Raw genomic sequence first — 72,089 nt, 5'->3', positions numbered from 1 at the left:
TCACATGCATGGTGTAATCTCTGCCTCTCTGCTCATGGCAGCTTAAATTCCCCCCCTCCATACCCAGGTGGGGCAAGAGGGGGAGACCTCTTCTTGGCTTCTTATCTCTCTCAGCTCTCTCTCTATACTAACTCACACTCACTAACTGACAATCTAAATTTAGGAAACATGCCTCAATTTGAATATCCTCAGGGAGTGTCTCTAACTTTGAATCATTACAACTCAAAGCTGGATACCGATTGGCTCACACACATCAGGGGGTGTTCCAACCCATATCCACCCTTTGGATTAACATGCTCAAAGGTTGCTTAGGCCCACCCCTGAATATTGCTACATACTCAGAGCTGAAATGCAAAACAGGCCAACTGAAGGAATTAACCTTTCCACTGCCTGTTCTAACAGGACTGACAGAGGAAAGGCCCAGAATTAGCAATAGCTGCCGAAGGCCAGGCTATATACTCCCTCTGGTAAAACTCCAACCGTCCCGGCTTGGACTTACAGCAGGTATAACCTCTACCATACTGTGCAACACCTGTAAATTCACATAAGCTGAAATGCATTCACTCCTATACATTCCAGCATAACATAACGGCATACACTGCATTACACAGATACATTGTAATACAGGACTGAATAGAACCATTTCTACTACTACAGCAGTAATAGAATACATCAATAATAATGAACAGGATCAGGCTTCCTGATCATTCTCCCAGTATCATTATGTAGATATGGGAACTCATAGCCCATCTTTTTGAACCTATGAACTATTACTCGGCCTGCTCTACTAAATTTCACCAAGCTTCTGTCAGTAGCAGTACCCGGCAGCACCCAGAATATAGAACCTTCCCATACAGGGGTTCATTCTGCCTCCTCTCTGACAGGAGACAAAACATTTTCAGATTGCATTGAACTCCTCCCCTCATCATCACAACCCCCCCAATACACAGACCCTTCCAATTGCATATCAGGCATAACAGACCTAACATCAGATTGTCCAAATGAAGCCAAGGGACTTCCAGGGGAAGGGGGTCTGGGGGTCAAGGGTCGCACCTTGGGACTGGTGATGGATGGGGAAAGCGGGGCGGAAGGGGCAGATGACTCAGGGACTGGGGCCTCCGATGACAAGGGGCCAGCACCAAAGTCTCTAGGGGGCATGTTCAGGGAACTCTCTCCGGGAGGAGCAATGGCACAGTCCTGGGTCAAGTTCATTTTGCCCCTCCCTCTGCTCTCATGGCAGCGGGCTTCAGCCAGCGCCTGGGCCTAAAGGGCCTCCCGGGACTTCTTCTGCTCCCTGCATGTCAGGAGGAAAGGATCAACTGGAAGGGTAGTACTCACCGGAGCGGCCTGGATCTCTCTGGAGCTCACCCGCCGGGCGACTCGGCGGCCATCTTAGCTCCCAGTGGTAGAGTAGCAACGGTAGTCGATGCAGTCATCAGGGGTGGTGCCGGCCGGCACTTCTCCTGCTGACGCCGCAGATACAGTTCCGCAGCTTTCTGGGCTTGATCCCATCAGGGATCTGTAGACAGAACAAGCAGCTCACCGCCATCAGTAGCAGCAGGGCGGATCCCAGCAGCATTGGGTATGTGGGAGGCATCAGCCGATACCTCTGTGGTGTAGCACCCACGCTGGCAGCGTGGATCAGACGGAAGGCACCAGCAACAGTTACGGGAACCTGCAGCTCCACAGCATACTCGGGTACGGTGGAGGTAATGGTAGAGACCTCAGTGATGTCATCAGCCTCTGTAGTTGCTGACAGGCTTCTCAGCACACAGGCCCATTCTCTCATAGTGGAGCAAGCAAGGCAGCCTGACAGACACAACCACCAGTGTTTGAAGTGGAAGTGCATCTGGCTCCTCACTTCCTGTATCTCCGTGGAACATACTTAGCTCCTCCCTCTGGTAGATAGGATAGTCCAATCAGGAGCAAGCAAAGGGGGAGGGGTTTGAACAGTTCCCGCATTTTCTTGCAAGCTGAAGAGCAGCACAAGCTTGCAAAATGCAGAAATCCTTGCAGAACAGCACATGGCTTCACTGGTAAGGCGGGAAGCGCCATTTTGAGCACAAAGAGAGTCCATGTGGCCCCCAGTGAGCTGGAGCCGCCATTTTGAGAGCACAAAAATACATGGCATCCCTGTAGGAGCAGGAAACACCAGATGGAGATAATACATAGTCCAGCACAGTGTGGTCTCCGTTTGCATTCAGGAGCCACAAATACATTTCTGTCCCTGTAGTCTGTGTCACGCACCCTGGGGTAGCATCAGGGAATGCCTCGCACAGGGACCGCAGTAACTCTTACTGCAGGGTGCACAGGGACCTACAGACATTTCCCATGTAGTCCCTGTCCCCTCACGTCTCTCTTCGTTGTGGGTACAGAAGGGTAATTACTCTTCCCTGGTATCGCCTCAGGTCAGCCGCCCCAACTGCAGTGCCATTAAGGGACCGTCAGCTCCCTGGTGAAGCATCAGGGACCTGTCTCCCTTTTCTTCTTAGATGGGGTGCACAGGGGGCATAGGCGTAATCCCAGCATTCCCTGTCCCCCTCACTCTCCATGGTGGGATACAGTAGGGTGCCCATGCTTCCCTGGGGGTGCCTCAGGGAAGTCGCCCCTGCTGCAGTGCCATTAATAGGCAGCCAGCTCCCTGGTGAAGCCTCAGGAACCGGCCCCTATTTTCTTCTTGGTAATGTAGATGGGTGCACAGAGGTTCCTATGCAATCTTAGAGCAACCTCTGTCCCCTTGAAGGCATGTAAAGACGTACGCTCCCTGGTGCATAGCCACCAGGAATGGTCCCACAGCAAGATCTTCTTCATTAGGGTAACCCCCTCCCTGGGGGAGCTTAAAGGAGGGGTTCCCTCATGGCAAAGTATATGGCTGCTATTCTGTGCTGCATACACAGTCTTTGAAACTGATGCATGGTTCACTGTCATTGAAAACCTGTCCCGTTGGAAAAACCTGTCTTGTCCTGGGGAGCAGTCCTCCTCTCAGCAGCGCCTCCAAATGTAACCCTTCTATGGTACCCCACCCGACATGAGATTGAGGGGTACACTCCTTCTGGTCACTCTGAGTGGTCTTGGTACTGTGACCTGCTGGTAAACAGGAGGGCTGAGTACTCCGCGGTGTTGTGGGGAGAACCCAGGACAGGGACAGGAGGTGTGGTGTGGGACAGGTTACCTTGTTCTCTCAGGGTGCACAGCGCCTCCAGGCAGCAGGAATCCCCTAGAGTCTCCAGAGGAGAGACCCCCACTGACAATCCATTCTCCAGACACAGGAACAGGGACACACACAGCAGCTTCTTTTCTGTGGATCTTTATTCAGCATAGGTGTGCAGACAGCATACAGCATGATATCACAGGCATGGTGTAATCTCTGCCTCTCTGCTCATGGCAGCTTGAATTTCCCCCCTCCTTACCCAGGTGGGGCAAGAGGGGGAGACCTCTTCTTGGCTTCTTATCTCTCACAGCTCTCTCTCTATACTAACTCACACTCACTAACTGACAATCTAAATTTAGGAAACATGCTTCAATTTGAATATCCTCAGGGAGTGTCTCTAACTTTGAATCATTACAACTCAAAGCTGGATACCGATTGGCTCACACACATCAGGGGGTGTTCCAACCCATATCCACCCTTTGGATTAACATGCTCAAAGGTTGCTTAGGACCGCCCCTGAATATTGCTACATACTCAGAGCTGAAATGCAAAACAGGCCAACTGAAGGAATTAACCTTTCCACTGCCTGTTCTAACAGGACTGACAGAGGAAAGGCCAAGAATTAGCAATAGCTGCTGAAGGCCAGGCTATACATAGTTAAAGATAATATATTATAGGTGTATATAACAGTTACAGACCTGATTTAAATGTGAGACAGCTTTAGTTTTGAAAGAACTTAGACTGGTGGTGGCTGTGAGAGTCTCCAATAGATTGTTCCAGTTTTGGGGTGCACGGTAAGAGAAGGAGAAGCGGCCGGATATTTTGAATAGTCTTTTGGAGTCAGATCTCAGATGATAAATGCTGCATGTGATGGGGGTGTTCAGGTAGACGGGTAGCTTGCCCAGAAAGTATTTGAAGGCAAGACAGGAAAGATGAACTTTGCGCCTAGACTCAAGTGATGACCAATCTAGTTCTTTGAGCATTTCACAGTGATGTGAGTGTAGTTGCATTGGAGAACAAAATGGCATATTGAATTGTAGAGGGTATCAAGTTTGCTAAGTTGGGTTTGGGGAGCCGAGCCATATACTATGTCCCCATAGTTGATAATTGGCATTAGCATCTGCTGTGTGATACGCTTTCTGACCAGCAGAATTAGGGAGGATTTGGTCCTATAAAGTACACCTAGTTTGGCATAGGTTTTGGATGTCAGGGTATCTATGTGCATCCCAAATGTTAAATGGGAGTCAAACCATATGCCCAGGTATTTAAAACTAGTAACCATTGTTAGGTTGGTATTAGCATTGGTTCTGATCTGGAGAACAGTCATTGGAATCTTTAAAAATTAGCTTTGGTCCCAAATATCATTCTTACAGTCTTGTCAGTGTTTAAAAACAGTTTGTTTTGGGAAATCCAATTTTCAAGTCTCAAAATGTCAGATTGAAGTATGTGTTCAAGGTCGGAGAGGCTATGGCTGTGTGCATATAAGATTGAAACATCTGCATACATGTGTAATGAAGCTCCATTACAAGCTGTAGGAAGATCATTGATGAACACCGAGAAGAGTTGGGGCCCCAGAACAGAGCCTTGCGGGACACCACAGATGATATCCAAGGGGTTGCAGTTAGAGCCTAATATGGACACATGTTGGGATCTACCTGATAGGTAGGAATGAAACCAGTTTAAAGCATGCTTCCTTCTTCCAGAGCACTGGAGTTTGTTAAGCAAGATTACATGATTAACAGTATCAAAAGCCTTTGCAAAATCTAGGAATATTGCACCAGTGAGTTGTCCCAGTTCCATTCCACACTGGATTTCATTGCAAACTTTTAGCAGGGTAGTTACCATGGAGTGTTTGGGGCGAAAGCCAGATTGGAATTGGCTAGGGAAATTTGTCTTGGTATATATGCTTAATTTGGGAGTGACAGTGTCTTTGTCCCCACTTTTGAAGATTGGGACAACTCTGGCAGTTTTCTAGGTCTTTGAGATATGGCCTGAAGACAGAATAGAGTTGAATATGGAAGCAATTGGTTTGGCAATGGCTGGGGCACCATGTCTTAGAAGCTTAGATTGCAGTAAATCAGGTCCACATTGGCTGCTTAGTTTTAATTTGAGGAGCGCTTGTGTAATCTCCTCTTCAAACACTGCTCACAATTTTCAATTTGTCCCAGTATCTGGAGAGGATGGGGCTATAGGGCTACTCTCAGAATGAGGTCCATGTTTGTGGTTTGGCTTGCGTTTCGCTAATAATTTAGTAACAGACCCTACAAAGTAATCATTGAAAGCATTTGCAATGCCAGTGGGATTTGCCAGGGTAATATCCTCCTTAATGATATTTCATGGTTGTTGATGGCTAGAAGGCTGGAATATATTGCTGATAACCTTCCAAAAGTTAGCTGGATTTGATGAATTCTGATGAAGATTGTCAGAGTAATATTGTGTTTTTGCGTGCCATGTTTGCCTTGTGCATATATTCCGCAGGCATCTGTAGTTATAGCTATTAAAATCCTTATTAGTGCCAGTTACATTGTAGCTTTTCCACAAGGCATCCCGAAGATGGCAGAGTGCTATAAGGTCGTTTGTAACCCGCGGAAGGTGGGCCCCCCGTACTCTTATTCTGCATAGTGGAGCATGGGTATCACAGAGTTTTAAGAACTCGGATAGGAAATAGTTGAGAGCAGAATCGGGGTCGGGAATTAAGTCGATTCTGTACAAAGGGCAGTTGGTGGTAAGGTCATCCAGAAACTGTTGTGGGTTAAAATGCTTCAGCTCCAGAGACACCCTGCTTCAAACCTATTACAAAAATACAACAACAACAAAATATGCTGCTTGGACTGAAGCCCATATTTTTGCAGTAATATATATATATATATATATATAATTTTTTTTTTTTTTTTAAGATATATATTTAATTTAAATCATTTCAATAAAAAGTGAAATGAACAGATGTCAAAGATTCTTTTAACTTGGGGCTGGAGTTAAAGTGAGTGTACAGTACAATCCATTTCACTCAAAATAGATGAGAGGTTTGTGTGTGTTTGAACTCCACTCAGTTTTATTTGTTCAAACATAGCATTCCATTTGAAAGCGGAATGGAAATCCATTTCTTCCATCTTTTCTCTGGTAAAGAAAGGATGAAGAATGATGTAGAACTACTTTTACTGCCTGTTAATGTACTGTACTTGACAATCTCTCTCCACTACATGTGTTTGTATGGTGTGCATGGCTTAGGGGCCTTGTACATACAATAATGAAAGTCTTTCTCCATGATCAGATATTTTCTCAATCTAATGCAACTCAATTAAAGACTGTGGACTAGATGCACAAAACCCAGCTATATTAGTTACTTTCCCTAAAATAGGACTCGTAATCGCAAAGGTAATTATATGAAAAATCAACATTCGTTCTACAACTCATTAGCATAGGCCAATTGTATAATTTATTCTAGCATAGTGTTGTGTTATCTTCCAATAATGTGATCATAAGTATGTCTTAGAACAGTGTTTTTCCACCAGGGTTCCTAGGAACCCTTGGGTTCCCCCGGGCATCCCTAAAGGGTTCCCTGCAATTTTCTGGTCATTTGAAAAAATTTATCAATACAGAAGAATTTACAATGCATCGGCTCTCAGACGCGCTATTAGAGAGGGTTGGGGTTCCTTGCAATGCATCTGATTTCAGACGCGCTATTAGAGAGGGTTGGGGTTCCTTACAATACATCGGCTCTCATACACGCTATTAGAGAGGGTTGGGGTTCCTTACAATGCTTCTGATCTCAGACGCGCTATTAGAGAGGGTTGGGGGTTCCTCAGAATATCACTTAGGGTTCCCTAACCAAAAAAAGGTTGGAAACCACTGTTTTAGATTTACTCCAATCCAGACGCCAAAAATACAATAATTCTAAATCTGAAGCTAGGAAAGAGAGGATAGGAGATAGAAATAACATGAGGAAAAAACACTTAGGTACGCATACATCCAACTCTGTTAAAATGGAGTTAATATCGAACCCGGTAAAAAATAAAAAAAATAAAAATCCGTCTTATTACTGCAATGTTAAGATGGAAAACATCATGATTTTGGTAATAATTTACTGGGTCTGATATTTTACCCAAAGTCGCAATGCGGGAATTAACACGAATATTATTGATGCATTAATTACCACATTGTGATTGCTTTAATAATATTTCTATCATAGGCTTCCAGACTATCTACTATGTCAGATCCCTATGGTAGAAATAACATTAACTACTTTGATGCCTGTGGTTATCAAAGTATACTACAGACACCAAAGGGGTTAAAACGATAACAAACTACACTACCCACAGTACACTACCATAGTGTCTAAGATCATCAAGGGGTTAACCCCTTTCACCACCCCCAAAGGGCTTAATCACCCACCTGATGGCAACAACCCCATCACCAACCCCCATACCCACATCCACCCCCCAAAAACCTACCCCCTGTCTAGACTAGTGGCCAATAGCCCTATTAGTCAAATGTGGCTATTAGTGCATTGAAAACATTCAAACAATGTTTAAACTCCCCTTCCACTACGTTAAAATACTTAAAAAAATAAAATGTAAATTATAAAGCCATTGGGGACTATTCTAGTAGATTCGATGACTTTGCTGCTATCTGCTATCTGCCTCCTCTTTTCTAAGCCCATCTTGGTTGCTGGCATCTACCGCCCTCCTAAAGCCCCTCAACAGTCCCTGACCGATATCACCCAGTTTCGTGGCTCCATTTCCTCTCTGAATGAGAAGAGTGAGCTGCTAGTTTTTGGGGATTTCAACTCAATTGGCTCGACCCTACAAACCACAAAATCCAGATACAACTCAAGTCTCTTAACCTAACACAACTCATTTCCCAACCCACACGGACAAACCTGAAATCACACAACCATTACTTGCTAGACTGGATTCTCTCGTCAAATCCCAGCAGAATCCAATCCTCTGGCATCCTTCCTGACATTTTCAGTGACCATGCAATAGTGTACTGTGTAAGGAAAATTAAACTACCCCAATCAAGATCTAAAGTTCTCCTCACTAGAACATTTAGAAACTTTAACCCACAACAGTTTCTGGCTGACCTTACCAACTGCTATGCAGAATAAGGGTACGGGGGGCCCACCTTCCGTGGGTTACAACTGACCTTATAGCACTCTACCAGTTCAAGGATGCCTTGTGGAAAAGCTACAAAGTAACTGGCACTAACAAGGATCACAATCACTACAGATGCCTGCGGAACATGTTCACAAGGCAAACAAGACACGCAAAAGCACAATATTACTCTGACAATTTTCGCCAGAATACATCAAACCCAGCTAACTTCTGGAAGGTCATCAACAATATATTCTAGCCTTCTAACCATCAACAACCTAGTAATATCACTAAAGAGGATATAACTCTGACAAATCCCACTGACATTGCAAAGGCATTCAATGATTACTTTGTGGGGTGTGCTACTAACTTTTTAGCAAAACACAACCCAAACCACAAACATGAACCTCATCCTGGGAGTACCCCTACAGCCCCACCCCTCACAACACTAACCACAATTTTCAATTTGTCCCATTATCTGAAGTAGAGATTATACAAGCGCTCCTCAAATTAAAACTAAGCAGCCAATGTGGACCTGACTTACTACAATCTAAGTTTCTAAGACTTGGTGCCCCAGCCATTGCCAAACCAATTGCTTCCATAGTCAACTCTATCCTGTCTGCAGGCCATATCCCTAAGACCTGGAAAACTGCCACAGTTGTCCCAATCTTCAAAAGTGGGGACAAAAATACTGTCTCAAACTACAGGCCAATCTATCTTCTCCCAATACTACCCAAAGTTATGGAAAAATGTGTTCACTTCCAATAAAGCATATCAATCACAAAACACACCCACGCACACTTAATTACAGCACACACTCAATCACAACACATACAAACTCAATCACAACACACACACAACACTCAATCATAACACACAGTCACACACTTTCACCAGGGAGGGCGGGGGGTTGTAGTAAGCATACACACACTTAATTCCCCCGCACACACACTCTCAATCCCCCCTCCCACACACACACACAATTCTCCCCGGCTACACACACACACACACACACACACACACACACACACACACACACACACACACACACACACACACACACACACACACACACACACACACACACACACACACTCAATCCACCCACCCCAACATACATTCAATCACAACACACACCCATACACTCTCAATCACAACACCCAGCCACACAATCACCCCTTGTGGGGTTTAGCAGCACAGTACTGTAGTTACACTGCTGCATATACAGATGTAGCCAGCCTTACTGTTTTCTGTGCCACGACTGGAAACTCCGGCCAAATTCTGGGCTGGGCGGATGTGACAGCCACGACGGTGCTGCACGGGTCCATTCCTTTCACTGGAATCCCCCTCCGCATTAATTCATCCGGGCCGCAGTGTTGGGACTGCACACGATCGCCCTGCTAAAAACTGTAAGGATGGCTATTATATCTGTGTTATAACTTTAATTTTTTTCTTTTAGCATTAGCTGCGGTGTGACTTTGAACCAAAATGTTACTTTAACGTAATGTCTGGAAATGAACAGTATTATACCTTCTTAGTTCTTATTATTCCATAAGCATAACAATCACCCGTCTAAGCACAGGAAGTTTACGTAAAAGAACCTATGTTTGAACCCAACAAAGGTCACCCACAGCTAATCAGTATGCAGCGATGCAAAATATGTCTACATCAGCTTTTTACTTTGACTGCTCTTCTGCCATTATTTATCTTGAATTGCAACACTTTCTGTGTATCAATCAGCTAAAAGAACACTGAAAGTTATCCTTGAATAGCCTGGTAACAGCTAAAGACTAAAGGTTGAACAAAACTATGAGGCAAGCATGTGCAAAGAGGAACATTAACATCCTTTCTTTTAGCATTAAGGTCTGCTTGAGGTACAGTATGCCTCTATTGAATATATATTAGTATAATGATTTACCACTGCCCTGCACTGTACTTAATCAAAATTAATGAAATAAACATTGTGTAGCCAATGAAATTAAAGCCACACAGTCATTTTCCCACATGCAGAACACGTTTAGAAGCTGTACACATTATACATACTGTACTGGCTGTCACTAGTAATCTTTAACCTTGTTAGACAGAAATCTTACCACACCAGAATTATCAATTTGTTCGGCTTCTTTGCTATTAAAATATGTCAAGACTCTTTTCGTTGATACAGTAGGTCTCAAGATACAGTACATGATCCCTTGTAATCTGTTTTTTATTTGCAGCTTTTAATATCACTGATTACCTAGTTGGCTGTTCAACCCTGCATTACCATCACTTTCCTCCAACATACTTCTCTACAGCCTTACTTTTATACATTGTCTGCCTATTTTCTCACTGTATATACCCTTTCTCATTCCTGCTTATCGAGCTCCCATCTTCCTTCTACTTGCCCCATCTCATTCCATATACATTGTACCTTCACTCCTTTCCATATCCACAAAGGTAAGTACAGCTCAATCCTGTTATAGCGCGATCCGCTACAACGCGGATCCACTTACTGTATAACGCAGTGTTAGCATGGCTCCCATTAAAAAAATAAGTTTGTTTTTTTTTTGCAAACTTCCAGGATTTGCCATGTCTGGCCATACACACACACATCACCTGTTTGGCGATCCGCCCTGGCAGCGACGTGGGACCCAAAATGAGGCAGAGAAAATCTGTCCTGATCTGTGTGACTGAATTACTGTTTGATTTCAAATGCTGGTTGTATCAAGTGTGAAATTAGAACCAGAAGGGAAGTGCTGTGCTGTGCATACTATTATATATGTAACGGTATTTGTGGCCCGGCCTGACCCACCCAATCTCACATTGGCCCCTGTGGTCTAACCGGTCCCCATTACAGTGTGGTAGTGTCTGGTGGTGCACCTGTTGGCTACAGGACTCCTGAGTCTCCCGCATGATGGTGTGTGGGGAGGACCCGTCCAGACAGGCAGCTGAGGTAGTGTGCTGAGTCCTACCTAGTTCCAGTGCAGCGCCTCCACCTCATCAGGGTCCCTTCGGTCACTTGGGGATGGTCCTGGCGAGGAACTCCTCTGTGGTGCTCCTCTCTGTACATTCACTCCACACATGTACACGAGAGGGTTTGTGATTAAGAGCATCTTTATTGGTTGAGGTGGGCTAACTGCCCCTCGCAGTAGTTTCTCTAGCCACTCATTGTCCCTCAGTGCTTCCCTTTGAAAGGTGTAATTCTCCTTTAATAGGGATTCCCTATCCCAGCCGGGATGTCCTTACTCTGTGCCAGGTCCCTGGACACAGACTTCCTACTCAGCTACTATAACATAACTCTTCTCAGAACCACGCAGGACACAGAACTACTCAGAATTCCTGCAGAACTCAGGACTCAGATAGAACTCTGGCAGAACTCCCCAGAACTAACTTTTAGACACAGTGCTGTGCCTTATGTATACTCTGGAAACTGACACACCTCTGACATCACTAACCATGGAGTCAGAGCATGTGACCACTCCCATCCATACACAGGGCACCCCACCAGGGTGTGAGGGCAAACCTCCATAATTACTGCTGGCATGCCCACAACTTACCAGGCCTTACTGTCAGCAGGAGAGATGACTGTAGCCATTTTACATGACCGCTACATTCTCCCCCTGGTGAATCCCACCGCCCTTGCTGGGACCTAAATTTAAATACTTTCTTCCAGGAAGCACTCTAACACATAACACATAATTGTTAACATCACAGATTGTCCATTATACAAAAAAAATGACCACAGTAACATCTCGCCAAGCCCGCCCCGACCAGCTCGACGAGCCCGCAAAATGCCTTAGTACCCCCTAATAATAGTGGCTCAGGTCAGGTTTCTTAACCTCTCTACCACCCATGTCCAGGACCGTAACATGATAGTGCCTAGGCAGTCCCTTCTCGGGCCTATAGGTCACCCTGTGTTTGTGTATATTCCTCCCTATACTCCACACTCGCATCAGGTGATCTATTCTGTCCTCTGCCCTCCTTCCAGTAACTTCACTCCCCTTGTTGACTAGGTACATCTCGATGGTTTCCCTAAGCCACCTTTCCCTGTTCTCTTCTATCTCCTCCATGAGGGGTTCCGGGAAATAAGGGTACTCCAACCCGTGGGAAGACTTGTATCGAGCCATTATTGCCCGTTCCGCTCTACTGACCCTAATTAGGTCAGCCCTACCTGCCCTCCCAGGTAGCACCCATGACAGGGGTTCGTCAGGATCCACAGGGTCTGACAGGGTGTCGGGACCCATGGGCTCTATCTCCCTGTGCTCAATCTTATACCACCGTTCCTGCAGCTCCCTATCTCGCTGTTCAGGGGTGAATTCTCCCTTGGCCCACCAAAAATCAACTACATCCTCCCTTCGAATAAGGAATTGCGTAACCTTCAAAGAGGGGGCCCAACAACGGTGTTCCTTGAACCTATGTGAATCCCCTAAGTCACTCTCTTCCGCATCCCCCCATGAGAATACCCCCGATGTCCGTGCTGACCGTGGTACGGACCACCGTGAAGACCCCAGGGCCTTGTCCTCTGTTTTATTGGTCGCAGGAGGCAACCACCGGCCTACCGCGGCCTTGCCTAATTCTCCCCCTCCCCGAGAAATGCCCTCCGTAGCGCAACTGCACTGTCTTTCCCCAGTCCGTCTCTCCTCCCCCCCCAAAGGTATGTCCACAAGTTCCAGACTAGGCGGGGACCCCGGGGAACAGGTGATGGGGGCAGGGGTTTTACCTAGGGCGTGAGGTTGGGCGTAGGGGCAAGATGGAATACGCCACGGGACTACGACCCGTTCCTGGCTGTCCATGGACTGCTCCAATGAGGATAGCTCACCCTCATCCGTCTGCGGGTCTCCCATCCAGCTCTTGGGCCTTTGAGGTGATCGGGGACCTTCACCCGATCGCCGAAGCGTTGCTGCATCTTTCCCGTCTGTTCCGTCGTCGCCACCGGAAATGATGTCCTCACCGGAACCGGAAGCGCCGCCATCTTGGGTGGGACCCCCATGCGGGATCTCTTCCTCAATGACGACATCCGGAAGCTCCGCCGTCGTCTCCACCGGAAGTGGTATCTCCTCCGCACATGCGTCTTGGGCCTGGCACGGCCTTGTTTCCGCCACGCCGTCTACCGGAGCAAGGTAAGTGAGTGGCTTTATCTTACCATTCCGCAGGGGTGTAGGCGTCTCTCGCCCGTCGCCACCATATCCTGGGGCGGAGGGACTCCGTCTCTCGGCTCGCCGATCTGCAGGGGACGCCCTGCTTTCCAGGCTGCTACTCACGCTACGGGGTGTCGTCCTCCCCGGTTCTGTCCTGGGCCTCGATTTCACCTCCGCTAGCTCGCGGAGATCCTCATCCGAGTATTCTGCCTTACCCGACTTAGGGGTCACCGATTGGGGCGATAGTCTTTTCTCAGTGCGGTCGGGGAGTGACCCGACCGTCTCGGTTGCTGCTGACCCAGCCGATTTAATCGACTCCAGTCCCCTTTCTCCGGGACTTGCACGATTGATCCACAGTGCACCAGGGGACTCGGCGGAGCGCCTAGCCGTATCCCCGGGGGGTCAGCAGATTGGATCGGAATGAACGTCGGCATTGGCCATAAGTATAGTGTCACGCATTGTGGGCAGCGTGCTGCCGTGTTAACAATGCCTCCGGGCAGCCCGCATTGTAGGCAGAGCCCGACCACCGTCTCGGTGTTAGCCACCCTGACTACCAGTACCCCGCCGGGTACCGAGTAGGGCTGGGTGGATACCATAGTTCCCACTGTGGAGGAGCAGGCCATTCTTTTGGTAGGGACCACTTTCAGTATGGGTCTCTCCAGGTCAGTGGTTCCTCGCAACTGACCGGTAGAAGCTTCTGGGCCAGCCACTTCCTGCTTCGGCTCCTCCTTCCGCTGGCATAGCTGGAACCCGCCCCCAGGGGTTCCAATTATGGGCGGATCCCACAGGGGAATAGCATGCCCCTTAATTAAGGCCGCGCCTTTCTCAGTCCTGGTGGGCGCGGTCTGCGTTTTCGCGCCAATTTCCTCATCAGAGTGGGATTCTTGGGCCGCGGCTAGTTCCCGCCTTCTCCTAGCTGCTGCATTTCGTGCAAAATATCCCTCCTTTTTGCACGTTACCTCCGCGGCCGGAACTACTTCTTGTAGTGGCGCCGTCTGGATATCAGTCCCTGGGCCCAGTGGGTGCATTCCCACAGGCCATAATTGAAAGTCACTCCCCCTGGTGGAAATCAGGGGAGGGTCCCATAGACTAAGCGGTTGACTCAGCACAGGGGCCGAGTGAGTCACTGTCCATGAAGGCGCAGCCATAGCTTTCGCGCCATACCCCCCATCAGGGCGGGGCTCTGCTGTTCGCGCCATTCCCGGCCAGCTCCTTGCAAGTTCTGAATCAGCCATTTTCTCTGCGACTGGCCCATGCGGTCTCCCTAGCAAGCGGGGACCGCCATTTTGGGTGGCTTTTAAGCCCGAAATGTCAGTTTGCTTGCTCTCCTCGCTGGGTTCCCCCCCAGATATCACAATGTCCTCACACTCTTCAAGGGTGGCCCCTCGGTGTCCCAGACAGGACAAAAACGGGGTAGCCACAGCCTTCGCTCCACTCCAGAGCAGATTAGTTAAAGACAGCTCAGCGACAGTTTGCTCTTCAGTGGGGCGCACGCCACGGGTGCCTTCCCCATCAGCCTCTGGTCGCCATTTTGGGCTCTCCGCACCACGCGGATCCTCCATTCCTTGGGTTGTCACACTCTCGTACCAATTATCGTACATGGGGCTCCGCTCTGTGGGGCAGCCATCACACCAGTACAATAAAGATTGCTCAGATGCACCACCACATGTGTATCTGATCTAGGCTGGACTCATGTTGCACTACCTCAGGCTAGGCTCACTCTCTCAGTGTCTGCTGTAACTCCTTCCTCCCAGTCTGTGCTCCCTATGGTAAGTGTCTGGAATGGGCTAGAGTACTCTGGCTCTGCCATGCAGTACTTGGGGCGTCTACCTCTCTTGGTCAGCCTAGCGCAGACCCTCTCCAGGATTCCTGACCACGTTAACAGGCTATCCCTTCTGGCGTCCTACCAACTAGCACTACCTCAAAGCGACTCGGTCAGCTATAGCCCGGCTCCAGACCCCTCACTCCTTTCAGGCCCCTAGGTCGTCCCAGCGAACTGACAATACCCTGTCAGCCCCTGACCACCCCTAGGTCCGTCCCTACGCAGCACAGAGTGGCAGCAGACACTCTCCCTGTTTCCCAGTGTGCCTAGCTAGAGCCTGTCCTGATGACAGATCTGATCTCAGCAGCGCCTCCAAATGTAATGGTATTTGTGGCCCGGCCTGACCCACCCAATCTCACATTGGCCCCTGTGGTCTAACCAGTCCCCATTACAGTGTGGTAGTGTCTGGTGGTGCACCTGTTGGCTACAGGACTCCTGAGTCTCCCGCATGATGGTGTGTGGGGAGGACCCGTCCAGACAGGCAGCTGAGGTAGTGTGCTGAGTCCTACCTAGTTCCAGTGCAGCGCCTCCACCTCATCAGGGTCCCTTCGGTCACTTGGGGATGGTCCTGGCGAGGAACTCCTCTGTGGTGCTCCTCTCTGTACATTCACTCCACACATGTACACGAGAGGGTTTGTGATTAAGAGCATCTTTATTGGTTGAGGTGGGCTAACTGCCCCTCGCAGTAGTTTCTCTAGCCACTCATTGTCCCTCAGTGCTTCCCTTTGAAAGGTGTAATTCTCCTTTAATAGGGATTCCCTATCCCAGCCGGGATGTCCTTACTCTGTGCCAGGTCCCTGGACACAGACTTCCTACTCAGCTACTATAACATAACTCTTCTCAGAACCACGCAGGACACAGAACTACTCAGAACTCCTGCAGAACTCAGGACTCAGATAGAACTCTGGCAGAACTCCCCAGAACTAACTTTTAGACACAGTGCTGTGCCTTATGTATACTCTGGAAACTGACACACCTCTGACATCACTAACCATGGAGTCAGAGCATGTGACCACTCCCATCCATACACAGGGCACCCCACCAGGGTGTGAGGGCAAACCTCCATAATTACTGCTGGCATGCCCACAACTTACCAGGCCTTACTGTCAGCAGGAGAGATGACTGTAGCCATTTTACATGACCGCTACATATACTAGTAGGGGTGTCTGAACTTGGGGATTGTACAGTAGGTTAATTTATTTTGAATTGTGGGGGAATTGAAAGTTTGTAACTAACCTTTTTTCTCTCTCCTGCCTGATTGAGCCTGCAGTGGGTGTGGTCAGTGGATTGCTAACCTAACACAGCTGTTTGGTGTCTGTGTCCCTCTTTAAAACAAAGGCTTGTAACGTATCCTGAGCTTGTGTATCCTGATCTGTGTGACTGAATTACTATTTGATTTCAAGTTTAAATAAGAACTCCATAGAGACGCAGACAAACACACATGAACATACTGTGATTCCCAAAACTAGTCAAGTGACTGCTGGACAGCCTAAGCATTGCCTCAAAGAAACCTATACCAAAACTGAGATACACCCCCATAGGAGCAAAACATGTAGAGACTAGACCAAGAGGTCCTATTGAGGTTACACACCCATCCTGTAGAGAGGACAGGCAAAATGCCTGGCAGGAAGGGAAATACAATGCAATACAAAAAAAAAATACAAACTTAAATACAAAAGCCTTATTAACACACAGAAAGATAAAAACAGGGCAAAAGCAAAGCAAATCTAAGATATCTCTGGGAATCATCAAAGATCTAGAGAGCAGAGTCGAAGTATAGGACGATTAGAAGCGACAGATTGACGAATGACAAATGGATAGCAAACAACAGCTTATGGAGTTTGCAACTGCACTATTAAGCATACTAACGAAAAAAGACGGTGCAAAACAGAGCTAAAAAATAATATAAATGATAACAATACTTGAAATAAATATTGCAGGCAGCCTGGCAAATACTGACTGTACAGTCAGAAAATGAACCACAGAGAAAAGAAAGAATTGCCGGCGCCAAATCAGTCCTTTAAATGATAATAACCAAACCGTCTCTTGAAAAGTCCCAAAAGTGTCCTTAAACAAACAGGCAGTGAAGGGGTCAACGAACGGCTCACACCAAATAATAGTGCAATATGTAAAAAAGAGAAGAAAACAAACAGATAATAGTGCAGTACGCCAAAAAAGTTGACATTAAAACATTAAAAACTCACACATGACAAACATAACACATCAAATGATAGTGCAATATGTAGAAAAGAGAAGAAAACAAACAGATAATGGTGCAGTACGCCAAAAAAGTTGACATTAAAACATTAAAAACTCACACATGACAAACATAACACACAATGACAGACAGACACTAGCAAGGCTATAATCCTAACAAAAAGCTATTTATTAACATTGAAATACTGGGTCCGGAGGATACAGCACTTATGTCCAGAGGGGTAAAATTGAAACCCTACTTACAGGACAGTAGAAGGTAAAAGCAGTGAAGCTGAAGATCGCTCAGGTGCTCCTCTCTGATGATAACTGGAGCTCCTTTAGGGATTGCCTCGTGTGGGGGATGGATGTTGGGTCGCACGAAAACCGGAACTTCCTGGTGGATGTGACGTCACACGCTGCGGGTGTTACTGAAATCGCTGCTCCTCTTCCTCTCCTTTCCCCCCACAGCCTGCACAACTGCTGCCAATATCCTCCATAACCAAACAGACAGCTCTAAAAACAGAATAATCTCCCAACGATGTTTTGAGTGCATGTCAGTAAGTCCTAGTGAGTACCTCATGGTCATGGTCAGTAGTTGGCCAGTACCTCAGTCCTGCATGGTCTCGGCCTTCCTGCAGCTACCCTACAAATGTCATACTGTACTTACGAATAGTGAAGTATGAAACTCTGATTCACAAAACGTTTCACAATTTGTTTTTTATTTTCGCGAAATAACTTATTTAAATGACCACCTGCTCTATTCTTTTTGGTAGGCAAAACTCAAGCACATGTTAAGTGGAAAGCAATTGTACTAGTGAATTTCTAATGCATAATGAGTTGCCAACGCCTGGGTGAATACATCTGTAACTTTATGGTGTAGTGATGTGGGATGCATGTTTCCTTCTTTGCTTCTTAAATACAGATGGATGAACTAGTCCGAATCAGTTTCCCGGAATTTCACAGATTTTCTTAGACCAAATCTGACCCCTCCAACCCCCCACCACCAAATTCCATCTGCAGATTGGGTACTAAAAGCTTCAGAGAGAGAGAGAGTCTTTGAGGGGTGATATATATGTATATAAGCAAATTGTATATATATATATATATATATATATATATGTATATATATATATATATGTATATATATATATATATATATGTATATATATATATATATGCAAATATAACTGTATGCTCATCTGCATGTCTTAGGCAGGTCTGCAACCCCGCCTTTCCCCATCATCACCCAGCATACAGCACTTCCACTGCAGCAAGGGATTCTGGGAAATGACATGCAAATGAGCACACAGTGTCACTTTTTGCCTCAAAAACCATTTTTAACATGGTTCCCTATAGGCTTAAGCTTGCTGCATGGTCACAGCTTTGAGCACAGCCAGGGTTAAGGTGCATACCCAGAAAACCACCCACAGACAGCTGTTTCGACCTTGATGGGTCTCATCAGTGTGGGGTTGATTCTAACTGGGTATGCATGAGAGGCTATGGGATAGGCTATACCATAATACTGAGTTAAGTTATGGTGAGTAAAAAAAGTGACAAAAACCCTCTACAGGAAAGCAAATAATTATATATTATAAATTATATATGTATACATGTACAGTATACACTGGATACACTACTAAATTGGAAGGCTCTCTCATTAAATCAAATTGTATCTCATTTTTGCTTACATGAACACTCTTGCTGTTAACAAGTATGTCTAAAAGTGTTGGAAATGGAGGTGCAAGTCACCAAATTTGGTGAACCAGACAGGTTTTTAAATTGGGGCGTTTGTTTTTCCCTGACTCCCCTGCGGATGGACCCCTCAATTGGAAGATCTTTACCCTTTGGACATTTTACTATCACAGTGTGGCATGGATGGTCTCATGGACTATGGTAACTGATGTGAACTGTTAACCATTGTTGATCCCATACTAACAGTCTCTTTCTGGTACTGTGCCTGGTTTGCCTTGATTATACCAACTGCATTTACGGTGTATGTTTATAATATATGTATTTGACATCAGCATGTATTAGGCAATTTGGTGCATGTGTTATCTATGCTTGCTGTATGGTTTTATATTTACTAGGGGTGAGGCCAGCCTTGTAGGTTCTAGGGGTTATTGTTAACCCCTTGTTCTTCATATATTTTGTGTTTGTAGACTTTTTTCCCTTGCCTTGGGTATTAGGGGTCCATCAGTATCTTCATAGGGGATTTCCCCCGTCTGATACATCTTCTATCACTGTCAGGGTTTGTTTTAATATTTTTTGTATTTTATGTTTGATTATTCGTGCTGTTAAATAAATCATAATTTTCTTTGATATTTGTTCTGAGTATCCTTGAGTGCTGAGTTGGGACGCTTTTCTTTTTCTATTCAATGTTATATATATATTATGAAAATTGTGTCAGTGTCCAATTATTTCCGGACCTAACTGTGTGTGTATATATATAGTTAGGTCCGGAAATAATTGGACACTGACACAATTTTCATAATTTTGGCTCTGTACACCACCACAATGGATTTGAAATAAAACAACTGAGATGCAATAGAAGTGCAGAATTTCAGCTTTAATTCAAGGGGCTAAACAAAAATATTGTATAAAACGTTTAGAAATTGCAACCATTTTCATACACAATCCCCTTATTTCAGGAGCTCAAATGTAATTGGACAAATGAACACAATCATAAATAAAATGTTCATTTTTAATACTTTGTCGAGAATCCTTTGCAGTCTGGAACGCATGGACATCACCAAACGCTTGGTTTCCTCCTTTGTGATGCTTTGCCAGGCATTTACTGCAGCTGTCTTCAGTTGTTGTTTGTTTGTGGGTCTTTCTGCCTTAAATTTTGTCTTCAGCAAGTGAAATGCATGCTCAATCGGGTTGAGATCAGGAGATTGACTCGGCCATTGCAGAATATTCCTCTTCTTTGCCTTAAAAAAAACTCCTGGGTTGCTTTAGCAATATGTTTTGGGTCATTGTCCATCTGTAAAGTGAAGCAACGTCCAATCAATTTCGCTGAATTTGGCTGAATCTGAGTAGACAATATATCCCTATACACTTCAGAATTCATCCGGCTGCTTCTGTCTTCTGTCACATCATCAATAAACACTAGTGACTCAGTGCCATTGTAAGCCATGCATGCCCATGCCATCACACTGCCTCCACCGTGTTTCACAGATGTGGTATGCTTCGGATCATGAGCCGTTCCAAGCCTTCTCCATTCTTCTTTCTTCCCATCATTCTGGTACAGGTTGATCTGTCCAAAGAATGCTGTTCCAGAACTGGGCTGGCTTTTTAGATATTGTTTGGCAAAGTCTAATCTGGCCTTTCTATTCTTGAGGCTTATGAATGGTTTGCACCTTGTGGTGAACCCTCTGTATTTGCTCTAGTGAAGTCTTCTCTTTATGGTAGACTTGGATAATGATATGCCTACCTCCTGGAGAGTGTTCTTCACTTGGCTGGATGTTGTGAAGGGGTTTTTCTTTACCATGGAAAGGATCCTACGATCATCCACCACTGTTATCTTCCATGGCCGTCCAGGCCTTTTTGTGTTGCAGAGCTCACCAGTGCGTTCTTTTTTTCTCAGAATGTACCAAACTGTTGATTTGGCCACTCCTAATGTTCCTGCTATCTTTCTGATGGATTTTCTTTTTGAAGTGAAACTTCTTTCGTGGCACCTAGTCCTGATGGGACAAAACTGAATAGATGGGGGCGAAATGTGAAACGGAAGTGACGTCACGTAATGGACGCCGCTCCGCTCACACGTCCCCTGTCACATGCGGCGGCGGCAATAGCCGCCGGCGCCGCTCCTAAATGCCGCCGCGCCCCCCACCCCCACACACCCCCGGCTGCTGACATATGACATATGCGGCGGCGATAGCCACCACTCCTAACGGTTCCACGGCCGCTGTAATGCTGGTCCCCGCCCCGGCAGAATTTGCATGCGAGGGGGGGGTCCAGAATTTGCGTGCGAGGGGGGGTCCAGAATTTGCGTGCGAGGGGGGGTCCAGAATTTGCGTGCGAGGAGGGGGGGGTGCAGAATTTGCATGCGAGGAGGGAGGGGGGTGCAGAATTTCCGTGCGAGGGGGGGTCCAGAATTTGTGTGCGAGGAGGGGGGGGTGCAGAATTTGCATGCGAGGAGGGAGGGGGGTGCAGAATTTCCGTGCGAGGGGGGGTCCAGAATTTGTGTGCGAGGAGGGGGGGTGCAGAATTTGTGTGCGAGGAGGGGGGTGCAGAATTTGCGTGCGAGGAGGGGGGCTGCAGAATTTGCGTGCGAGGAGGGGGGGGTGCAGAATTTGCATGCGAGGAGGGGGGGTGCAGAATTTGCGTGCAAGGAGGGGGGGTGCAGAATTTGCGTGCGAGGAGGGTGGGGGTGCAGAATTTGCATGCGAGGAGGGGGGGTGCAGAATTTGCGTGCGAGGAGGGGGGGGGTGCAGAATTTGCGTGCGAGGAGGAGGGGGGCAGAATTTGTGTGCAAGGAGGGGGGGGGGATGAACACAACACAACGAGACATTCACACAACGCAGAGAGACATTCACACAACACAGAGAGAGAGAGACACACTGACTGACACACACTCACACACTGACTGACTCACACTCACACTGACTGACTCACACTCTCACACTGACTGACTCACACTCTCACACTGACTGACTCACACTCTCACACTGACTGACTCACACTCTCACACTGACTGACTCACACTCTTACACTGACTGACTCACACTCTCTCACTGACTGACTCACACTCTTACACTGACTGACTCACACATTGACTGACACACACACACACGCACACTGCCTGACACACACACGCACACATACTGCCTGACACACACATGCACACACACTGCCTGACACACACACGCACACACTCTGACTGACACACACGCACACACACTGACTGACACACACACACACACTGACTGACACACACACGCACACATACTGACTGACACACGTACACACACTGACCGACACAGAGACATTCACACAACACAGAGAGAAAGAGAGACATACACTGACTGACACACACACACACACATTGACTGACACACACATTGACTGACACACACACACACACACATTGACTGACACACACTCACACACACACACACACACACACTGACTGACACACATGCACACACTGACTGACACACATGCACACACTGACTGACACAAATCCACACACTGACTGACACACATGCACACACTCACAAACAAACACACATACATACTCTCTGACTGACACACATACATACTCACTCACTGACACATACACTGACTGACACATGTGTGCCGAGCACGTGCGTTATAAGTCAATTTCTGTGACAAAAGTCATAGAAGTTTCACTTACTATGCACGTGCACAGCACACACAGCTTTTTTTTTTTTTACAGCTTAAGGATGCCCTGTTTCACTTGCATTGAGAGCTCCTTTGACAGCATGTTGTGGGTTAACAGCAACAGCTTCCAAATGTGAATGTCACACCTGGAATCAACTCCAGACCTTTTACCTGCTTAATTGATGATGAAATAACGAAGGAATAGCCCACACCTGTCCATGAAACAGCTTTTGAGTCAATTGTCCAATTACTTTTGGTCCCTTGAAAAAGAGGGGGTTACATATTAAAGAGATGTAATTCCTAAACCCTTTCTCCAATTTGGATGTGAATACCCTCAAATTTAAGCTGATAGACTCAACTTTAAGCCCATATTCATTATTTAACTGTAACTTGAATTTATTTTGGTACACCTTTGAAATAACAAAACTTGTATCAGTGTCCAATTATTTCCGGACCTAACTGTATATACAGTATACACTGGATACACTGGATACACTACTAAATTGGAAGGCTCTCTCATTAAATCAAATTGTATCTAATTTTTGCTTACATGAACTCTCTTGCTGTTAACAAGTATGTCTAAAAGTGTTGGAAATGGAGGTGCAAGTCACCAAGTTTGGTGAACCAGACAGGTTTTTAAATATTAAATTTGCACTGATAAATCTTGGTGAACTTGGAATAGCAAAACTTTCACAAGCCGAGAAGACAAACCCTGAGGAAGCCGAGATAAGGAAAAGGATCCCGTAGTCAGCAATTAAGACTTTTGCCTCCAGTGAGCTGCCATACTGCAGCGCGCGCAAACGTGGAAGTGCAGACACCAACAGCCACGAGGATCGGAGGATCTAGGCTGCAGGCAGTGAGTAGACATCCAAAGACAAGTTGGCTGAAAGATTCGGGCGACCCAGAGTGGTGAAAGTGTGCCCTTACAGCAATCAATGCTTCAAAGGACTGGGAGAATGTGAATGTATCTCTTCTCCCATCTTTTCCTTGTATGTTCAATAAAACAGTATAATGCTATGTCCTCTCTATACATTTTTTTCAAGAGAGGTGGAGTTTGCAAAGACATTCATCTACAATGCATACAGTACAGCTGCGGCCGCCTTTATCCTAGTGCGGTCGTTGCGGCGCAACTCTGATAACCGCGGGCAGATGCAGTATGTTTTTTATTCCGGAGTATATTGCGGTATTTTAGCGCTCGTAATATTAGCATTTTATTAGCGCAGTCTGCAATACTGCAATACCGTCTAAAAACTCAGGGGGGCATTCGCGAGCTGTTGTCTTCAAAGTCTAATACTTTAGCAGTTCAACCTATGTCAGTACAACGTCTGCATGTGCGCACGCAGTAATTGTGAATTTGCATATTTATACATGTATGTGCAGTGCTGTATGTCTCATTTGAAAATTGTTGAAACGCATAGGCATTGATAGCTGATGATTACTGTGCATGCGTCTGTAACTTCACCACTGCTTGCTTGCGAAGTTCAAGAGTGACCAAAAAAAAATATATATTTTATATATATGCCCGAGGATTAGACCGCTTTGGCGAAAAATTAGAGATTGGCTTGAGAGGATCTTTATCCTTAAAATTCCCTTGGACCCGTGGCGGTTCCTGTTAAATAGACCGACACCGGAGTGGACTAAAGCAAGTAATAGACTGGTTGCCTATTTCGCAACAGCAACTCTGTGCGAGATCGCAGCATTGTGGAAACAACCCGACATTCCTCCAATTGCCAAGATTCGGAATAGAATTTGGTTCGTATGCCAGATGGAGAAGTTAACAAGTTTGGTTAATGACACTGGCGAAATTTATCTAAAAACCTGGACGCCTTGGCTGGACCAGACGGATATCCCGGGAGTCGAAAGAGATACCATCCTGCTTTGATAGTAGTAGATGCGTTTTCCCTTGATAAATGCCTAGAATTGGAGACACTAGGGACAAACAGGGACAAGAGCACTCTGGATGAGGATATTAGGAGGTAACCTAGACCCCCGATCAGGCAAGAGCACCCAGAGGTGCAGGAACTGGGATATTTCAAGCAAGCAGCTCCCCAGATACTATTAGAATAGCTGGGAGCGAGCCCCACACCGCACCCCCCCCTACCCGCACCCCCCCCCCCCCTCCCTTCCCTTCCCTCATTTTTCCTATGTTCCCCTATTCCCCAATACCTGGTTTGGACGAATGTTAAAGTACAACAAAGTGATTATGTACAATGCCTACGGATATATCAGTTGTACATGTATTCTGATGATGAAAAAAATCAATAAAACCAAAGTTATAAAATATATATATATATATATATATATATATATATATATATATATATATATATATATATATATTTTTTTTCTCCTCATTTTTTATTTTTATTTTCTCCACAAGCCATCTTGATATTACAATATTCAATCTGTGCTGTAGCTTCTGACTGACACTGTGCGTTTGACTGCACATGGTTGATTTGTGTGCTTTTTATGTATTTGGGGGTGTAGGGATCAAATTATTATGTTAAACTGCCTTTTGAAAATGTCATTTCTTTGAACTACAGTACAGCTAATCCTTCATGCAGCTGTACCCTGTACCCCCCTCCCCCACGCACACACACAAGGTTCGGTCAAGGATTTGAACCTCTTATTGACAGACACCTCTCCGGAACCATTCCGTTTCTAAAGCTTGTCATTGAGTTTTTAATCGTCCGTCCCTAGCCGAGCATCACCTCTCTGCACCTGCGTGTAATCCTCTTTGGGATGGGAGCTACAGTACATAGCTGATGATTACTGCGCATGCGTCTGTAACTTCACCACTGCTTGCTTGCGAAGTTCAAGAGTGAATGACCAAAAAAAAAAAAAAATTTCTCCTCATTTTTTATTTTTATTTTCTCCATAAGCCTGCCTAAACCATCTTGATATTACAATATTCAATCTGTGCTGTAGCTTTTGACTGCGACACTGTGCGTTTGACTGCACATTGTTGATTTGTGAACTTTTTATGTATTTGTGGGTGTTGGGATCAAGTTATTATGATGACCTGCCTTTTGAAAATAAGTCATTTCTTTGAACTACAGTACAGCTAATCCATCTATCTCAAAACCATTCATTAATTTTCCTATTGTTGGCTTTGAGTCACCTCTCTCTAATCCTCTTTGGGAAGCGAGCTAGCTGATGATTACTGCGCATGACTCACCCATCCACCCCTCCCAACCCTTTCAGGCTTTGTTTACGGTAACGCTTGTGATAATTCCTTCTCGAATTTGATATGTAAATCTGATTTGCACAGCACTTTGAAATTGAGAGTTAAAAAAATAATAATCTGATTCATGTTTTTGGTGCAGTCAGTTACCACTTTTTGTCATTCTTTCTTTTTCTTTGGTGTAGGGGGTAGGGGTGTTCAATGATTATGATTATCATTAATGTAAAGAAATATTTATTTTATTTTATCAGGAACAAAAAATACAAATAATCATGAATAATACAAACTGCAGTCTTTATTCAGTTCTTCTGTCAGTTGAAATTTGAGGGCCGGTGGATAATCATGAATAATGCACATTGATAATAATATTAATTAATAATATATAATTTATATTATTATATATATTATTATATATGTTTCCGTCTTTATCTTCTTCCTCATTCTATGTACAGTACAGTAGTTCATTGAGAGAGGGGAGGCTTTGTGTAAATCATGACTGCTGTTTAGATACACTTAACTGTACACACAGTTCACAAACTTTACACATGATACCCCCCTCCCCCGCCAGTCCATACTTTTTTATCTGAAAAGACAAGAAAAAAAAATTAGTGCAGTTATGTGCATACTGTATTATGGCATTGTGTACTGTATGGTACAGTACTGTCAAACTAGTCTATACTGGAACTACTGTATACTGTGACTACTGTTAAATACTTTGTAACCAGATGGCTAGTGCTGCTCTCTCAGGAAAGAGTACAGGGAAAACGGCGGTGCATCTGCTGCTGCTGCTGAAGATTGGAAACCACAAACTGCAAACCACAAAATATCCTAGGTGCAAAAATTTATTTTAGGGCGTAGTAACAGCCAAAAAGAACACTCTGACGCGTTTCCCGTGGTATCCCACGCTTTATCAAAGAGTAAAATCACTTACAACGATCACATACTTAAACACCCACAATTCCCTCTCCTCTCCTATGACGCTGTGTAATTTGGGCCAATCGGAAGCGTGGGAGGCGTCACTCCCCTCTAGCTGGTGTAAGGCACATTAGCCTGAAGCAAACCCAGCTGTGCTTCACAGTGCAATTGCATGGGAGGTGAATGTATCCTCCCCTTGATGACGCGACGGCCCTTCTGGCCAATCATAGGCCTTAAAAAACGGGACGTCCTGAATGTAAACAAAGACTGACTGACAGCTTTATCCAAGAAAAGGAAATGGTGGGTATACTCCTAAGAACAAATAACATTAGGATCATCGCTCAAGACACATTAAATCAGTATGTCTAGCACTGTTCAACACTGCAATATATAAAGAAACAATGATCCATATAATGAAGTAAGACAATTAAAAAACCACTATCAACACTATAGTGGAGTAATACATAAAAACACACAAATTGCTTTGTATTACCCTCACAATACACAAAGAAAATATATACAGTTAGAACCTAAGTTAGGAATAATTGCCACATATGCATGATATCTAGATCATGCTAAATCTTTCTAGTTAAACATAATGATATTCAAAATGACATTGTAGTTTAACAGGATAGGGTCCTATGGACTATATGGTTACAAGAAGATCAAAAATGATTGTACCATCAAACACGGATATAGGTGCAGTACAATTTACAAGTTTAAGCTAAGATAAGGAATTAATTTTAATAAATTTGTATTCTTGAAATAAGGACACTTAGCCTTGAATATCATTTGATTAAAATAATCAATTTGATAAACTCATTATACCGTGGTGTAACTTTCAATATTAGGTATAATTGGATCAAACAATATTGCACGTATTCCAAACTTGTGTCTTTTATAATCACAGACTCTTTACTTAAGTAACTCTTTTACCTCTTTATAAAAAGTGCTGCAGTTCCCAGTCTACATTGAGCCCTTGTGGGGTCCTGGAATTAAATTGAAACATCCAATACATCTCACGTTTATTTAAGATGTTTAGCAAATATAGCTGCGTGTGCAAGTTACACAGATACATCTGTGCAACAGACTCTGAGCTCCTCCAAAACACTGTGCACAGTCTCATCATTCACCAGCTCACACAGGATGTCTATCTTCTGGTTCTTGATGTAGTGAGGATCGTTGTAAGAGCAGAAGAACTTCTTTTTAACATTTCTACATTTCTGGTAGGAGCACGCAGGACAGGACCAGGATATCCCCAAGGTCAGCAGTGAGTAATCCATTTACTTCAATTATGTGATCAGTCCCACACACGGTTACCTAGACCACCACATAAGACTTACCTATATGGCTAGTGGCATAATCTATGGGAGTGTGTTTAACATTGGACTATTTGTTATGAAGATGTTTATATTTTTATATCATGATCAAACATTGCCTACTCCTGGTTAGCATCACAAGTGGGAATTAACCCTCCCCTTCCCCTCTCAGGAAAGAAAAAAATTGAGCAGTTAGGTGCATATTATGGCATTGTGTACTGTACAGCTACTCCATATTGGACTACAGTATGCAGTTAGTACTGTCAAACTAGTCTATACTGGAACTACTCTCAGGAAAGAAAAAATCTGTGCCATACTTACCTGTATCATACTGTACTTACAATACTACAGTACACTACTTTTCTACCCCTGAGGAAGGAAGCGCAGTCTTCCGAAATGCGTAGGGTGGTCTACGTTTGCACAGCTGATATCACGGCATCCACCACACTGGTTTTACCATCTCCACGGACGTATCCTTGTTGCGGTTCCAGTTTGCGGTGGCCGCTGCACTGATCCGGGCCTTGACAACACCGCTGGGCTGCTGCTGTCGGCGTGGATCCTGCGCCAATGCGGCACACGTGACGACGCCTCTCCTGTGACACGCGGCCCTGTGGGTCCATCTTGCGGAGGTCTGTGGCGTGGAAGGCAGGGAGGGCTCCCCTCCAAAGTTCCTGTTTATTACTCAAGACGTCAGGAAACGGTTTTGGCCCATAAGAGAGGGGATACTCTCAGATTTATCCACCGCCTTCTTATCTAGAGTGTCTGGTAAGCGGCCAGTTCACACTGTGGTTGCAGTGCACATGTGACCCTTTATTTTAGTGTTTTTACTTATCGTATTAAATGTTATATTTTTTATATATCAGTCAGTTGTCCCAGCAATTGTTTGTCTCTTATCTGTGAGTAGTGTTGTGTGTTTGTGTAGTTACTGTATCACACTATGTTTGTTTTTGTTTCTTTTACATGATCCATCGTCTTCATGTGAAGAAATCCAGTGGATAACATCCCTCATCTGGTTGTATAACACATTTATTAATATATGTTTATATATTTTACATACATTGTATATATATTTTTTATATTATTGCCGTTGGTTTAGCGCCGCAGACATAACGTTTTTTCTTACTATACCATACTACCTTCCTGATGCTTGCCCATTACACGCGATCACAATGGGCAACACAGTCACCATATGGTCAATATATTTATTGCATCGTTCCACGGTGAGTACATCGTTCCAAAAACTCATTATGCCTTGCGCCAACTCATCCTTTTTTGAGGGTTTCACGACTTTTCGGATGTGGTCCTTCAGCTGATGCCAGACCATTTCAATAGGATTGAAGTCTGGCGATCTGTCATTGGAGGGGGGAAAAAAAGGACAATTAGTTAAAGAGATACAGTATTGTATTGTATGTCTTTATTTATATAGCGCCATTAATGTACATAGCGCTTCACAGTAGTAATACATGTAATAATCGAATAAATAACAGATAATATAAATAACAGATCATGGGAATAAGTGCTTTAGACATAAACATAACATTAAGGAAGAGGAGTCCCTGCCCCGAGGAGCTTACAATCTAATTGGTAGGTAGGGAGAACGTACAGAGACAGTAGGAGGGAGTTCTGGTAAGTGCGTCTGCAGGGGGGCAAGCTTTATGTATCATGTGTTCAAAATGTTCACAGTGCTATTCGTATGCTTCTTTAAGCAAGTGTGTCTTAAGGTGGGTCTTAAAGGTGGATAGAGAGGGTGCTTGTCGGGTACTGAGGGGAAGGGCATTCCAGAGGTGTGGGGCAGTCAGTGAAAAAGGTTTAAGGCGGGAGAGGGCTTTAGATAAAAAGGGGGTAGAAAGAAGACATCCTTGAGCAGAACGCAAGAGTCGGGATGGTGCATAGCGAGAAATTAGGGCTGAGATGTAAGGAGGGGCAGAAGAGTGTAAAGCTTTAAAAGTGAGGAGAAGAATGGAGTGTGAGATGCGGGATTTGATTGGAAGCCAGGAGAGGGATTTCAGGAGGGGAGATGCTGAGACAGATCTAGGAAAGAGTAGAGTGATTCTGGCAGCAGCATTTAGGATAGATTGTAGGGGAGACAGGTGAGAGGCAGGACACAGTACACAGTAAAAACAGTGGGAAAAAATGAGACACGGTTACCGCACTTACTCCGCTGGCGTCTTCACCCAGTTGCTGCCACGCTCAAGAATATGCGCTGTTGACGCGGTGTGGGATCTGGGATCTGGTGGGGATTGAATTTGCGTGACTGTTCAACTGTTGTTTATTTTTTGTAAATGTTTTTGTAAATGTTTTGACTTTCTGTACTTTAATAAAGGAGATGTTGCGTGTTTTAACTTGTATTAATAAAGAAATGTTTTTACTTACTGTAAACAAAACCTGCACAATTGCAGTCCCCGAGGGCCGCAAACAGGTCCGTTTTTCAATGTTATCCTTAAAACCGGGCCTATTTGCGGCACTCGATGACTGGAGATGTGCAGGCCTGACTGACTGTTCTGTACACCATCCTACTGTAAATGTTTTGACTTTCTGTACATAAATGTTTTCACTAGCAGTAAACCATACAACTGTTAATGGTTTGAATTGCAGTACACTTAAAATGTTTAAAATGTAAATAAATGTTTTTGTACTTACTCCACCAATAAAAGAAAATGTTTATTTGTTTTAAATTGTTCCATTGTCTCCTTTTATACTGTAAGAAAATACAGTGTTTCTAGAACATACTGTACAGTACTGTCCAGGCATACTGTACAGTACTGTACAGTATACTGTAGGCATGCTCAATACTGTACATCACAAGAGTATTAAAACAATACATGCTGTACGGGTTTAGAATACACATATGTACTGGAATACATGTAGAATAAATGCATACTTTTTATTTTTCGGGTTTATTATACAGTATATATATAAAAAAAGTATTGTATACGGTCTGAAAACAACAGCATACTGTTTCAGGTTTTCTACGAAGCTCTCAGTTACAGTATTCTATCCTAATCAATAACAACGGCCACTAAACTGTAGACTCCGGTACGTGGTTTTTTAAATCTGATTCAGCAATGTGCAGGCATTGTTACACAAAGCGATATTATCCATCGAAATCCCTCCATTTGCCGTTTTCCGCATGAGATGACAAAATTTTCTTTTCTGAGGAAAAACAAAAGTCAAAGTTTTACTGTAATGGTCAGTCCCCTAAAGAAGTTCCTACAGTCAGTCCCACCAATAATTTTCTCGGGGGGCGTCTCCTGTTCACATGCGCATGCGCCAACTGGCGATTTGATGACACGCATATGCGTTTCAAGAAGGTTACAATGCACATGCGCCTAGCTTTCCACCAATTGTGCAGTATCGACTGTAGAAGCTGCTCAGCCAATGATATTGCTTACAGGAGACTCGCTTGACTGTGCATTGATATTGATAGATATTTCAAAAACAGAATAAAAAACGGCAACATTACTCACCATAGACTTTGCCAATCAGCTGGCGCCGAGCCACTGCCAGTCCCGTATTCTTGATCATACACGTAGTTGACAGGTGACAGCGGGACTACTACACCTGTAGTCAGCTGATGAGGCTGGTACATGCAAGCTTGCTGGAAACTGTACGCGAAATCCGGCTTAGGCTGCAGGTATCCGGGCAGGGACAGACAGCAAGGGTTGTCGGTCACCAGGTTTTCACTGACGGTCGGACCATTATTGGAAGCCGGTGCTGGTGCTGGTGCATTGCTTGCCTGCGACTGACGTTTCTTAGTTGGTTTTAACATGACCTTTTGCCTTTTGAAGTCTCCATGATCATAAATGCAGGAAAAACCTGGTGATACACACCAATACCCTCCAATAACATCGGGATCAATACGAAAAAAACATGGATTGATACATAACTTTTTCCTTTTTGCACGCTTCCACACATGAGGATCTGGCGAAAATTTGTAAAAGTCATAGTTTTCGATAAAATACTGATAAATTTGAACAACTGTTGCCATCTTATCATCTGTTGCATTAATCGCGGCCCATATTAAATAAACGTACGTTCTGTCAGGTTTTTGGAACACGGACTGCAGTGGTGCACTCATGGCGGGACTATCTGGACAATAAAACAAGACCAAACACTGTGCTTGCATTTTTTAATATGAAAATGCCTAAATTGATACATTATTGTAACTTCTTCAGTCCCAAGGCCAATTTACAATGGACCACTGTAGTATTATTTTAAACACCTGCAAGTCGACACATTACTGAAGCGCATGCGCATTACAATTCATGAATATATGCCATCTGGCGGATACGCGAAGAATTGCAACCAATTAAATCCGAACCATTATCAATAAACACATCAACCGCGGGTGTGAATGCAACATGAATGCGGTATGAATGCTTTCACAATGCGGCATGAACGTGGTGAAGTGCGGTGAAGTGCGTGGCATTCGTAAAAAATCCCCGAAAAAAATCGGAGATGTTGGAGAATAAAAGGGGGCGCGGCTGTATGTGAGTGCTTTATTCACTTACCATCACTGCACTTCATTTAGCTTTGGTTAATGTATTCACTCTATTGCGCTTAATTTTTTTCACTTTTATACAAGCTGAGAAGAGACTAAATTTGTCATATGAAAATGTTTACTTAGGCAAATGTTTGACCCCTCTTAGTATGGCGTCTTATGGCTTAGCACCACTTAGTAAATATGGTTCTATTTGAATATTGCTCTCTCATTTCAGCAATATTTCTACTAGTGCAATGATCTTATGTCAACCACACACCAATTGCCCTAGCATTCACTTTTTAACATACATACTTACTCCCAGTCCCATCTGCCACCTGTGCATTTCAGCTGATTACTCTGCTGATATACTTCTTTAATTTGTTATTAACACATGCAGTACCATCATCCTGGATCACTTCCGCTTTCCTATGTTTTTCTTAAGTCAGACTGAGCCTCTCATATTTCTTATTCACACAGTGAATATATGTCGGTGGGACAAAAAGGAGCCAGTGTACTTTTTAGCTTACTTATTTGTGCAAACAAATTCCACTGTGCTACCTCCCCCAAATATTTTTTTGCAGCAACTATTACCAAAGGCACATAATAATTCAATTAATGTATCATTCCATGCTATTCAGTGCATGTGTACTCCTGATAACCACATGCAATATATAGCACATAACATACTGTCCTAGAAATATAAAACCAAATATAACACAATTATCTAAAGTGTTATACCCAATATATCAGAACTCACTTGAAAGTGGACAGATATGGAACAAGTTTCAAGGACTTGACTTTTAGAAGAGATTCTTCCATTAATTCAGAATGACTAACTGTATTTAACTGTATTCAGAATGATTAGCTATAAATGCAATAACTCACTTGCATTTTCTGCAATCTAGAAGTGTCTGCCAGGACCCCAAACTGCAAGGACTTTTACAGAATAACCAATTAATATCTGATAGAGGAAACGAGAGAGAGGAGAGAGAGAGACTGCAAAATGAATTACTGTAGTTCACAGTATTGTTGGAAAAGCTAAATTTACAAAACTTGCAATCAAAACACACACATATCGTTGGTTATTATAAGAATTCAAATATGTAACACTTCTAATCTACAAAAATAAAAGCACTATCTCTGAGATACAATGCCTCTCATATACAATTGCATACACCAAGGGAATTTTTCTTTTCCATGCCATAAAGTGTAGAGTACTGTTGTGGGGGGAAGCAGATGCTAGACATAGGACCTCAAATGAATAAGAATCTTGACTTTTATTCAGCAGAATGTAGTATTCTTTATAGCACAATAAAATAGCTTCCATACACGTGTCAAAATAAAGAGTCCAACATAAGCAGCAGGGCCAGGATAATACAGCTTTCTGGCAGTCCTAGTGTGCGCGTAGAGAAATAGAGATAAGTGTCTGCCAAAAGCTAGAGTTCTATCAGAGAGCTAGAGTGCACCTGAGCCCCGTACTCAGGTAGCCCCAGCTCATATCAAAACCAGTCCAGGACTACAAATATGTAGTTATACCATTGTCCAGGGTCACAGGACTTTCCCTATTATACTGTAAGTAACTTGTTACGGCTTGATAGGGATCAAATCCAACTACTTTATTAATAAGATTAATATTCTGACAGGATTTGTTATGCAGATTTACTTAGTAAGAGAAACGTAAGATTCTCAGCAACCAACATTCTGGTGCATCATAGCAAGATTACAAAAAGTATGAGTTATAGGCAGCACTCCACTAAGAGTACAATAGACGAATGAATGAAAAAGGTGCAGGGGAAAAATGTACAGTATACCAAGGTATATTGTCTGTATAAATATGGAGCAGGGTAGCACCGGGGGGGGGGGGGAGGGGGGTGTACAGAAGGATTGATTCCATCAGGGAGAAGCACCAAAGGATGATTCCATCAGGGAGAGGCACAGAAGGAGGATTCCATCAGGGAGAAGCACCGAAGGAGGATTCCATCAGGGAGAGACACAGAAGGAGGATTCCATCAGGGAGAGACACAGAAGGAGGATTCCATCAGGGAGAGACACAGAACGAGGATTCCACCAGGGAGAGGCACAGAAGGAGGATTCCATCAGGGAGAGGCACAGAAGGAGGATTCCACCAAGGGGGAGACACAGAAGGAGGATTCCATCAGGGAGAGATACAGAAGGAGGATTCCACCAGGGAGAGGCACAGAAGGAGGATTCCATCAGGGAGAGACAAAGAAGGAGGATTCCATCAGGGAAAGACACAGAAGGAGGATTCCACCAGGGAGAGGCACAGAAGGAGGATTCCATCAGGGAGAGGCACAGAAGGAGGATTCCACCAGGGAGAGGCACAGAAGGAGGATTCCATCAGGGAGAGGCACAGAAGGAGTATTCCAAAAGGGAGAGGCACAGAAGGAGGATTCCACCAGGGAGAGGCACAGAAGGAGGATTCCATCAGGGAGAGGCACAGAAGGAGGATTCCACCAGGGAGAGGCACAGAAGGAGGATTCCATCAGGGAGAGGCACAGAAGGAGTATTCCAAAAGGGAGAGGCACAGAAGGAGGATTCCACCAGGGAGAGGCACAGAAGGAGGATTCCATCAGGGAGAGGCACAGAAGGAGGATTCCACCAGGTAGAGGCACAGAAGGAGGATTCCACCAGGGAGAGACACAGAAGGAGAATTCCATCAGGGAGAAGCACAGAAGGAGGATTCCATCAGGGAGAAGCACCGAAGGAGGATTCCATCAGGGAGAGACACCGAAGGAGGATTCCATCAGGGAGAGACACAGAAGGAGGATTCCATCAGGGAGAGGCACAGAAGGAGGATTCCATCAGGGAGAGACACAGAAGGAGGATTCCACCAGGGAGAGGCACAGAAGGAGGATTCCATCAGGGAGAGACACAGAAGGAGGATTCCACCAGGGAGAGGCACACAAGGAGGATTCCATCAGGGAGAGGCACAGAAGGAGTATTCCACCAGGGAGAGGCACAGAAGGAGGATTCCACCAGGGAGAGGCACAGAAGGAGGACTCCACCAGGGAGAGGTACAGAAGGAGGATTCCACCAGGGAGAGACACAGAAGGAGGATTCCACCAGGGAGAGACACAGAAGGAGGATTCCATCAGGGAGAGGCACAGAAGGAGAATTCCATCAGGAAGAGGCACAGAAGGCGTATTCCATCAGGGAGAGGCACAGAAGGAGGATTCCATCAGGGAGAGGCACAGAAGGAGGATTCCATCAGGGAGAGGCACCGAAGGAGGATTCCATCAGGGAGAGGCACAGAAGGAGGATTCCATCAGGGAGAGACACAGAAGGAGGATTCCATCAGGGAGAGGCACAGAAGGAGGATTCCATCAGGGAGAGACACAGAAGGAGGATTCCACCAGGGAGAGGCACAGAAGGAGGATTCCATCAGGGAGAGACACAGAAGGAGGATTCCACCAGGGAGAGGCACAGAAGGAGGATTCCATCAGGGAGAGGCACAGAAGGAGTATTCCACCAGGGAGAGGCACAGAAGGAGGATTCCACCAGGGAGAGGCACAGAAGGAGGACTCCACCAGGGAGAGGCACAGAAGGAGGATTCCACCAGGGAGAGACACAGAAGGAGGATTCCACCAGGGAGAGGCACAGAAGGAGGATTCCATCAGGGAGAGACACAGAAGGAGGATTCCACCAGGGAGAGGCACAGAAGGAGTATCCCATCAGGAAGAGGCACAGAAGGCGTATTCCATCAGGGAGAGGCACAGAAGGAGGATTCCATCAGGGAGAGGCACAGAAGGAGTATTCCATCAGGGAGAGGCACAGAAGGTGGATTCCATCAGGGAGAGACACAGAAGGAGGATTCCACCAGACGAGAAGCACAGAAGGAGGATTCCATCAGGGAGAGACACAGAAGGAGGATTCCACCAGACGAGAAGCACAGAAGGAGGATTCCATCAGGGAGAGACACAGAAGGAGGATTCCATCAGGGAGAGACACAGAAGGAGGATTCCGCCAAACGAGAAGCACAGAAGGAGGATTCCATCAGGGAGAGGCACAGAAGGAGGATTCCATCAGGGAGAGACACAGAAGGAGGATTCCACCAGGGAGAGGCACAGAAGGAAGATTCCACCAGGGAGAGGCACAGAAGGAGGATTCCATCAGGGAGAGACACAGAAGGAGGATTCCACCAGGGGAAAGGGAGGGGGAAAGTGGGAATCCCAGCCGCGTCCTGCAATGACGTCACACGTCCCGCAGAGTCTCAGGATACCTCTACGCGTTTCATGTTTCAGTAACACTTCGTCAGGGGCGGTATCCTAGCATTCAAAGGATACCCCTTATATAGGGGCTACCTCTAGGTTCAATTAGTTTCCCATTGGTGCTTAAAAATCTTATTCCCTTTCAACCACTCCACAGTAACACACATTGTATCCTAAACCAATTAGATAAATGAATCACACACAGCTATTATACATACTACCAATGACTCCAATTAACCACTCTATAGCACTAGTTCAACGCTTAATTGTAGCTATATGCATTCTATCTAATACAAAACACATAAACTTCCAATTATTAATGCTATTACACTTCTACATTGTCATGTTAATATATAGATGCAAACATAATTAACAATATTATATAATATGTTAAAAACCACCTTAAATACAAAAATACAAAAAATGCATGTAAAAAATACAAAATATATCAAAAACAAATTTTACCGGGGCCTGTATCTCGGGAAGTAGGGGGTCCCAAAGGCTGAAATCAACTTTGTTCAACTCAGGAGACCCCCTGCTACATTACTGTAATGTTAGAATTTTAATAAAACCCCTGAGATCGCCTGTGAGAGGCGCACAGTTACAGTAGAGTGACTGATTCAGCCTATCTCTTACTGCGTGTCTATTACAGACAGGCAGACCCTGGTAGGACTCACACAGCAGGGACCTCTGTGTTAATCCGATGGGCCATTAGTCTGCCCCGGCAAAACTAGTGAGGATCACGGGCATATCAACAAATTCCATTTCGAAATTTGTTCGAATAATGGCCGCTGCATCTGTATGCACTAAACTCAGATTAAAAAAATCACCAGGGATTTTAAATCTCCATTTTTGGCAGCATTCCTATCACGGTATGCATAAAGCCCTGAATACCAGTGATTGCAACATTTGCAAAAATGGCAAGTCGCCGGCAACAAGATGATCGCTCCTGTGTAAAGGGCTCATCTGGCGAGTTGTTTCTGCTGCAGAGAGAGAGAGCCGCCTCTCTCTGCGCAAATCTCGGCCGAAATTTTTTTTATTTTATTTTTATTACTAGTGTACAGGCATACCCCGCATTAACGTACGCAATGGGACCGGAGCATGTATGTAAAGCGAAAATGTACTTAAAGTGAAACACTACCTTTTTCCCACTTATCGATGCATGTACTGTACTGCAATCGTCATATACGTGCATAGCTGATGTAAATAACGCATTTGTAACAGGCTCTATAGTCTCCCCGCTTGCGCACAGCTTCGGTACAGGTAGGGAGACGGTATTGCTGTTCAGGATGGGCTGACAGGCGCATTCGCGAGCTGCTGTTTGCCTATTGGGCGATATGTCCTTACTGGCGAGTGTACTTAAAGTGAGTGTACTTAAACCGGGGTATGCCTGTATTGTAGCAGGGGGTATCTGAAGAAGAACCAAATTGATTTCAGGTCTGGGGACCCCCTGCTTCCTGTGATACAGGCCCCGTTATGGGGTGCCGGTATCTCCTATGCATTGAAATGTCCCGGTCACGTGACGAGGGACATTTACAGGTCTGTCTTTTGGCACCAAACCGCAGCGGTGAGGAGGATGTTGGCATGTTTTCTGTGCCCAGGTAGATGCTGAGGCGAATTGGAGCTGAATCTGATGAAAGGTCTACACTGGATTAATGCTGAAGGAGCAGTAAAGTTTCAACAGAAGATTACTATATACAACTGCCGTGGATTCCGGAGACAAAAAGTGTCAAAAAGGTAACAAACACAGCACCGGACAAACACTGCGGTAAGAACCACATGTCATTGTAATAAACAGATCTCCAGCCCAACCGCGCAGTGAGTGGCGACGGAGTATACAACATCTGGAGTCCGCGAGTAAGACTGTGATTATCTATGTTACCGGCACAAGTACTCACAGGCAGTGTATATCAATCACATCTTTAAATAGAGACTATCATGCACGGGCGGTTGTGAGTAGTCCAGTCTAACAACAAGGTGGCTACTTTAACATACACCTGAGTGAAGAGACCCCAGCATTTAAAATTCAATCGCACTTCAGCTCTAAGGAGATAATTTATCAAAACTCCAGGCAGCTACACGCATATTACTCAGTGTGCAATTATATTTCACAAGCTTTTCATATAAGACTTCCACAAACCAGAGGGGATTAGATACCACAAAGCTTTTTTATTGAGATACAGCACCAAAATCTATATCCAATAGAGATCAGGACATTAGCATACTTACCATTTGGAATCATCATAGTGGATTTTCTATCATTATTGCTATAGTCCACATATTGGTTATATTTGATTTATGTTTTATACTATGTGTATGTGCCATGCGGATTGATTAAGTTTAATCAAGACATAGGATTTTCTGTATGTTAGATTCCTATCTAGGGATCTTTTCAATTGTACTTTTTTAATAAATTGTAATTTTATATGTGTAGCCATGTGTAAAATTGGTGTACATATCTCTTTCATGCTGGCAGTAATCCTGGTAAGTATGCAGGGTTGCCAGTAACAATCATGGAGGTTTGCCCTCAAACCCTGGTGAGGTGTCATATGTCCCAAAGGAAGTGACAACATGCTTTGTGTCCACCCTTAGTGACACAGAGGGTGTATGTTTTTCTAGAGGTGATATAAGACACAGCACTGCCTAAAGTTAGCAGTTCAGTTCTGTCAGTTGGTGTTTTGACTCTGTTTAGGAGAGTCATGTGGAGGTCTGCAACAGTGTTGCAGAGGCTGATGCAATAGCTGTGAGTCTGGGCAGCTCAAGAGAGACAAGCTGGTGAATCTCCCTAAGGGGAGAAGTGGAGAGGAACTCTATTAGAGGAGAAGGAACCTTCCTAATGGAGTGCAGCAAAGGAATGAGCGGCTTAGCTGCAAGCTGTGAGGGGCAGCTGGCCCATACCACCAAGCAACAATAAAGATGCCCTGTTCAAAGACAACCCCACTGTGTGAGTGTGAAGTTACTCTCCAGCGGAAGGCACCACCAAGGATTAGTTCCTCATCAGAACCATCCCCTTGCGGACGCAGGGATCCTGATGAGGTGGAGGCGCTGCAATGGATATAGGTAGGACTCACGCACACTACCTCAGCTGCCTGTCTGGGTTGGCATTCCCCACACAATATCATGCGGAAGACTCAGGAGTCCTGTTGCCAACAGGTGCACCATCAGACACGACCATGTAATGGGGACCGGTTAGACCACAGGGGCCAATATGAGATTGGGTGGGTCAGGCAAGTCCAGAAAATCCGTTACATATGTAACGGATATTCCCCCACCCAATCACATATAGAGTGTAAGTGAGGGGGAACCTATTGTTACCAGGTGTGGTGCGTATACCTGTAGGTTCACAGGAGGCCTGAGCCTCCGCTAATGGGAACCTGGGGTGCTTCTCTGTAATGATCTTCCATACAGCGCCTCCACCTATGTAGGGTTAAAGGAATGTAGAATGGACCTCCCACAGGACCCGCATATAGTAATCACATACACTGGAGTATAGGTATAACCATTTACTATATGCAGCATCAACATAACACAATACACTTGCATTAACCATATAACCTCAATATCAATAACTGTACCACTCTGTACCAAATGTCATTCACTCCTGCTTAGGAGCGTATACCCAGTGCCCACCACCGTGTACCCCCACAAGGTGTCCACAGTATAACCCTTGTCCCGTGGTCAGCGCTGCCACTACAGTATGTGTGAGTACTCTGTTGGTGCACTTTATAACGATACCTGCCCGGTGCGGCGGCACCTGGCTTTAAAGGATCTTCACAAAGGATCCGGCGATTTCCTGCACGACATCCAGGATCCACCCACGTGGTGATCCGTCAGGGGCGATCCCACCCTGAATATAGTCCAGCTCGCTTACTGGTGTAGGCTTGAGCCCAAGCCTCTTGGGGGAAGCGCAGCATCCGCTGTGTCCCTAATTAGCAAACAGCTAATGGGGCAGGGTCCCTAACCTAGGGCCTGTCCCTACAGCACCACAAGCTATCAGGTGGCTCAGGACCTATCTGGGGCCTAGGGGGGCTGCTGGCCTAATGCAGTGGGTCGCAGACCCCTGCACGCACTTCCTATCCCTAACTCTTCCTGGTCCTGACTGCCTGTCTGCCAAAACCCCGCGAAATGTATCAATCCCTCTCTGCAGGGAGATACTACAGCCCTATTGGCTCCCTGGCATCACGTGGGTCGCTGCTGAGGCTCATGGGACTTGTAGTCCCTTCCAAGAGCCTTCCCTGGTAGGCTAGGGTTCACGCGCTATCACTGCGCAAGCCTCTGGCTGGCCGCCGCATCTCCATGGGTAGTGCGCATGCGCAAACTCGCGCAAGATGGCGGCGCCCTACACGGGAGCCACCGAGGACCTCCGGAGCACCGGAGTGCTCCCTGCTCGGCCCCCACCCTCCAGAATGTCCGACGGGTCTGCCGCTTGGCTCCGGCAGCACCCACCATCGATCCCGGCCACGGGGGTCGCAGGGCAGAGGGGGTGACCTGGCTACATCTATATTACTGCTTATTCTGTGGGACACTTGGTATACCATCAGTGCTTCCAGCTATCATCAGTTACATATTCATGCACCAGGGTATCTTTCCTCTTTCCCGTGGAAAGTCCAGCCTAAATCCACCACCATCTCCCACCATTTATCAGATTTATCCGAGATATGCTTGATTTGACCTACCCCATGTGAGAAGGCATTTGGAAGTTGCATTTATTTAAGATCTTTGCTTCTAAGTACATCTGCACTATTGTATGCTTTGTTCCTTTTTTTCATATACCACTGATAGTACCTTGCGCTGGATTAGCCCTGTGTAATGAATTAGATAAACAATGAGTAATTATGAGTCAGGGTATGTAAAAAAGTAAGTGAAACCCTTGTTTTATCAGCTATATTAAAAGGGATAATTAGAATCAGGTGTTTAAATAATTAGGTAGATCTTCAGGTGTGAGTTTGGGAGGCCCCACCCTAAATATCAGAAACTTTGTGAGTTTGGTCTTCACCATACAGCTGTGTCAAAGCAGATCGTGCCACGATCAAAAGAAATTTCTGGGGACCTCAGAAAAGCAGTTATTGATGCTGATCAGGCTAGAAAGGGTTACAAATTCATTTCTAAGGATTTGGTGCTCCACCAATCCACTGTCAGACAATTGGAGAAAGTTAAAGACTACAGTCACTCTACCTAGGAGTGGTCGTAGTACCAAAATCTCTCCAAGAACAAACTGGCAAATCACCCAGGAAGTCACAAAGGACCCAGGAGTAATATCCGAGGATCTGCTCGCCTTGGCTAATGTTAGTGTTCATGACTCAACTATCAGAAAAAGGACTGAACAAGAATGGTGTTCATGGAAAGATAGCCAGGAGGAAATCACTGCTCTCTAAAAAGTACTTTGCAGCCCGTCTGACATTTGCCAAAGAGCATATAGATGATCCACAAGACTTCTGGAACAATTTTCTCTGGACAGATGAGTCAAAGGTAAAAAATTTTTGGCCTCAATGAGAAACATTATGTTTGGCGAAAACCAAAACTGTATTCCAACAGAAGAACCTTATTCCAACCGTCAAACATGGTGGTGGGAGTGTGATGGTTTTAGGCTGCTTTCCTGCCTCATGACCTGGACATCTTGACATCATTGACACAACCACGAATTCTGCATTGTATCAGAAGATTCTAGAGGAGAATGTAAGCCCATCCATCTGTGAGCTGAAGCTAAAGCAAAGGTGGGTCATGCAGCAAGACAATGATCCTAAACATACAAGCAGATCTACAAACGAATAGAAAAAAGAATGGCTGCAGAAGAAGAAATTCCACGTTTTAGAATGATTTAAGGTCAAGGTTTAAGTTATTGCTGTTAAAGGGGTACTGAATCTAAAGTTTGACATACTTTTTCACACGTGGATATTGAATGTTTAATCATTTGTGGCTAACTAAATGTTGAAAATGTATCATATTTTTGTGTCATTTGTTTGATCAGGTTATTTGTATCTATTGTATTATTAGGACTTAGCTTAAGATCTAATAAGATTTTAGGTGTGAAATATGGGAAATATGTGAAAATCCTAAGTGTTTCACAAACTTTTTCTCACCACTGTACATGTTAGAGCAACTTCCGCAGCAGAGACCAGCGATATCCACCTACACAACATTTTATGATGTAGGAAAAGGTGGTGCGACTTTCCCCGACGTCATCCCCGTGAACAATCATGGCCTGTTTGTGTGAAGTATTAAAACATTTTTAAGAAGCCACATGGGATGTGAGAGTAGCAAAAAGGCTTCCCTCAGTCAACTCAACATTGACCACATCTAGAGATCCTGGAAAATAGTTTACACCAGGAAGTCTTTTGAATTTAGAGTCATAGACATCAATGTTTTTAAAAGAACGACTTATCAGATTCGGTGCTGAGCCTGGATGCCCCAGCCCTACTGCTCATATAGCTTTTTCTACGTCATCTTCTGGTGCCAGTCAGCAGCAAGCTAACCAACACAAACCTCTCAATTGTAAAAGTAACTGGCACTGTGAGATCATCAACATCTGGTCCAAAAAAAGATGGTGCTGTTGGAGCTCCTGCCGCAGATGCTTACCCAGCTGCTTGTATGGTGGAGGGATTTTTTCAAGATGCAAAAAGCCTTAATATCACGGTCAATCCTTAGACATACTGGGTTGAAAAGAGGGCTATCTGGAAACCTCTTTTCACAGTTACTGTACTGTGCCCATTTAAGCTGCCCACCTTCCAGTTTCTACTCTGAAAGAATATTTAGCACTGCTGGAGGCATTATTAATGATGATTTTATGTAAAAGACAACTAGCAGTGCCTCTCTCCACCTTGTTTTTGACTGGTACCAGTGCCTCGCATAAGCATTCAACTATTTTTTATTCAACTTTGTTTAATTTCTTTCAGTCACATAGTACCTTTGGTACATTTTTTCATAAAGGTTATATCATTGTAGCAAATAAACTTATTGTGTGCCACCTTTCATGCTAGTACTACAGTTCATGTACTATCAAATTATTATCATTATTAATTGTAAAAAAAGGTATTAAACATTTATATTAAGATGTTGCAATATTATTACAAATAAAATCACTTTTACATTATGTACATATACTAAACAAATGCAACAGTATTTGTTAATCATCATCAACATTTTCTCTTTTTTCCCTCTTTTCCCTATAGGACTTCCTCCTTCTGAGCAACTTAGATGTCGGATCCATGTTGTGAAAGAAGACTATAATATGTCACATCATTCCAACTTTGATCATTCTCATCTGAGTTATGCTTCTAAGAATACTGTTGTACCCCTTAGAGGAAATGACATTTCTTATAATAATTCTACTGATAACATTCTTAAATAAAAACACCATTTATCGAGAAATTTGAAAGCCTTGATTTTTGGCCAATTTTTATCATTTCTATCTTGTAATATATATGAAAATATACATTTCACTACTTGTTGTATTATTGGCGGATTTGGTTTAATACAATTTTGTAGAATTGCCTTTTTCCCCATTCCTATTATTTGGAATTGTTTCACAAAATAGCTTTTATAGTGGAGGCGCATGCGCGAAGGACACGGAGATGGCAGCATAGGTTTCTAGCTCCGTGCCGCGCATAGTTAAAAATAACTTTAAAACACCCAAAAATAAAGTATTTCAAGCCAAACAACTCAGGCATCCTCTCTCAGCACCTCAGGATGGCCCCGAAAAAACCAGGCACCCAGAAAAAGCCGAAACCAGTGGATGTTCGCGCTTACTTCGGCGGCGCCAGCACAAGCGGGAGCCGGGAGGCAATGGCGCCATCTTCAAATCCTGACTCAGATACGGAATTAGAAGGCGAGGAAGAGGGCCCCAGCAATCAAGCCTTACTGCCTGTCAGGAGATGTGATTTTGAGAGGCTTTATAACGATCTCAAGTCACTCCTGCAGGCGGAAATAAAAGAAGTACAGCGGGATGTAGTGAAACTAAGCACAAGAACTGACGATCTTGAGAGAAAGGTGGACCAGACCATAAAAGTGGTCAAAAAAACGGACAAACGAACGGGGGACCTGCAGAGGCAAATCGACGAATTACGGGAGAGGCAGGAAGACACAGACAACCGGGACAGGCGTAACAACCTGAGGATCCGGGGGGTCTCTGAGGAGGTGGGAGACTGCAACGATTACATTGCAAGATGGATGGAAACCCTGCTCCCTGACCTCGGCGGGGACGCCCGGGCCCTAGATAGATGCCACAGGGCCCTCCGGGCACGCCCAGTGCAGAACGAGCAGCCACGGGACATTATCATAAGACTGCACTTTTCACCACGAAGGAAGCCATACTGCGGCAAACACGGCCCCTGGCAACAGTGGATTTTGAGGATAACAAAATGCTCGTGTTCCAGGACTTATCCCCGGCCACACTGCTCAGGCGCCGTAACCTGGTCCCCGTTACAAAGGTCCTCCGTGAACACAACGTGAGGTACAGATGGACCTTCCCGTTCGGGTTGCAGGTGGCAAGGAACGGGAGGGCATTCACAATGAGGGACCCCGCAGAGGGCCCGGAGTTCCTGGCGAAACTGGGCCTACGGGACGCCCCGGCTCAGGTGGTGGACGAAGCAGAGGCGCTAGAGCCAGAATGGAGTGGAGGGAACGGCTCACCTAAAGCCAAGGGGAAAAAGCGCTGAGAAGTAGCAGTAGTGGCCCCATACAGGCGCACGGTTGCACTCAATTAAAGTTGCCAAGTTGAAGCCAAGTTACAAGGCTTACAAATTGACCCCCAAGACTGCCTGCCTCGGTGCATAAAATGCCCGCCAAATAATTGTCGGTGTTCACAGAGTTCTGCACCAACTACTGCACGGCCCGCTATAAGATCCTCAAGAGGAGAAATGATAGCTCTTAGACTAAAAAGTCATTCACATCCGTGGAGATCAACGTCGTTTAAAAGTCACGTTGTGGAAGACGAAAAAGGAAAAGTCCCTGTAAAATAAATCGTTTTTACCTTACCTTCAAATGCTGGAAGATGGCGGTGAAGCTAGAGTGCGGAGAGAGCCAGCGTGAGGCGCAGAACGCGGAAGGACTCCAAAGGCGGGAAGAGAGAGCGAGCACCACCTCCTCCTCGTGGCAGAGCATCTCCCAAAATGGCGACCGGAAACAGGAAGCCGGATGTCTGCTCCAGCCGGAATCGCGAGGACCGACGCCATATTGGAGGTGGCAACAGAGCCAGAAGACGTCATCACGCGATGACACAACGCGCCGGAGCGCCTTAAAGACCCAGGGTCGCATCTCAGAACTGCCATACGGAGCTAGCAGCCGCAAGTAGAAATAGAGAAGATAGGAAAGCAAGGAAAGTTAGATAGACAGGGGAGAGGGAAGAGGAGTGAAAAGCAGGGGGAAGTAGACATAGAGGATGTTAGGAGACGGAGGCCGTGGCCAACGGAGGTAGGTTAGAGGACCGGATCAGAGATTAGGGAGGCGAAAGGGAGAGTATGTGTCATGGGAGGGGGAAGGAAGTTACGGATAGGCAGAGAGTACGGAAGGAAGGAATTCTGAGATAGAAAGCAGGTAGGGGAGTAGTGTAGTGAAGATGGATGAGACGTAAGGGTGGGGAGTAGGACGTGGAAGGTATCAGGAAGTTTGAGGATGGTGGGGGGAAGTGAGAGGATGAGATAGATGACGCATGGCCAGAGAGGTTAAAGGTTAAAGGGGCTAGAGTTAGAGAAGGGCACAGCAGAAATAAACAAGGTGAGGCAGAGCGCATCTGCGGGCTAGGCAACATTGGACACGACAACGGCAGGCAGCCGGACAAGGGAAGCTGCTGGCACTCATGGCTACCCAGTTGGGGGGAGTTACCCCAGTTATCAGTTAGGGTGTATATGGAGCGCGGACACGGGGTGGGAGTCAGATGGACTACTCCGGAGTCGGCATGAATCTCAATCGGGTCGGGAAGGGGGATGGGCCCCCAGAACCGACTAAAGTCCTTTGGGGAGAGGGGTGGGGGCGAGGTCTGGGACCCGCTAGAGCCCCTATCCAAAAGGCAATGGGATGGGCTGTGGGACAGGGAAGTCCTAGAGCCGATACCATAGTACTGTTTGTTTATATGTATCTGTGTTGTTGTCTTTTTGTTGCCCCCCCTGATGTGTTTTCCTTCTGTATCGCTTTCCCCCACCACATACCCTATTCCCCTGGCAGGGCGCAGAAGAAGGGCGGCGACGGCATACACGAGACAAGGATCGGGATCGCCACGCCAACCAGAGGACTCAGAATGGCCCAGGATGACACCGACGGAATCAGGTCACAAATAAAGTATCATGAATAACGAGGTCCGGTGTATCTCTCACAACGTCAAGGGGTTAAACGGCCCGGCAAAGCGCAAGCTAGCTTTCAGGGATTATAAACGACTCAAAGCCGACCTCCTCTTTCTCCAAGAGACACACTTTTCTAGGGACAGTTACCCAAAAAATTTTGATAAAGATTTTCGTGTAGTATATTTAGCATCCGCCCAAGTGAAAAAGAGAGGGGTAGCGATAGCCATACATAATAGGATAGATTTTACGGTTGAGAAAAAGGTGGCAGATAAAGAGGGCAGATTTCTAATTCTGGTGGGCTCAATCCACGGGAAACCACTTACATTAGCATCAGTGTACGCACCCTGTGAAACATCAACTGATTTCTTCTCCCTTTTCTTCCGAAAACTCCAAAAGGAAGCCAAGGGAACCATGATCATAGCGGGCGATCTCAACAGGACACTGAATCCCAAGTTAGACAGGTGCACGGCCGCTAGTCTCCCCCCTAAATTAGACATTTAGCAAATCACGCAGGGATTGAAGGATTGCCAATTGGTAGATATATGGCGCGAACAGCATCCCCAAAGTAGAGATTATACCTTCTTCTCCCATCCCCACAACAGATACAGTAGGCTAGACTACTTCCTAGTATCAAATAGACTGGTCCCAGTGGTCTCCCACACGGGGATCCACGATATTTCGTGGTCCGACCACGCACCTATCGAGCTGCGGTGCACTCTAAACTTACTAGACAGACCGGGAGCAAACTGGAGGCTAAACGAGCTGTTATTGAAAATCCCGAATTTGCAGAGAGAGATTGGTGAGAGGATTAAGGATTTCTTCACTGAGAACGTAGGGAGTGTTTCTTCCGACACCACCCTATGGGAAGCCCACAAGGCGACTCTCAGAGGCTCCCTCATGTGCCTAGCCGCTAGGCGCCGGAGGGATCAGGAGAAACAGATAAAAGTCCTACAAGACAAGCTAGCGACCCTATCTAAGGCGCACAAAGTATCTAGGAATCAGGACACAATGCGAGCTTTGGCAGAAACCAAACAGCAGTTGAATATAAAACTGGCCTCCCGGGCAGAAAAGGAGATGAGCTGGTCCAGGCGTAGATACTTTGAGAAGGCGAACAAGCCGGACACCCTATTAGCACATCGACTTCAAAACAAAATTCCTAATTATCATATACAAACTATCCGCACACAAGGGGGAGAGCTTACCTCTAATCCTCAGAGGATCGTGGCAGAGTTCAAAAGCTACTACGAGACGCTGTACGATGGGGGTAAGGTCATACACAATCAAAAGACGAGGGATAATCTCGGGGAATTCTTAAAAGAAGCCAAATTGCCAACCTTGAGCAGGGTGGAGAAGGAAGCGTTACAGACGGACTTCTCTTTAGAAGAGTTAACGGTAGTTGTAAAGTCACTTAAGCCTGCCAAAGCGCCCGGCCCAGATGGTTTCTCCAACTTATACTATAAAAAATACCTGAAAATTCTAGCCCCACATCTATTGAAGCTATTTAATTCTATTTTACACGGGGCCTCGTTCCCAGCTCAGATGCTTCAAGCTTCAATCTCCCTGATCCATAAACCTGGTAAGGACCCGGCAGACTGTAAGAGCTACCGGCCCATCTCGCTGATTAATACGGATGTAAATTTTTTTTCCAAATTACTAGCCAACAGAGTGGGTATCGTCCTTCCCAGGTTAGTTCATCCAGATCAGGTGGGGTTCATCGGAGGTAGGCAAGCGGCAGACAATACCAGACGGATAATAGATTTGGTGGATTTGGCACAGAAGCAGAATATCCCGTCAATGGTACTAAGTCTGGACGCGGAGAAAGCCTTCGATAGAATCGATTGGCCCTACTTGAGAGGGACGCTTGGGGCATTTGGCTTTGAGGGACGCCTCTTGGAGGCCATCATGGCCCTCTACGAGGGGCCAACGGCAAGGGTGAGACACCAGGGATTCCCATCAAAGCAATTTCAAATTAAGAGTGGCACACGCCAGGGATGCCCGCTGTCCCCTTTGTTGTTCGCCCTCTGCGTAGAACCTTTGGCGGCACATATCAGAAACAACCCGGATATTACGGGCATAGCTGTAAAAGAGCAATCACACAAAGTGGCGCTCTACGCAGATGATGTGATCCTGACATTATCACAGCCTCTCACCTCCCTGCCCAATGTTTTCTCAATTTTGGGGACCTTTAAACAAATTTCTGGGTTCAAAATTAATCAGGCCAAATCGGAAGCCCTCAATATAAATTTACCCAAACCAGTAGAAAAACTAATTGGACGCAATTTTAATTTTAAATGGCAACCCTCTATGATTAAGTATTTAGGGGTATTTATCACGAAAGAATATAAGACTTTATATAAAGCAAACTATCCCAGGTTATTTCGGACTCTCCGTGAGGATCTCCGGAGATGGGCGGAGTACAGTATCTCGTGGATAGGCCGTATTCATAGTGTGAGGATGAATCTCCTGCCACGAGTGCTGTACCTTTTCCAGGCCCTCCCGATCCCCCTGATACAAGAAGATATCCTCTCGCTTCAGTCCTTAATAACAAAGTTTATCTGGAATAAGAAAAACCCACGAATTAACAAAGCGATCTTGAGGAGGCTGACCTTGAGAGGAGGGTTGGGGGTGCCATGCTTGTTCGCCTACTACAAAGCAGCCCAACTGAGCCAGATTGTGCAGTGGCACACAGACCCGAACCTTCGGAGGTGGGTAGCGCTAGAAAAAACTTGCTGCACACCAATAGATATTAGGAACCTAATTTGGTTGCCCAGAAAAAGTTGGGCCGTTATGCGAACTCCTCTGCAGACCATGGTCAGCTCCTTGAAAGTCTGGGACGCGGTTAAGTTCAAGTGCCATCTCACATCCCTGAACTCTCTGATGACTCCCATATGGGGGAACCCAAACTTTGCTCCAGGTTTGGATAGCTCTATTTTCTCAAAATGGATTCAAGCAGGGTATCTCTGCCTAAAAGATCTGGAGGGCAGGCAACATATAAAAACATTTGATCACATTAAAGAGGAGAACAATTTACCAAACACTGAATTCTTTAGATACCTCCAGATCAGGGCCTTCTACAATGAAGCCCCAATTCGGCCTCGGAGAACAAATTTTGAGCAGCTCTGTTCAAGAGATACGGACACAAGGGGACTAACATCTAGAATGTACAGGGAAGTAGTGTGCCCGAAGACGGACGACCAACCCAAACTGGCCTACATGAGACAGTGGGAAGCAGATATGGGGGAGACATTAGAAGACGAAGACTGGGATAAGATCCTGCTGATGGCGGCCAAAAGCTCCAGCTGCACCACATTAAAGGAGAACGCATATAAAGTCCTGATGAGGTGGTATTACACGCCCGCTAAATTATCTAAATTTGTCAAAGGCTACTCTCCGCTCTACCCCAAGCAGTGCGGAGAGAGAGCGGACTTATTCCATATGCTGTGGTCTTGTACGAAGGTAAACCCGCTTTGGGAGGAGATTAAAGATTGGCTTCAGAGACTGCTAGAAGTGGAAATCCCCTTGGACCCGTGGCTGTTCCTATTGGGCAGACGAGTCAAGGGGCTATCTAACGCCACACATAAATTGATCACGCACCTGGCTACAGCCACCAGATGCGAGATCGCAGCAGTATGGAAACAACCAGAGATTCCAATTATCCCCAAGATTAGAAATAGAATTTGGTTTGTCTGCCGGATGGAACAGTTGACGAGTTTGGTTAACGACACCGGCTCAAATTTTCTAAAAGTCTGGGAGCCTTGGCTGGCCCAGACAGACATCCCGGGAATAGATATCACCACAATCCTGCAATAATAGGCGGTAAATGCGTTCTCCGGTAATGAAAGGGATCCATGACAACATAGAGACAGAGGCTCCGGAGAAGGAGCGGGATCCAGGGTAGAATAGGCCCCTAGGGTAGGAGGCAGACAAAGAGGTATCAGCAGGAGAGAGTGGGTCAATGTTCTCGGAGAAAGAGGTTTACTCTAAAATACACGCACGGCGCCCGAACGGATGATGATAGGTGGAACACCTCTGCGAGCCCTCCAACCCCCCCTTCCTCCCCCCCCCCCCTCCCTTCTACATAGTTAGTGTGTCTTGTCCCCTGGTTCGTCTTGTAAGTCCAGTAAGTCAAGTTTTGGTTCATTATATAAAAAAGAAAGTACTAAATGCGGTGATGTCACTGTAGACAATGGATGGTGTTACCATGTCAGCTGTATTTCACCCAATAAAATCAAAGTTACAAAAAAAAAAATAGCTTTTATATTCAATGCGAGTTTAGTCTTCCACACTTTATTAATATAACGTATTAAAGTAACTTTTTAACGGTTTTTTTCTCCTACACCCCCAAATGTTATGTCAAAAGTCTGGGTTGGGTTTATTACACTTATGACATTCATTTATAAATTCTTACATTTTGCTAATCCTCTCGGAGTATAATACGCTCTATGAATCAGTATAAATTGAATTTCTCTCAAATCCTCAGATAAAGTAATTGCTTTTACTGCTCTTATTCCTTCAATCATGGATTGAGGCTCATCAAATTCTATAAAATCTCACCTCCATTGCAAAATATTTAGACTACACTTTTCCTCCCACGCATCCGTTAATGGTCCGTAAATGAGATTAGCTGAGAATCAACTGATGTTAGCTGTAGTTATATCTACTGTTACGATGTTTGTAATTCCCATATGGGCAGTTTCATTAGTTGGACATTGAACATAGTGGTGGGACTGAAGGTAGGCAAATAATATGGAATGGAATTTGGAATCTTAATCTTGTATGGAATCTTATATTTCTCTTGCAATGTAGCAAACTGAATGACTTGTATATCTTTCTCTTCCCACATTTGGAATATGTTTTTGAGTCCCAATGTTTTCCATGTTTTAAACACGGACACCCATTTAGCCAGATGGCGATGTTGGATGTCCCACAAGCATGAAAAATCTGAAATTTTGCCGTCTAATTTGTGTAATTTCCAAAATTTCCCTAAATCAACATGGGCTGATAAATTAGTGGATTCATTTTAATGTTAGGAATTCATCTAATTTAATATTACACAAAGGGATTTTCCCCAAGAGCCAGTCAAATATGTGTCTTGAAAGTAGAGCTACAGTATATTGTACCATTCTATGTTGGGAAAACTCAACCTACCCGTTTCCTTATTCATATAAAGTTTGTGCAAACCAACACTATAGGGTAGATCCACAGAGCTCCGTTAAATCTGGATAACTAACGTGACGTTATCTAAATAGGTAACGGACATTAGATTCCCTAATATTAACAGAGCTAATGTTATGCAAAAACAATGTACGTTAGGGCCCTTTTTAACATATGGCTAATGTGATGTTAGCCAGATAACATTGGGGGAAACAACACCATGGTGCCAGCTGCCAGTATCGCTGCAGTGCCTTATCCATGTTCTAAGGAAGCCATAGTGGCCATGAGGTCATGCTACCTACCTTACTGCTCATTCTATGGCATAGCGGTAGGACTTCTATAGAATTCAAGGACTTAATGCCTTCCCTTAATGCCCCCCGGTTTGCCAAACCTCCTACATCAGGGACCCAGCCCCCCATATAAATCCATGCCCAATGACTGACAGTCAGTGGCAGATTTTAAAATCCACCGCCCATAGGCACTTATCTTGGCTCCGCCCTCCTTCAGCATTGTGGCGTCAAATGACACTATGACTTCACATGACGCCGTGTTTCTATGACAATGCAATGCCATGTGACATCACATTGTCATGGCAATGCCTCTCCATGTGACGATGCAGCGTCGTTTGATGCTGGGATGCTGAAGGAGGAGTGTGGCACGAAAAGAGACGATAAGAATCCTTTACAGAGGCCCATACTCTCCCCAGCAGTCAGTGGGGAAGAGAACAGGGCCTCTGTATATGGGGGGAGTGAGATTTGCCGCCCTAGGCCCACGTCTCTCGGGCCTAATGGGATATCTGCCACTGTCTACAGTATTTGTAATCCATGTCCATCCGAGGCCTGGTGATGATCAATCGTCATCTTAACCAATGCCCTTGATCCTCCGTTGATTAAAGAGTCTTCATCTGTAACTATTTCTTATTAAATCTTTTCTTCTTTCTTCATCTGTTCATCTTAACCGCTTCGCTCTTCTTTCATCAGCCAACGGATGTGGTGGCCTCTTCTCCAACTTCCTGTAATCTGTGAGAGTACTTGCCTTTTTATAGGGTGTCAGGGCTGTCGCCGGACTTGTAATGGCATCACATGGTATAGCAACCAATCACATTGCTTGCTGCACCATGTGATTGCCACCTATTAGTTATGACATCACAGATTTGGCAAACCAATCTTCTATGGCTGTCCTCTCAGTTTCCCAATAAAGCGCAAATGCAAACACACAGATAACAGGCCCATACAATGGGACAAGTACATAATGACATTCCCATACAATAGGTTGTCCTTCCCTGGCATACAATGGGAAACTCTTTCATTAACCAGTGTTAGCAGCGCCTTTTGCAAGAGTAGTTCCAGATTAACCCCCGAGTGGCCCCAACCTCACCAGCAGAGTGGTACATCACTGTCAAAACCTTAACATCTATACATTAAATAGGCATTACCCCTGTGCCCAAACGTAACCCTTGTTTGCCAACTGACTGGCAAGAATGGGCCCTGCTGCCCATTTCAACACAGGGTACAGTAATTTAGGGAAGGGGATCATCTTGATTAAACTAACCCTGCCATTCAATGATAGGAAACATCTTTCCCCCATAATATTTCCTCAATTATTGTCTTTATTATTGGGTTACAGATTCATTTATACAATTTTTGAAGATTCATATTAAATCAAGGTACAAAAGTAAATGGGAAACCTGTCTCATTGTCTTCTTTTCTAAGCCACATAATTTCAAATGTTTCTGTGTTTACTTTGTTACATAGTTACTTAGTAACTACAAACTGCAAATGATCCAAACAAATACTAAATACAGTTTATTATATCTTTCCCATTAACGTTTGGGTTACAGTATTTAGAAATAGTAACATATCAACTGTATATACACCGTAAAGACATTTGCAGACATTCCCCAGCAAAATCTATACCTGAATATCATTTATATAAAGCAATTGACAAAGGATCTAATGCTACTGTATGTCAAAAAGAAGTCAATAAAAAACCTTCTATCATTCCATAGCTCATTCCAAATTCCTCTGACTTTAGCCCATTCACCATCAATTACTGATATAAAATTACCTTTGCAGCCAAATTTCAGTAAAGTTGTCATCAGGTGACCCCATCAACCATGTCAAATGCCTTCTCAGCATCTATGCTCAAAATAAAGGGCGGAGGCAAGAATACGCGTTCTGGTGCTTTCCCGGATCCCCGTTTATAACAGAAAACGGTGACTTTAACCTTTATAATGCTTGTCACTGGGTGCCTACCCTCTCTGAATCCCATTTCTTCTAGAGATGATGTTGGCCTATCTGCTATTAATTTTGGCAGTAGCATATAGTCCGTATATAACAAAGATATTGGTCCATACGAACCCGGCTGTGTTGTCTCTTCCAGGTTTAGGAAGGACTTTAATAACTACCGCGCCAGATGGATAGTTTTACGCGTACGTCACATGACCCCGCTGCGTTATTTGATGCTGCGTTACCATGGTGACGCGTCCAGAATACTACAGAACCCCGGTAAGTTGAGGTTGCAGAGGCCTCACACGGACTCCCGGCATTTAACTTAAATGCCCCGGGAAAGAGCGCGGGGCTGCTGCAGCCGCTGCGTCCCCCCCAACAAAATCCCGCGCCCCCCAGCTTGCGCACCTTTGGCCATAGAACATATGTACAGTATCTTAATCTAATACATACATTCTAAAGACCACTCATACTTTCTAAGAAATACATGGTTTCTAATGACTCAAACGAGCAGGAAACAAAAACCAAATGTTCATGATTATTGGCTTCTGCCCAATTTTCCACAAAACATGCAAATTCTGAACATAAAATTGTGCACCTGCAAATCATTAGCGTTTCTTCTAATTGGCAGTCAATTTTAAGAATGCTAAGCACATTTCCGGCTATAAACTACAGATATAGCTGTAATTGCAAATATATCTAGAAGGAAGATTTTATTGCATCCATTACGATATTTTTTTTCTTCATCATTGGAGCTTGTGTAGTGTTTACAAAATGATCACAGAAAGGGTTTACACCCGACATCTAATATTTTCTGTGCTGTTTTTATGTGGGATTGTTTATTGTATATTTTTTAGCCCCGTCCTTTACAGGTTACTGTAACATGCAAAGCCTTTATAATGTAAACCATTGGTAGCCAAATAAGAGGTACAGTATCACACTACCTAATTTCACTTCCTACTTTATTCTTTTCCTTTTTTCACCTGAAATAAGGGACCAATACATCTAGAATTCTTTTGTATATGAATAGTACAGCACACAGTGAAGATAGCCCGCTGCTTATATATCTCACTGTCAGTAGCCTATGACTGCAGGATCAGGTCCTGGTAAAATCTACATATTGAATATAACAAGGAACAAAGGGGCTTATTCACTAAACTTCGATAAGTTTAGTGCATTGCCGAGCGATGTTGCATTTTCTTACCGCACTATAAAAAATGTGTGTCAAAACGGTATTCACTAAGACAAATCACAAGTTTTTTTTAAAGCTCGGTAAAAAAAAATGCAACATCGCAAATCTTGCGTTTTTTCAAAAACTTATCGCACGACTTGTGTTTGCTTAAACTGCATCCCTGGAAAAGCTGCACGAAGAGAGCTGCATCTCCGTAGCTCAGAGTGTGCCGTTTTAATGTTCATTTAAATAACATTGTATTGTAGCAGGGGGGTCTCTTGAGCTGAACCGCATTAATTTCAGGTCCGGGGACCCCCTGCTTCCCGAGTTACAGGCCCCGTTATGGGGTGCCTTTAGTAGAGAGGCATCATTGTTATCTATGATGCTTTCCTCCTGCATACCATTCACTTAATTTGGAGGTAATAAGTAATTTGGAGGTAATAACTCATCAGTATTTCTGTTCAGATCAGGAACTGACTTGAACATGCAGGAGGTCAGCAGGTTGGGATGTAGGGTTCATTCTGTTCCCACCCACCCACCCACCCCCTCCGTTTTAGTCCTACCACATAGACTGGTACTGTAGGTAGAAACTCTTGGCCACAATGATGTAAGGATGTATTTAACAGCAATCTGCTAACTTTCTTCCTCCTTTCACGTATTTATTGGCTACTAGGACCAGTTTAACTACATCAAGATTACCTTCATTCATTCTCTGGTCATACATTCCACTAGAGATTGAGAGTCCAGCCACAGAACCACATCAACAGGCACAGGGATGTCTCACAATGTACACTCTTTACCCTTGAAGTCCACAAACCATCACGAGGGAAAAGGGAAAAGGACAAAGGCACGTTGGATATACGGATTACAACACACACATCATATATCTATTATTTTATATACTTTTTATTTCCAGGTGGTAGAATGTACTCTATTAAAACTCTGTTATCTGTTATGGTAATTTAAAAAAAAAAATCACTTCTGGAACATTTAAAAGATTAATATAATACACGAAGCTAGCAAGTCAGCCAGTAAATCTGCATCCGCACTAAATAAGCTTTAATAGAACCATAATCAGCTTCAGTCTTTAAGATACATTTTAGAAAGCCATTCAAATAATGTATGACGGTTCATAGCACAGCTGGTTAGCAAGATGAGAACAGCTGCTTACTAGTGATAAAATCAGACTTAATGAAAACTCATATCGTGGTTTATTTGCAGAAATGAAAAAGGCAGTGTTTTATGGGTCATCAGCAGGATCATTTCACACATACTGTATATGCACATGCTCTGTGAGCTCTCTTTAGTTTGATTGCCCCTTTTTTTAAGATGTGTACAGTGTAATTGCTGTTTGGTAACGGGCTCACACAAAACAAACATATCAGTTGTTCTCCTTTTTGTATTTTAAACCTTTGTTTAGGATACTAAGGGGCATATTTATCAAGTATTGATAAGACCTAAGGCATCTTCTAGCCCATTCACTTAAAGGGGTAGTCCATCTTAGGGTAAAGTGTACTATTGGCAGTGACCTAAACATATGTGCTTGACATCGGTTTTAAAGAAATAAGGGCAAATATATATATATATATATATATTTATCTTTTTAACTTGTAATATGTCCATAGTAACAAAATACTTTGGAATTTTTTTACTACATTTACCTAATCTATTATGTATTAAGACTGTTTGTAAGCTCTTGCATATTCCGAGGAGATTGTTCACCCAGAGTCTTTGACTTTCAATGCTTGGTTCGGCTAACAATAGCAGCATCATTAGTTTAAATAGATATTTGGAAACAAAAATAATTACCAGATAACAATTAAGTTAAACAGAACTGAAGAAAACTGAGTGAAGAAGCAAATAATTACATATAGCACCCTTGGGGGTTTAAAATAGGATGATTTCAAGCCAAAATATTAATTATGCTATATTCTCTATATACTTATATATTCAGCCTGTAACTGGTAAAAAAATAAGTAATTTAGTATTAAGTTAGAAATTATATTGGAAAATGATAAGCTGCCTCTACAAAGATAAGAAGTTAAATCAGTCTGAAGACAGGCAGATGTATTGTAGAAACCTTTTATTTGATTTTAGAAACTTGGGGTATCATGCAGTAAGCAGCGAAAAAATGCATTAGCCAGTTTAGCAATTAGCCATGTTTTTGGCGTGTTAAACTCGCTGTATGCTGTAAGGGGCGAATCCCTGGGGAATGAATGCGCCACCACCATTTGATGAAATGGCGTGTAACCGGTGGCGGGATGGCTGCCTGGCGAGAAACTGCCGAGAAGCCGTCCCCTGCCGAGTTGTGTTTGCAGCAGAGAGAGATCCGCTGCTCTCTCGGCGCAAACATCAGCACAATAAAAATTATTTTTAAAACAACTTTTATTCATAGTGTACATGTGCAGGGGGTCTCCGGAGCTCAACCGCATTGGTTTCAGGTCGGGAGACCCCCTGCATCCCGAGATACAGACCCCTTTATGAGGTGCCGGTATCACCCACATACCCTCCCCCACTAACCCCCCCACCACCTGAGGCCTAACCACCCTCACCCACTACCCACAGGGGAGTCCTACCAAATACCCTTGGGGCCAATACCCCCTCCCCCAGCACATACAGTACAATAATGTGCCAAATAACTATTATCCACATAGGGATAATACATTATTTGGCCATTATTAAACACATTAAATACCGTAATAAAATAAAGAAAATTCTACTAACCTCATCAATAAGAAGTCAAAGACTCTAGTAGACCATGTGACAGAGGCTTGGGGAAGAACGGATATGACGTCATTGAAAGCCTGTCACATGGTACTTGAACCAATCAGAGTAGGGATAGACTTCCCACGCTGTGATTGGCTACCGTACCATGTGAGGGTGGCCATGTTTCCTTTCATGACGTCATCTTAAAGGCAATTGAAGCAAAGCCATTCTGATTGGCTGTGCTTTCTTTGCCTTTAAGTGACGTCATCATTTTTTTTTACATCGGCCAAAACATGGTTTTCACGGCCCAATCAGGGCCGTGGGAACCATATGACGAAAATGTGACGTCATAGGCCTTTAAAAGCCTATGTCTCATTTTGAAGCCAGACACCGAGGAGGAAGGACCTCCTACTGAAGAAAGAAGACCAGGGCATGGCAGCAGACGGGAAGAAGACCCCGGAAGAAGGTAGAAGAATACAGATGAAGATGGATTACAACTTGAAGACCCCTGGATTGTCGTGTTTTATTATTTTAATGTTTATTATTTTAAGGTTTTTTATTTTATGGGTTCCTGTTCGTGGATTGGTTCGTGAGTAAGCTGATCAACGGGAGTCGGTGTGGTCAAGTAATGGTAAGTTAAATAAAGAAATGTATTTAATGTAACTGTGTTTTTTTTTGCTTTTTCATGTGTTCATTTTTTTTTATGCATATCATTTCTTGCCACTGTATGTATGTATGTATGTATGTCTAGAGAGATATATACATACAGGGTAAGAAATGATAGTGTTGTAAAAGCTTGATTTACTGTATTGTAAATGATTGTGGCTATGCTGCTATGCATAGATGTGTGTTAAATGTATTTTATTATTAGAGAGATGTAATTTTTGGGCTTCTATGCTGTACTGTAGGTTATGGAGAGGCTTGCTTTAGTATATTGTAATTTTTGGTGTCCTTTTTTGTATGTTTTGAACTTGTTCTCTGTAACGATAGCTATAGTTAATTGTGTAATTGGTATGGATGGTATTTTAATTGTTTAGGGATGTAATTCATGTCTGTTAATTCATTGATGGTGACTTTATTGGATTACATAATATACTTCTTGTGATGTCAGGCTATTTTAGTTGGATTATTGTATTGTTAACATTGATTTGCAGCGTGTACAGAGGCGACACGTTTTATTTGCATTCGGCTAGTTACGCAAGCCTGGAGGTGTCCCGGCTTGCTAGCCGAATCCCCTCGGCGTGCCGCGCGTCACCGATGCGCGGTCACGCTTCATCGGGTGCCTGCGCCCCCTGCGCGCGTGTCCAGGGCTCCCCGAGGGAGCCCTGGTGTCCCGCGATGTGGGGGACGGCGGTGGGGGGTTCAGGGGGACCCGGCGGACCCGGAGAGGGGAGGGGGAAGCCCTGATCGGAGGGCCGCTCCTCCGAGCCCTAAACAAACAACAAGGGCCAAATACCCCCTTCACCCACCCCCGCTACCCACAATAAAGCTGGCACGGCTGTTTAACCCCTTCATTACTTTAGCGGTTAACCGCTAAGGTAATGAAGTGGGCTTTAAATGCATTTTTCCTGCCTCGGATGCATGCCGGGGGGGTCCGGTGCTGATATTAATGGTATCAGCTCCAGAGACCCCCGGCATCAATCCCAGCCAGGAAAAAGGCCTGAATTTTTTCTAAGTGCCGATCCGCCACTCATCCGCTGCCTCTGAGCAGCAACTTGCCATCTTTTTCTTGCGTGGCTGATCCGCCAGCAAAACGGTATTCTAGAGAGGCGAATAGCTCCGCTTAGCTACTCGCCTCTACTAGAATACAGCGTGGCGGAAAAAGTTGGATTTTTAGGCGGAAAGTGCCTTCTCGCCCCGCCACCGGCGGAAAAAACAAAACCGCCAGCCAAACTGGCGGTTTTGTTGAATCTCGCCACTTTCTCGCCCGATACTGAATACGGATAGGCTTTTTAGGCGGGAAAGTGGCGAGAATTGCCTTTCCGCTGCTTACTGCATGAACCCCATGGTTTAATTTCTGCTGAATTGAATAGTATATGGTCTGAGTTTAGAATCAAAGGTTAGTTAAATAGATAATTTGTAGTAAAAGACAATACAATAGAGATGGGTCTTTAAAGATAGGGAACATAGAATTAACTATAGTTACTTAGTGACAGAACAAGGTATGGTTCCAGGAGTAAAGAGAAAAAAGTGGAGCACTGCGAATAAAAATGGGGCTATGCACAAATACTATAGATTCAAAACAATTTGTTGAGTAGGTGACAGCATGGCGAGTGGCATATGAGTTCTAGTCTTCAAAGTCCAGAGGGAGCATGGGAAGAAGTCAGCAAAAAGAAGAAAATATCTACAGATGGAGCGGCCATTATTCGAACATTTCACAGAGCCGTTTTCGTGTGCTCTGCTGTATTACAAGCGGCATTCATGCGGCCAATCACCCCAGGCACACGTGTTTATCGCGGTTGCTTTGTTTGAATTTCATGGATTCTGTTTCTTTTGGTGCAATTCTTCGCGTTTCCGTGGCAGAAATGAACGAATTGTAATGTGTACAGTACTGTGCGACTGTGTCAATTTGCAGGTGTTTAAAAGCCACAGCACTAAAATGCGATATTCTGCACTTGCATCTTAAGGCTGTACGGTTGGAAGAAATCACGCGCAATGACGTGGGTATTCCGAGGTATACACCGCGTGAAATGTTCGAACAACAGCCGCTGCATCTGTATGTGTAGGTGTCTTAATACTTTGGATAAGTGTGCAGAGCCTTGGCTCCTATAGAGTGCTTACTCACCGAGACGCTAGCGAGGAGGTCAGCAGCTCGTGGGATACCCCAGACCATTGGTGCCACTAAAGGGGATGGGGCGTTAAAAACATACCACCGATGATGTCACCACTGTTGTGATCTTGCTTTTAAAATTCGTATAAATTGTGAGTACGGTTCCTATATTTTTATACTTACAGTATAAAGACATTTTCTGACTGATCCGCGCTATGGTATATGTTTTCTCTTGTACTGAGGTGCATCCTTTCTGACTACCTTACAAGCAAGTTCATTCAAGCAAATTTGCCACAGTTTTGGATCTGCCATTTATAACTCATCACACTGTGAGTAAGCACTCTATAGGAGCCAAGGCTCTGCACACTTATCCAAAGTATTAAGACACCTACACTTAGATATTTCTTCTTTTTGTTGACTTCTTCCCATGCTCCCTCTGGACGTTGAAGACCAATTCAGCATTCCTGGGACCAGTGAAGACAGTCCCAACCAGGGGTTTTGAGCAGGGATCCCAGCTCTCCCCCTCCGGCGGACATGTAACCCCTGATCGCGGTGGCCATTGTTTTTGGTTTTTTCGTGATCCCCGTTATAACGCGGTTGCATTATGTGGACCCCAAGCATCGCGTTATAACGGGGTTCAGCTGTATATTGAAAGATGGGACATTTATTTGCATCCATTTAATGAGCAAATCTTCAGGGTATGCTAGAAAATTTGCATTAGTTAGTCTAGGTCCCTAGGTGAGTTAATCTCTGTTAGGCCCTAGTATGATGCATATTCTCATATAACATATTTTGTGTATCAATTTAAAGGTCAGATGTTTAGCCACACCTTGCTTCTAGAGGTTTCTGGAAGAGTCACCATATAGGGCAGAGGTGCGGAAACGTACCCCTCTGCCTGCTCTCGCCCCCTGCTCTTGGCCCCCCTCCTTACCTTGTCTTCTGTGTCAAATGACACCAAGTAGCCATGATGACACGTGACCAAGACAAGATAAGGGACGTTGAAGAGGCCTCACATGATCCCCCAGCAATTCATTTAAATTCCTTGCGGAAAAGCACGGGGCCTCTGCAACTGCCGGCCCCCCCTGGAAAATCTTGCGCCCCCCTGATATAGGGGATGGCTCTGTGGAAAGTAAGACCACCCTTTAATTTGTCCAGTAAAAATGGTGTGGTTGTAATATACATCCAAGGATATTAGCATAAGGAGCTGCAAAGGCTTCTGGTCCTTAAATCCCAGGAGGAACCAGAAGAAGTGATCTCCAGGCTCACCTAGCATTAGAGGCCCTTAGAGACCAATATTTCAAGGTAAAGTCTACCACAGTAGGGAGTGGTTCCCAACCGCACGGCTAGAAAGAGACCTGGGTGAGACTGTAGAGGATTACTGGACGCAGGTGTCTAGTTCTGGTCTCTAGCAGAGCAAAAGGCTTCCGGAGGTAGATGAGCTGCTATAAATCTCATGGTATAGGAAACTGAGAGTGCAAGTTTCCCAAGGTGCTTAAAACCAGTCCTGTTGTTCTTCAAGTCATCTGTTAAATAAAAATGTATAAAAGTTCCTGGCGCCTTTATTTTTCAAGAGCCTGCACGGACCTTCAGCACCCTGAGAGAGCAAGAGGTAAACAGCTAAGCACCTACACACCCGCGAGCAAAATTCTGTTTAAAGAGACAGTAAGATAATTGGGACTGTTTAATTTTTGGTATGACCCCCCTTTCCTTGGGGGGGGGGAGGTTGTTACATTCACATTTTACTTTTGGGGTGTCACAGTAGACCAGACCTAATTCACGCCGAATATACTGGGCACTGATTGAACAGGACAAAATGATCAAATAAACTGAAGATTTATTCCCTTTCGGGCAAACACAACACTGTAAGACTCTTAAAAATAACACTTACGGTAAATAACAGGGTGAAATATCCAAGAATAACACTGGCTAGCAATTCTCCCTTGCTGGATTAGAGTCACGAACCACCAACTACGAACAGCGAACACTCTACACTCTGGGGTTGGGGCAACCTGCCTCTTTATAGGGTTTGAATTCCCATCACAAACAGGCCAAGAACTCTGGGTGGAAGCAGGAGTGCCCCCCTCCCCCCCCACCAACCCTCCTGGCGACACCAAGTCTAGGGCTGAATGGCTGGGCATTTTCTAACCCACCGGAGGGGTTGATGGCAGATATTAATGTTATCTGGCCCATCCTCACTCCTTATGGCTCTGCAGCTTGATAGTCCTGAATACTTTGGCAACAAAGCCACTGGATGCCCTTTGAAGTCAGGGACTCCCAAAGCTCCCAGCTCATCTTCAATGAACATTTATGTGCAGGCACCTCACCTGATTAAATCAGAGGCCCCTCCATACAAATGTAACTCACATGAAAATCCCATTACAAGTCTATCTGTGAAATTAGTACATACAGTCACATAATCCCCTGAACACTTTGCAGGGCTGACTCCCAAATTACATCACAGTGCTTACCCATAGATCACTAAACACTTTACCTCATTTGCCTGCTTAACTAGACTTGGGAATTGAATTCACACGGAATAAAAGTGCTTTGGAATACACAGACATAGTACATTATACATTAACCCTTTCTCTTCCCACATAAATTAGGGGTAACTAGCTGGGTATAACCCCTTTATTACAGGCCAGATTACCCTTGATCGTCACATGGGGTCAGAAGGCTGAATCGCTCCAAGGAAGCCAGATACAGTACATTGATAAGTAGTTTGAAACCATTTTCTTTGCTAATCTGCTATGTAGGACTTCCCCTTAAATGGGCTATAAAGCGCTTTGTGGCTTAGCATTGTTTAGTAAATATAAATCTCTTCATATTTGCTTTGTACATCTTCATAACCTGAGTCATTATTAACTCTGTTTATAGATACCTACAGAACAGTATGTACATACTTGTGATTTGTGAGATCATTACTGTAATGTAAATGGCAATTTACAAAGTACAGTATTAGAACAGCACCAGATGACATGCATTTCTAAATTACACGTTTCGTCCTGTCTCTGGGCTACAAAATATGCATTGTAGGCACTTGATTTACTGACTTGTTAACGGTAACATATTATCCTTCTCCTACAGTCCCAGCTTTTCCAAAGGTGCACTTGAAAACTTTGTGTGTGTATAGATTGCATGAGTATACAGTATATGGTACAGTATGTGCAAGTTTCTGTTTATGTGTATTTGAATGATAGTTTACGTATACTGTCTGACCTATTCAAAAATAACTTTATGTACAATTGTGCAAATGTACATCTAGGATGTTAGATGTCTCCACAAAATATGGTACCTGCAACTATTTCCTACTCTCTTTCCCAAACAAAGTGACGTTCAAAAGGAGAGTGAGGGATTCTGGGATGTTGGCCCTTTTTAATATGCTGTGAAGATGTGGGAGAAGAAATCAGCTTCCTTCACATGTGTGGGCCTAAAATATTCTTCTGCTTCAAAGCATAATGAATGGCACATTTGTCATTCACCACACGACAGGGATTAACAAGGCTGCTAATAATAAGGGCCATACATAAAATGTTTATTTGGGCACCTACTGTGACATCATGTACACAGTAGTAAGAAAAATGCAAACAAATCACTGGGGAATGTAAGGCCTTGTTATCTGTATGTCATTATGAAGACTAAACAATTGAAACTACATTTTGGAATCATCATCTTCAAAGTTGACATGAGAGGTTGGGGGTTGTTGAGTGCACCGTATTACTCAATTTTATTCCATGTAAATAGAGTATTTACTGTACAACTTAGTATTTAGAATACATTTTCCATATAATATTTTTTCTCATTTCCAAATGCAGAAGCAATCAATCTCACGCGACACTCAGTTGAGCCATTAATGACAATTCCAGTCATTTAAAATGTTCTTCCTCTGTATACTGTGCAAGCTTAGAAAGCCTTTGGCTTAAGGTTATCTTAGTCCATGCAGCATGAGAAAAAAAGAAGGACTGAGGCAAAAAAAATGGTTATTTGTGCATCTTAGCTTTTTTCATTGTAAGAACCAAAATTGTTTCAGGAAGATGAGCACAAATTACCACTTATTTCATTATAAACACCCGCTCAGCAGTATATGTAATTTTCAATTCTATTTTTTTTTTTGTAACGCAAAAGTTTATTGTTTTTATAGGAAGTACAGGGAGGAGAGATACAGAATAAAGAAAAAAGAAAAGGGGGGGGGTGCGGGTAAAAGGGTAAACAGTAGTTTAATTTTTACATTGAATAGGATTACAGAAGAGCAAACACGAGAAAAAGAAAAGAAAAAAGCTTACATATTGCAGCTAGGAGTTCCCTTTTATTGCAAAAAAGAGTGTAGGCATAGGCTTCACACAAGTGTAGCACTTCCAAGATAAAAGGCTGCGAGGATAAAATGTATGTGAGGCTGCGGCCAGGCAGGGAGCGGACGTGCTGGCGCTCGTGCCCTGTGCCCTGCTTGGCCGGGCGATTCATGGCCGGCTAGGTGCGTGGGGGAATAGGGTGTCAGGGGGCTCAGCCAAGACGTCACGGAGCTGGTTCGCCCTCATTGGGCGAACCACTCGCGTGACGCGCGAGCAAGCGGCAGATTCAAATTTGCTTGCTTGGCAAGCAGGTAAGCGCCGCGCATGCTCAGGCGCTTGCTCACGCTGGCCACACACTTTGCCGCAATGTGTTTCATCGTGGCCAGCGTGAGCCTAAGGCTAAGGCCCCGCTCCCTCAGTCAGCGCGCTCGCACTGCAGACAGGCAGTGGTGATGTACCTTTAAAAAGATGCGAGACCTACAACTGTCCTAACGTAATTCTGGTGATAGAATTAATAACAGGGAAACATAGATAACACTGTGTGACGTGGACTGACAGGGGATTAGCCAATAGAAAAAGAGCTAACATGAAGTGAACAGTAGAAGTGGGGAGAGGTGCTCCCCTAAGTATGCGCCAAACAATGGCAGTGGATGTGGTAAAGTTAATCGGACCACATGTGTATAATGGTAGTGGGACGGCAAAATGATTATATAATGGGTGGAGATGGCCACGGTGAATGTAGATGTCCATCTATCATGTGACTGGAATCCAAAGTGTGGACACCCAATGATGAATAGCCTGATTAACCTCTTCGTGTCTGGCACTGGCACTATAGAAATAAATTCTGTGCCAGTCCTAATACACGGTATATAACAGAGGCGTCCTCGTATGTAGTATGGCAATGGGAGAGGAAGGCAAGGAAGAAGAGGGGGGACACTTAGCTTGGTATAGATGTCCTGGATATAGATGATTCGATAGTGAAGAACGTCCGGTCATTCAGGAGGCTCCGGCAACGCTAGGAACCTCTTGCTCCGGCGTGGTCTCACAGAGAGTGGTGGCGCCGCTGTGACGTCATCTGTCAGCGACTCGCCTACGCCGGTATCCTGCTGCCACACCACGCTCACCACAAGGACAACTGGTATTCACTCCTCACTGCAGCTTACTCCGTCGGCCGAAATCCACCAAGCCCAAGAACTGTGGGAATAAATTGTATGCCCCCTCAAGGCGTGCTCCAAAGTAACAACAGGAAAATTTTGGTAGAAGAAATTGGGCACCGCACACACTGGATGACGAGGCTGATCTTGGATAATAAAAGATCACTTTATTAAGGCATAGTAGCCAATATTGAAAAGCACAAGGTATTCCCTGACGCGTTTCTCGCCTCTCAGGGCGCTTTCTCAAAGTGAACAGGCTACAAATATATAGTAGGAGCAGCCCGTGAGTGAAAATAGTAATATTAGTCTTTGTAGGGCAGGCAGATTCCTTCCAAAGGATACATTTTTAGCAGCATGCTTACACATTGTGTATATTTGGAGCTCGCTGCTCTCTATCCAACAGCTCCTTGCCTCTATTCTGTAATAATAGGTGTGATGCATGCCTTCCACTAGACAAACAATACAGATATGGTGAGTTTAGTTGTTCTCCCTGGTGTAATAAGTTGGAATATACTGTGCTATATTGCCAACACTGCCAATGAATCATATAGAAACTCTAGTGATATTCTGAGTTATCCTACTATATGGAGTGTTCTTAACTACAGGGTCAATGTCACATGTTAGACCTGTACATCTACTTATGAGGTTGGACATGATCTTTCGAGACCACATAGGTCTCAATTTCAGATGTTGTACAACTCTTGAACTAACATAACTATAAACAAAGTCCTTGAATGGCTGGTGCGACCACCCATTTCCTATGTGCATATGAACTCTTCTTACTCTGTAACACATACTGTGTAGTAAGCGCTGCCCTTTATTACTATTTTGACTACTTGAACTAACCTTTACACATACAGTATACCCATTGGCAGTGGTACCAATGCATGTCTCCAAGAGGAAAACAACAATCTTATATAAATGCTTAATTACCCATAAATGGGGATTATATCATAGCAGCCAAACTCCGACAGCGAAAAATGGCTAAAGGAAAAACCTCTGGGACAAAGTGATTCATACCAACCAGGGGATTCGAACATAAGATAACACCCTAATTCTAATCATTTTGCTTTGACATACTGTATAATGTATAACTAATTGCTACTAGTATCTTAAATTCATAGTTAAAAAAAAAAAACCTTCAGTATAACTGAAATTTTGTGCAGAAAAAATAAATGACTGTACATTATACATAATGTGATGTCTACAACATTAAAACTTCAGCGTTTCATTCCACTAATGCAATCCACATCAAACATCATGTTTAACCAGCATGCCTAATTTGTTGGTCCAAAGAAAGGAATCCTGTTTGCTATGGGACCTACTTGGCTATTAGACTTGTGTCTTATTATTTAATATTTTATTATTTTGCTCTCATTACTTTCTTTAATCCGATTGACTCCATACTCTGGTAACTTGTCCATCATTCTCTGCCTTGGCCGCTAGAAGAAAACTGATACACGTTAAAACGAATGGCCCACGGTTTACTGATACCATATATTAATTGGCACAGCAATGATAACATTCGCCACTGCCTTGGTAATTTTATGCGCAGTGATAAAAGAACATGCTGAAGATGTGCTTGTTGAATATTATGTTGTGCTGTGAAAATGTTCCTTTTGTTGTTGGGATTGTGTATGGTAATAAACAGAGCACTAGGGTCGCCAACACGGGGGGTAAGGGGAGCACCCGGACAAATATCCTTAACCCAGTGGCTGTGGGGGGCCTGGCCGGCACTGGAAGTTAAGCATGGCCATATTCAGGCCCAACTTCTGCGTCTCTGTCTGCTGGGCCTCTGGTTGCCACCAGGCCCTGGCTGTTGTGGGCCTCTCTCCCACACCCGGCATCATGCTTCTCTTCTATTCCAAGCGCCTCTCTCCCGCCGGAAGCTGGGCCCGACTTCCGGCGCACACCAGCGGGAGAGAGAGGCCTGGCGCTGGAGAGATAAGCAGGTCCAGCATGGGAAAGAGACCCACAGCAGCTGGGGAGAGCCAGGGCTCCAGAGGCCTGAGATTATTCCTAAGGATAGTGTGTGTTGTATGTATTTGGCGATGGGGGGATAGTGCTGTATGTATTTGGGGATGGGGGGTAGTATTTATGTATTTGGGGATGGGCGGTGTAGGAGATATGTGCAGAGGTTATTAGAACATTAGACATTTTTAAGGGAAAACAAATGCAGGCTTTTATTAGCCACAACTTTAACAACACAAACAGCTTATGATCAGCCAAACCGGGTTTGCAGGAAAATAAAACAAACTCCTGTTGGGAGCACTCACAACACTTCTCACTACAGCTTATCTATGGGTTGGGGGGCTAGGCCCCTTACCAACAACAAACATAGTAAACAGAGTGGAGGTCAGTTACCTTCCTCTGGGGTAGGATTCTGCAAGTCTTTGTGCGGGGTTTCTCTCCACAGCGGTCCAGTACCTTCCTGGCCAGAGATAAGTAGTTCCACTGATCAGCCCAGCAGTCCAGGGCATCTTGTTGAACTAGAGATTCATTTGCAGTGCTGCAGGCTTTTTAAAGGAGCTAACAAGCCAGCTGAGCAGGTCAATTATGCCTGGTCGAAACTCTAGTCCTGGGCCCCGGGAAATCTGTCTGAGGCCCTGCAGAGCACATTTAACAAAATAACTGAGTGTTATGAATTAGAGTGACCATTTTTTCCCATCCATTCTTTGAAGTTTTTTTTACGTAATTTACACTGCAATGATAAACAAATATGTTTATTAAGCCAGGACTGTTTTCCTTGGCTACCAGTCTGCTCCCTGCTGGCAGTAAGCCTTGTACTTAAGGAGCTGCACACCCCAAACTTAGTTAGTTGTCCCTACCCCTGAGAGAGACAGGTTCTCACCCAGAAGTTCGGATTGGATGTGCATTTACTGCCTTCTCCCCTCGGGGAGTTAGAAGTGAGACCATAACCCTGGCTCTAATAGGGAGTCAGGGAAGAGCAATGACTGCTGGGGGGGCCCTGTACCCGCAGTGGAGGACAAGGGAACATCCTGAGGCTGAAGCCCCAAGAACTGCTGTAACCACTGTGTGAGCTGTGTATGCTGACCATCTGCAGTGTGTACAAATAAAGTGATCCGGTTAAAAATATCCTCCCTGCCTGCAACTGGAATCTATCAGGGGGAGGGAAATAAGTTCTCCTGCAGGGATTGTCTCCACATCCCTGGGGCCTGCAAGAGATGGAGGCGCTGTCACCGTGAGTATGAATCAGTTACTACCCCATAAGCCTGTTCTGTTCTCTCCTACAACAACACGGGAAGCTCAGATCTACTATGAGCTAGCAGGTATGAACCACACCACACCACACCGTGTAGCAGTGAAATCACCCAGAGCAGGGGGGGGGGGGGAGAATATATGTTACATTTATATTATGTAACAGTGCTTCCCCCACCCGATGGGAAATTCTGCCATTACAGCGTGTGTGGTGCATGCTACCTGTTGATAAGCAGGAGGGCCGAGTCATCCGTCGATGTTTGTGGGGACACAGGACAAGCTTCTTGGGTACATACCCGACATGGAACTCTAGTGGTACAGCGCCTCCCATCTGCCGCAAGCTCCAGATGTATGGAGGTGATCTTCTACAGTAGAAACAATCCCCTCTCCTTTCCCAGAAAGATCACACACCAGGTAGGAGGTATAATAACTGGAGCCGACCCCCGGTGGAAGTCTCCCCCTGCCTCACACACAAAATCGGAGGAGCCATCTGGGGAAGCGGAGCGGGAGGTAGGAGAGGCGGTGGAGCCAAGTTCCGGGTGTCCCGCGGACTCCGGTCTGACTGTGGGGTTCGGGGAAACCCCCTTCCTCCCCCCGCGAGCAGGGCCTGAAGCGCGCCTGCGGCAGCCTCCCGCAGCCCCGTGAGGAAGCCTGAGCAGCATCACTCCGCTGCGGTCCCCGCGTGCGAGACAGAATTAATCAATAAATCTAGTTTCATACCCCAACAGGCGATCCCGGCAGGGGAGAGCACTGGGAGAGTACCCTCTCACTGAAGGAACTGCGGGTCCCACCACGTGGCTGCAGAGGAGTAAGCAGCCATCTTAAAGGAGCACTCCTCTGAGTCACCATCTCCCCTTAAAGGGGTAGAAGGCTGCCTGTCCCAATTGCCAAGAATTTGGCCCTGCTACCTGGGCCTCAGAGTGCCACAACCCTCCATCCTCCCAGCAACATTACACTGAGCTAAATAAATAACTACTCAGCTGCACCAGTCCCCACACCTTCCCCGAAGCAGCCGCAATGCTGCCAAAGAACAAGCGGACCCAAAACACGGTCACTAAGTTCTTTGCACCAGCGCAACGCCAGATGGAGCCTGCCGCAGAGATCCAAGATGGCGTCGTGGACCCCGACCACGCCGGGACAAGTGAGGAGCAGATCCAATTTGAACTGCCTGAACACGGACTGCACAAAGATTTCTTTGAGGCCCTATTTAATAAAATCAGAAGGGGGTTCTAGGAAGATTTGGCTTCAGCCATAGAAGGCCTCAGATCCGACGTAGATAGCCTCGCCGCACGCGCTGACACCCTAGAAGCAAAGGTAGAGGAGGTCTGCCACACTCAATCGATAACAGAGGATGAGGTGAACAGGCTTGGTAACCTCGTGGACGAGCTAAGGGACGCCCTCGACGACCAGGAAAATAGACAGAGGAGACAAAACATCCGCATCAGAAATGTGCCAGAAACAATCCTGCCGGACGCCATACAAGCATACCTGAACAAGATCTTCCTGAAGCTGGTCCCGGATCTGCAGGAGCATGAGCTACTGATGGACCGCGCCCATCGTGCCCTGGGTCCCAAATCCCCAGACCCCAACCGCCGCAGAGACATCATAGTCAAAATGCATACCTACACCGCAAAGGAGCGTATCATGGCAGCTAGCAGAGGGGTGGGTGACATCCAAATAGGAGAAGACACACTGCAGATCTTTGCTGACCTGTCTGCCTTCACAATCAACAAGCGCAAAGACATGAAACCCTTAACTACTATACTGAGGGCTCAAGGCATCCGCTATAGATGGGGATTCCCCTTCAAACTGGTGGTCCCCAGAAATGGACGCTTTCTAACCATTGTGGACCCAGAGGATATACAGGACTTCCTTAAGGCTCTCAGAATACCCTCTCCACAAACCCAACAGCCTCCCCCAAGAGCGGCTAACAAACCCACCTCCTCTGAGACCCCCTGTGCTTCGGAACGGCTGGCGAGCCAGAAGCAACACTAGAGCCAACTAACCTCATCTCCCGCTATGGGCCGGAAGCGCAAGCTCCTCACCGAACCCTGCCTACAGCCCATACTGCCGCGACAGACCCACCGAGGACTGACGAGGACTTGAGGGAGGAAGGCTTCCAGAGGAACCCACCCCGAAGAGAGGCCAAGTCCACCCATCTATCTGATGTTCCTGCTACCTCCAATCTCGGCAACTGGCGCCGCAGCACCGCATCCCCAGCTGAGAAACCCCGAGACAATCAGCGACAGATTCCCCAGCACACTGCCTT

The sequence above is a fragment of the Ascaphus truei genome, chromosome 2, assembly GCF_040206685.1.
Source record: "Ascaphus truei isolate aAscTru1 chromosome 2, aAscTru1.hap1, whole genome shotgun sequence".
NCBI classification, from domain to species: Eukaryota; Metazoa; Chordata; class Amphibia; order Anura; family Ascaphidae; genus Ascaphus; species Ascaphus truei.
The sequence above is the reverse complement of the archived record's forward strand: the minus strand, read 5'-3'. Positions refer to the sequence as shown.